This window comes from Vulpes vulpes, chromosome 10 (assembly GCF_048418805.1).
Source record: "Vulpes vulpes isolate BD-2025 chromosome 10, VulVul3, whole genome shotgun sequence".
In the NCBI taxonomy this organism is placed as follows: Eukaryota; Metazoa; Chordata; class Mammalia; order Carnivora; family Canidae; genus Vulpes; species Vulpes vulpes.
The window spans coordinates 54,980,477-55,052,565 of record NC_132789.1 but is presented as its reverse complement, the minus strand read 5'-3'; the positions used below and the strand labels follow the sequence as shown (position 1 = coordinate 55,052,565).

The following is a 72,089-nucleotide window of genomic DNA, read 5'->3' as shown; positions in this document are numbered from 1 at the left end:
GAGCACTGTGTGTTATTCTGTATGTTGGTAAATTGAACACCAATGGAAACTAAACTTACTTAAAAATTTTTTAAAAAAAGAAATGAAAAATGAATTAATGTGTGAATGAATATTAAAAGATCAAAAAATCAGCAGGAGTTATTTATTAAAGGAACATCTCCAAGGAAATATTTCCTTTAAATTAAAAGCAAATGTTGTGGTGGCATGCTGACTTCTCTCCAATAAAATTCCTCATTTCTAGGGCTCTTAAAGGAAGAATTTTGGTAATGGGAGGTCAGATTTTCTTACCACATTCGCCCATTCACAACGTGTACTTTGGAGCTAAGTGATAAATGTGCAATCTTATTCTCTGCATATGCTGGAAATATGAAGTCAATTATCCTCCCGTGATTTCATGAATCCAGCTTGTCTTTGTCTCCTTTCAGTTATTTCAGTAACCCCCAAAGGACCACATGAGCTTGTAAGAAGGGACAGATTTACCCCTAATATTTGTTTGACCCAGAGCAAGATAAAACAGAGCCCATGTAACATATGTCTAAAAGATTTAAATCACAGTAACAACATTTAAATAAACAAATTTCCATACATTGAGTCAACCCGAGGGGGAGGGGAAGGACAGGACGGAGAGGATGCTCCTGCCATGGGGGACCACAGGGGGAGGGGGAGGACAGGACGGTGGGGACGTTGCTGCCCCTGGGGATCCCAGGGGAAGGGGAAGAACACAGGACGGTGGGGAGGCTCCTGCCCCGCGGGACCCCAGGGGAGGGGGGACAATAGGACAGCAAGGACGCTCCTGCCCCCAGTGACCCCAAGCTGTGCAGGTCAGCGCCGCGCCCCAGGAGCAGCTAGGCCAGTGTGGACTGGGAGCTGTGGGTGATACTAAAGGAGTGACTCCAGGGCTGGAGAGCTGGCCACCGCCAGTGGTGTAGTCCCTTCTGGTGTCACCTTGTGCCTGGGACAGAGCGGGGCTTCCAGGGAGCAGGGCCTCAGGGGGTCAAGAGTTCCCACTGAGCCATGCACCTGACAGGGGTTCAGGCATCTCCCCAGGTACACACACCTGAGAATCAGCACAGCAGCCCCTCCCCCAGAAGACCAGCTGGAAAGACAGGGAAGAGCAAGTCCTTGACCCAACAGCGCTGAAAACCGCCAGGGGAAGTCGAGGGATTTACAGTATAAAGAATCAGAGGGTACCCCTCCTTTTTTTTTTCTTCCTTTTTCCAGTACAACACGTTTTTCTATCAGGCTGTAAATTTCCGATTTTTTCCCTCTTTTCCCGCTTAGTTACAGAATTTTACCACCTCTTCATTTTTAAGACTCTTCCTTTTTGACTTTCATATTTCTAAATTATAGGTCCTAGATATATTTTCCCCTTCCAGATTCCCTTCAACATATTCAACTTAATTTTGGGAGATATACAAGATATTTTTTTGTTTTGTTTTATTTTGTTTTGTGTGTTTTGTTTTCTCTGCCTCATATTGTTCTACAATGGCAGAAGCTAATATCTTCTAAATCATGACCCGTATGCACGCAGAACCAAGTGGAACACTGTGCTGGTGCATTCTGTGAGATTCCTCATGGACATTCTGCCCCACCCTTTTATCTCGCTTATGTTTTGGTGGTCAATGGCTGGGCCCTCTACAAGTATTTCTGGTTTGTATAAATTTGGGACGGAGCATCTTCTAACATACAGAAGTTAATATACTCAGAAACAAGAGGATCACCCTCAGAACCTCTCAGGTAGACTACATTCTCCCTCCATTACAACTTCTTCACCACCGTCTCCCAGTCCCCATTTTTTTCCTACTTCTTCTTTTTTTCTTTTTTCTTTTTCTTTCTGTTCTGGTTTTTCTCATCTTCCTTAGGATTCCTGGCCTTTTATTTCTTACTACTTTGTTTTAAAATTTGTTTTTCACTTTAGTAGTCCTTTTGTTTTATTTTCTTCTGATCTTTGTTTCCAATTTCTGGTCTCTGACTGATCAGAACCATCTAAGGTAAAATTTACTTAGGTCGCAGTTGATATTCTTGACTCAGCCTGCTCATACAGCCACTCTGCACTGAGCAAAATGACAAGAAAGAAGAACTCACTACAAAAGAATCAGAAACAGTCCTCTCTGACACAGAGTTACAGAATTGGGATAACAATTCAATGCAGAAAGCCAATTCAGAAGCACAATCATAAAGCTACTGGTGGCTCTGGAAAAAAGCATAAAGGATTTAAGAGACTTCAAACTGCAGCATTTAGACCTAATCAGACTGAAATTAAAATTCAATTAAATGAGATGCAATCCAAACTGGAGGTCCTAATGACAGTGCTAATGAGGTAGAAGAACGAGTGAGTGACATAGAAGACAAATCGATGGCAAGGAAGGAAGTGGAGGAAAAAAAGAGAAAAACCATTAACAGACCATGAGGAAAGGTTAAGGGAAATAAATGACAGCTTCAGAAGGAAAAAATCTACATTTAATTGGGGTTCCAGAGGATGCCGAGATGGACAGCGGACCAAAAGGCATATTTGAAAACATAATAGCTGAGACCTTCCCTAATTTGGGGAGGGAAACAGGGTTTCAGATCCAGGAGATAGAGAGATCTCCCCTAAAATCAATAAAACTGCTCAACACCTTGACATTTAAGAGTGAAACTTGCAAATTCCAAAGATAAAGGGAAAATCCTTAAAGCAGGGAGAGACAAGAGATCCCTAACTTATATGGGGAGAAATATGAGATAAAGAGCAGACCTCTCCACAGAAACCTGGCAGGCCAGAAAGGGCTGCAGGATATATTCAGGGTCCTAAATGAGAAGAACATGCAGCCAAGAATACTCTTTCAGCAAGGCTCTCATTAAGAATAGAAGGAGAGAGAAAGGGCTTCCAAGATAGGCAGAACCTGAAAGAATATGTGACCACCAAACCATCCCTGCAAGAAATATTAAGGGGGACCCTGTCAAAGAAAGAGGAAATCAAACAATCCACAAAAACAGGGACTGAATACGTATCATGATGACACTGAATTCATATCTTTCAATAGTAACTCTGAAAGTGAATGGCCTTCCTGATCCTATCAAAGGCGTAGGGTTTCAGACTGGATAAAAAAGCAAGACCCACCTATTTGTTGTCTACAAATGACTCATTTTAGACATAAGGACACCTACAGCATGAAAATAAAAGGTTGGAGAACCATTTAATATGCAAATGGCCTTCATAAGAAAGCAGGGTAGCCATCCTCATATCAGATAAATTAAATTTATCACAAAGACTGTAGTAATAGATGAATATGGGCAGTATATCATACTGAAAGGATCTATCCAGCAAGAGGAACTATCAATCATGAATCTTATGCCCCTAATGTGGGAGCTGCCAGGTATATCCATTAAATAATAACCAAAGTAACGACATACTTATATAATACACTAATACTGGGAGACTTCAACATGGCACTTTCTGTAAATGACAGATCTTCTAAGAACAACATCTCTGCTTTAAATGATACACTGGACCAGATGGAACTTTACATCCAAACACAACCGAATACACATTCTTCTCAAGTGCACATGGAACTTTCTCTAGAATAGATCACATACTGGGTCACAAATCAGGCCTTAACTGATACCAAAAGATTGGGATTGTCCCCTGCATATCTTCAGGCAATAATGCTTTGAAACTAGAACTCAATTGCAAGAAGAAATTTGGAAGAAACTCAAACACGTGGACGTGAAAGAGCATCCTGCTAAAAGATGAAAGGGTCTACCAGGAACTTAGAGAAGAATTAAAAAGATTCATGGAAACTAATGAGAATGAAGATACAACCGTTCAAAATCTTTGGGATATGGCAAAAGCAGTACTGAGAGGGAAATACATCGTAATACAATCATCCCCCCCAAAATTGGAGAAAGCTCAAATACACAAGCTAACCTTGCACCTAAAGGAACTGGAGAAAGAACAGCAAATAAAACCTACACCCAGCAGAAGAAGAGAGTTAATAAAGATTTGAGGAGAACTCAATGAAAGAGAGACCAGAACAACTGTGGATCAGATCAACAAAACCAGGAGTTGGTTCTTTGAAAGAATTAATAAGACAGATAAACCATTAGGCAGCCTTATTAAAAACAAAAGAGAAAAGACTCTAATTAATAAAATCATGAACGAAACCGGAGTGATCACAACCAATACCAAGGAAATACAAATGATTTTAAAAACATAATATGGGCAAATATACACCAATAAATTAGGCAATCTAAAAGAAATGGACACATTTGTGGAAAATCACAAAATACCAAAACTGTAACAAGAAGAAATAGAAAACCCGAAGAGGCCTATAACCAGGGACAAAATTGAAGCAGTCATCAAAAACCTCCTAAGACAGAAAAGTCCAGGGCCAGATGACTTCCCAGGGAAATTCTATCAAACGTCTAAAGAAGAAACAATACCTATTCTACTAAAACTCTTCTGAAAGATAGAAAGGGATGGAATACTTCCAAACTTATTCTACAATGCCAGCGTCACTTTCATTCCAAATCCAGACGAAGACCCCATTCCAAAACCAAAGACCCCACCTGAAAAGAGAACTATAGACCAATATCCCTGATAAAAAAGATGCAAAAATTTTCAACAAGGCACTAGCCAATTAGATCCAACAGTACATTTAAAAGACTCTTCACCATGACCAAGTGTCATATATCCCCGGAATGCAAGGCTGCTTCAACACTTGTAAAGCAATCAATGTGATTGATCATATCAGTAAAAGAAAAAACAAGAACCAAATAATTCTCTCAATAGATGCAGAGAAAGCATTTGACAAAATACAGCATGTATTTCTGATCAAGACTCTTCAGACTGTTGGGATAGAGGAAACATTCCTCAGCATCCTAAAAGCCATCTATTATAAGCCCACAGCAAATATCATTCTCAATGGGGAAGCACTGGGAGCCTTTCCCCTAAGATCGGACACAAGACAGGGATGTCCACGCTCACTACTGCTATTCAACATAGGACTAGAAGTCCTCAGCCTCAGCAATCAGACAACAAAATGAAATAAAAGACATTCAAATTGGCAAAGAAGAAGTAAAACTCTCCCTTTTTTCAGATGACAAAATACTGTATATAGAAAATACAAAAAACTCCATGCCAAGATTGCTATAACTCATACAGCAATTCGGCAGCATGGCAGGCTACAAAATCAATACCCAGAAATCAGTGGCATTTCCATACACCTACAATGAGACTGAAGAAAGAGAAATTAAGGAGTCAATCCCATTTACGATTGCACCCCAAAGCATCAGATACCTAGGAATAAACCTTACCAAAGAGATAAAGGATCTATACCCTAAAAACTACAGAACACTTCTGAAAGAAATTGAGGAAGACACAATGAGATGGAAAAATATTCCATGCTCATATATTGGAAGAATTAATATTGTGAAAATGTAAATGCAATGTGGATAATTTACACATTTAATGCAATCCCTATCAAAATACCATGGACTTTCTTCAGGGAGTTGGAAAAAATCATCTTAACATTTGTGTAGAATTAGAAAAGACCCTGAATAGCCTGGGGAATATTAAAAAAGAAAAGCAGAGCCGGGGCATCATCATGCCGGATTTCAGGTTGTACTACAAAGCTGTGGTCATCAAGACAGTGTGGTCCAGGCAAAAAACAGACACATAGATCAATGGAATAGAATAGAGAATCCAGAAGTGGACCCTCAACTCATGGTCAACTAATATTCGACAAAGCAGGAAAGACAATCCACTGGAAAAAGGAGAGTCTCTTCAATAAATGGTGCTGGGAACATTGACACGTGCAGAATAATGAAACTACACCATTCTCTTAAATCAGACATAAAGATACACTCAAAATGAATGAAAAATCTAAATGTGAGACATGAATCCATGAAAATCCTGGAGGAGAACACAGGCAACAGTCTTTTGAACTTGGCCACAGCATCTTCTTGCAGGATACATCTATGAAGTCAAGGGAAACAAAAGCAAAAATGAACTATAGGGACTTAATCAGGATTAAAAGCTTCTGCACAGCAAAAGAAACAGTCAACAAAACTAAAAGACAACCTACAGAATGGGAGAAGATATTTGCAAATGACACATCAGATAAAGGGGTAGTATCCAATACCTATAAAGAACTTATTAAACCCAACACCCAAGAAACAAACAATCCAATCATGAAATGGGCAAAAGTCATGAACAGAAATTACACAGAGGAAGACATAGACATGGACAACAAGCACATGAGAAAATGCCACGCATCACTGGCCATCAGGAAAATACACATCAAAACCACAATGAGATCCCACCTCACCCCAGTGAGAACGAGGATAATTAACAAGGCGGGAAACATCAAATGTTGGAGAGGATGTGGAGAAAGGGGAACCCTCTTGCACTGTTGGTGGGAATGTGACCTGGTGCAGCCACTCTGGAAAACTGTGTGGAGGTTCCTCAAAGAGTTAAAAATAGATCTGCCCTACGACCCTGCAATTGCACTGCTGGGGATTTACCCCAAAGATACAGATGCAGTGAAGCACTGGTACACCTGCACCCTGATGTTTCCAGCAGCAACGTCCACAATAGCCAAACTGTGGAAGGAGCATCGGTGTCCATCGAAAGATGATGGATAGAGAAGCTGTGGTCTCTGTATACAGTGGGATATTCCTCAGCCATTAGAAATGACAATACCCACCATTTGCTTCAACTGGATGGAATTGGAGGGTGTTATGCTGAGTGAAGCAAGTCAATCGGTGAAGGACAAACATTATATGGTGTCATCCATTTGGGGAATATAAAAGTAGTGAAAGTGATTAACGGGGAAAGGAGACAAAATGAGTGGGAAATATCAGTGAGGATGATAGAAAAAGAGAGTCTCTTAACTCTGGGAAACAAACACAGGGTGTTGGAAAGGGCAGGGCGTTGGGGTTAAGTGGGTTGCAAAATTGTAATCATCAAGACAGGATGGTACTGGCACAAAAGCAGACACATAGATCAATGGGACAGAATAGAGAACCCAGAAATGGGGCCTCAACTCTATGGTCAACTAATCTTTCAAAAAGGAGGAAAGAGTATCCAATGGAAAAAAGACAGTCTCTTCAACAAATGGTATTCAGAAAATTGGTCAGCCACGTGCAGAAGAATGAAACTGAACAATTTCCTCACACCATAAACAAAAATGGGCTCAAGATGGACGAAAGACCTAAATATGAGATAGGAATCCATCCAAATCTTAAGGTAGAACACAGGAGCAACCTTTGTGACCTCGGCCACAGCAATTTCTTGCTAGACACATCTCCAAAGGCAAGAAAAAAAAAGGCAAAAATGAACTACTGTGACTTCATCATGATATAAACCTTGCATAGCAAAGGAAACAGTGGACAAAACCCAAAAGCAACCTACATAACGGGAGAAGATATTTGCAAATGTCTTATCTGATAAAGGACTACTATCCAAAATGTGTACCTGGGTGTTGGGCATTAAGGAGGACATATGATGTGATGAGCACTGTGTGTTATACCATATATTGGAAAATTGAATTTAAATTTTAAGAACTTATCAAACTCGACACCCAAAAACACCCAAAAAATCCAGCCAAGAAATAGAAGAACAAGGTAGAAGACAAGAACAGACATTTCTCAAAGGAAGGCATACAAACGGCCAACAGACACATGAACAAATGTTCCACACCACTTGGCATCAGGGAAACAGAAATCAAAACCCCAATGAGATACCACCTCACACTGGTCACAATGGTTAAAATTCACAACTGAGGAAACAACAGATGTTGGGGAGGATGCAGAGAAAGGCAAACCCTCTCATACTGTTGGTGGGAAATCAAACTAGTGCAGCCACTGTGGAAAACAGTAAAGGGGTTCCTCAAAAACTTAAAAATACAGCTATCCTACAAGCCAGCAATAGTGCTATTATGTATTTACCCCAAAGATACAAACATAGTGATCTCAAGGGACACCTGCACCCCAGTGTTTATAGCAGCAGTGTCCACAAGAGCCAAACTATGGAAAGAGCTCAGATGTCCATTGACAGATGAGTGGATAAAGAAGATATGGTGTGTGTTCCATATATATATGGGAATAATGATCAAAAAAATGAATTCTTGCCTTTTGCAAGGAGATAGGTGGAAATAGAGGGAATTATACTAAGCAAAATAATCAATCAGAGAAAGGCAATTATCATATGATCTCACTCTTATGTGAAATTTAAGAAACAAAACAGAGGATCATAGGGGAAGGGAAGAAAAAATAAAAACAAGACAAAATCAGAGATGGGGACAAACCATAAGAGACTCCTAACCATAGGAAACAAACTGAAGGCTGCTGGAGGGGAGGGGGGAGAGGGGGGTGATGAACATTGAAGAGTACACAGGATGCAGTGATAAAGCTTACATAAGCCTTATGAATCACTGACCTCTACCTCTGAGATAAATAACACATTTTACATTAATTAATTGAATTTAATTTTTAAAAAAAGAAAATAGCCAGATATATGAGTCAAAATTAGAAGCCTAGGTAGAGTAAGATTGTTTCACAAAATATTGTGCATGATTGGTGTATGGACTGTCCTACCTAACTAAAGGGCTGGAATCTATGAAAGATGGACAATATCATTGCCCTACCCACCTTGGCTGGTTGTGTCAGACTTTTGCACCTGTTTAGAATCCAAGTAATGCAAATGATGAGGAGTATCTGTCTCTTCCCAGTTTTCTTTAGATAATTCATTTCTGACAACCACATTTTAAAAATGTAGAGCTATATTTTTCAGTCTCACAATAATATTTCAGTATCTGGCTCGGTGTTTTAGGAACCAATTGAGTTATGGTTCTAGTTAAGATGTGAAATTAGTGGGGAAAAAGTGAAGACTGGAGTGCAGATATAGCTGGGAATCTAAAAATAAATGATCTAGAATGACTTCCAAGTTAACCTTGCTTGGGTCTTTTTGAGGAAAATAATGTAAAGTTGAGATATTCTGTATTTTTCTTTTGAAACTTGACTATATCAAAAACTGTCCATCAAATACAGGGTAGAATGTATTTAAAAGAAAATACAAAACATTACGTATATGACATAAATTTTTGAGGTGGGAAAAATGTTGACTTTCTTTCAGTTTACTTTACCAACTTTTTCATGGATCAATTTTAACAACATAAATGCTTTACTTTCAAAACTGTTTGCAAAGCTATGAATTGGTCTGGGAAATGTATTTTTTAAAGATTTAATTTATTGATTGATTCATGAGAGACACACAGAGAGAGGCAGAGACACAGGCAGAGAGAGAAGACTCCCTGTGGGGAGCCAGATGGGGGACTCCATCCCAGGACCCCAGGACCACGCCCTGAACCAAAGGCAGATGCTCAACCACTGAGGCACCCAGGCCCCCAGTCTGAGAAATTTTATAAGAGATTTTTCTCTACATGCTTACTGAAGAAGTTTTGGAATACAAGTGAGGTCCGGAGCTAATGACAAAGGAAGAATTCTTGGGATGCCTTTGGTGCAAAATGGTGGTTTTATTAAAGCCTGGGGACAGAACCCAAGGGCAGGAAGAGTAGCTGCCCTGGGCTTGCAAGGAGTGGCTGACTATATAGTGGCCAGTGGGGGAAGTAAGGAAAAGGGAGATTTCAGAAGGATTTTCATATGCTAAGGAGGACCTACAAGATACTGGAGACCTAGCCATTTTCCAGTTAAAGAGCACTTTTCCCTCTAGCAGGATATTAACATTAAGACAATTGGAAACTTCCTAAAGAATGCTGTACAGATTCCACTCCGGGTGGGGGTCATTTGTGGGATATCAGCTTGTGCTTTGTCCTCAGCTAGCCCTGTTCCCTGATCACTCACTATCTCCAAATAATTATCCATTTTAAGAATTTCACTTCAGGGGAACCTGGCTGGCTCAGCTGGTAGGCCACAGGAATCTTGATCTTGGGTTGTGAGATCCAGCCTCACTCTGGGGGTAGAGATTACTTAAAAGATAAAAAAATAAAATAAAATCTTAAAAAAGAAGAAGAAAAAGAAATCCTTAGACTCCTTTACTAGCTGTTGTATGTATGTGATGAATCGTTAAATTCTACTCCTGAACCCAATATTGCACTGTATGTTAATGACCTAGAATTAAATCTAAAAAATGAATAAATAAATAAATGAATGAGTAAATTAATAAATTCCCAGATCTCCTGAATTTCTGCAGCAGACCTGGCAGCGTAGAAAGAGCAAGCTCTGGCCCTCAGGCCCCGTCCACCTCTTCCCTTGGGCCTAACCAGCTCTCACCCTGGGGAGGTGGCGCAGAGGGAGCACACGGAGCTCCCGGAGGGGGGGCGGGGCATCCTGGGGGTGACAGGTATGAGGGCCCGGTCCTGGTGGAGCAGGTGGGGGATGACTGCTCAGGCCCCGCTGGGGGCAGGTGAGGTCTTCTTCCCGTCTCCCCCCGATTAACGTGTCCGTGGGCGTAGGCAGCTGGCGGGCAAGTTCCGAGGCGGCTGCGACAAGATGGACGCCCGCCGCCATGTTGTTGGGCCTCCCGATGCCCCTCGGTCCTGCCCGCCCAGCACAATCCAAATGATTCCCAAGACACTGAAGTTTGCTAAGAAATAGGAACATTAGAGAAAGGGATGTTGCAGCCCACGGATGTAGAGAGCGGGAGCTTCCAGTCCCTGCAGGTGCCTGCTGACCCCACTGCCCTCCAGCCCCGTCACCCCCACCTCCGGCCTGGTCCTCGGGACGCTGCTGTGGCGGAGGGCCTCGTGCAGATGCCATGGACTGAGGGGGGCGCGGCCTTGCCAGGGATGCTACTCCCCACGCTTACCCTAGTAGGAGCGGGTCAAGCTCTTACGGGACCAGCTTTCGGGATTTTAAGAGTAAATCCGAGTATTAGGTGGAGTTTCAGATACTTTCGTCCTGAGTTATTTTTCAGTTGACTACTTTAAAAGGCCTCTCCATTACAACTGATTAGAAAATAAGTGAACGTATATAAAAATGCCACTGAAAGCCCATCGTTATATAATTACTTACTAAACAGAATTAACACCTGTCCATAGACATAAGAAGTTGCAGAAATCCTTCTGTCAGAAATAGATAACCTTAAATACAAACATTGTGTGCATGCTTTTAGTGATCTCCTGGCTCTGGAGCTCCTCTATAGATAAAGTAGAAAATATGCAATTAGGTCATCTAATTGGGGTAAAGACTTTCTGGAAAGAAAAATATTAGCTTAATTACAAAAAAATCCTAGTTTTCTGGCTTGATCATATTTTTTCTGAGTGTTCTTATGAAAATCACTTCAGGAATCAGTTCGGAGTACCTGGGTGGCTCAGTGGGTTGAGCAACAGACGCTTGATTTGGATTTGGGTAATGATCTTGGGTCATTGGGTTGATTCCAGTGTCGAGCTTCATGGTAGCTGGGGAGTCTGCCTGTGATGTTCTTTCTGGCTCTCCCTCTGCCCCTCTCTCTGCTTGTTCTCTCTTTCTCTCTGTCTCCCCCTCTCCCAAAAATAAATTTGTCTTTATAAAAAAGAAATCTGAATTCATTTGTAAAAGTGAAGCTGAATAATATTACCTACTTCTTAAAGTACCGTAGAGATTAGAGTACTCTGAGTACTTTAAACCATAGTTCATTTCTTTATCTTTTTTCTCTTACGGGTCAGACCTCTAAGATATTATGATCAGCTGAAGAGCCAGCTTATACACTTGATCCCGCTGTAACTCCCCTTCAAGCAACTCCAGGGCAAAGAGATATCTCTTCTAGAGACTCCTCCAGAGCAGGACACTGAGGGTTTCCATCACCCAAAACTCCCAGGCTCCCTTGCCTTCACATGTAAACTTCTGTAAGAGCACTGTTCACTTAAATGAATGGAATTCAAGCGCATTTCTAAAATTTGGCACAATATATAATAGTGTCTAGGTGAACATTCATCCAAAGGAAGCTGTTTTCAGGCTTTCTTAGAGACAGGACAAAAGGGATTCACACTCCTTCAGAGGAGACTCTGATGAACATCAGAAGGAACCTCCTGATACTAGTTGTGACACCAGAGGAGCAGGACAAAAAAGGAGATGGAATACCTTCTTTCGTTTGAAGAGAATTTAAAAGTGGAATGACATAAGTAAATGAAGACTAGTGATAGACAAAGGGTAGAAGATTTGATCTTTCAAGGTGTCCTCTTGAATGCAGTACTCAATTCCTTGGACAATAAACATTCCTGACCTCCCTGCTTAATAATGAACACACAACAGAGCCCCTATGCCTCAGTAGCAATCAACAGCACACATAATTTTTATGCTGGCTTTTATGCCAGAGTCATCAAAATGGTTTTCATGCTCATAGCCATGTGCAGGATGAGTGAAGAATCTCCCAAGAAGGTCATGCTTTCTAAATTACCTCTTCCTGTTCATCCTTTACTATGGAAGAAGGATGCCGCATACTTTTTTCTTAGCTTCTTCATGGCTGTCTTCATGTCAGCATTTCTGAGTGTGTAGATAAGAGGGTTCAACATAGGTGTGATCACTGTGTAAAAGACAGAGAATATCTTATCCACGGAGAAGCTGCAGAAAGGTCTCAGGTAGATGAATACACACGGCACAAAGATCAGGCTGACCACTGTTAGGTGAGAGGCACAGGTAGAGAGTGCCTTGCTCCGGCCCTGGTGGAAGCGAGTTCTCAGAGTGGTCAGGATGATGGCATAAGAGAACAGCAAGACAAAGAAGCAGATGAGAGAGAGCAGACCACTGTTTGAGACCATGAGCACCTCTACTACATATGTATCCATGCACGCGAGCTTGATGACCTGAGGGACGTCACAGTAGAAGTTGTCCAGTTCATTGGGGCCACAGAAGGGCAGCTGGATTACCAGCATGACCTGTGTGATAGAGTGGATGAAACCCCCACACCAACAGGCAAAAACCAACTGAAAGCACAGCTGGCGGTTCATGACTGTCAGGTAGTGCAAGGGATTACATATGGCCACATACCTATCATAGGCCATGACTGTCAACAGAAACGTCTCATTGGCTCCCAGAAAGTGCAGGAAGTAGATCTGGGCCAAACATCCTGAAAAAGAGATGATCTTTCCTTGTTGTAGAAAATCTCTTAACATCTTGGGCACAGTAACACAGCCCAGGCATAGGTCAATGAAAGACAGATGACCCAAAAAATAGTACATGGGAGATTGGAGCAGGTGAGCATCAGCTCGCACTGTTACCATTATCAACAGGTTTCCCAGAATAACAGTCATGTAAAACAATAAAAATATTAAGAAGAGAAACAGCTGTAGTTCCCAGGAGGATGATAGGCCCAGAAGAACAAATTCTGTCACCTTAGAATCATTGCTTTTTTTCATCAAGTCAAGAATATCAAGTGACCTAAAAAAAGAAAAAAAGGATCAAATTGGAAGAAAGATTCAGACAAAAAGCTCTCTCTCCCCCCCCCTCATTCTCTCTCTCTCCACATATGTGTGTGTGTGTGTATATGTTTATAGAATCATATTTCAAGATAAAAAAAAACTTAAGCAAATTCTGTGAGGTAGGAAATATACATTTCTGTATAAATAGAATGAGGAACATTTTGCATACCTTCCAACTCTTCCTTTCTATAATGCTTTTAAGTTGAATTTACAACAAACTAACGAGGAAGGAGACAGGGAACTGGGCATGAGGCGATGAGAAGATGAAAATCATTCCATTTTTTAAGAGACAAAATTAAAACCTCTAAGGGCAGGACGACTTCTCGAATGAACTATCTAGATCTAATGCCCAACTTTGTTACTCTCCAATGCAGTGACTTCAGGCAAGGTATCAAACTTGAATTTTAATCTTTGTTTATTCAATTAATATGAAGATAATGATACCTTCCAAGATTGATTTGAGAATCAAATATAAACTCTTTATGAACAAAATACACTTACATAAAAAATGACTTAAGTCCCTGAAAGTAATGAGATATTTCTTTTGTTTGTTTTAAAGATTTATTTATTTATTTGTGAGAAAGAGAGAGCAAGAGGGGTGGGTGGGCAAGGGAGAAAGAGAGTATCAAGCAGATTCCATACTGAGCACAGAGCCCAACACAGGGCTTGATCTCAGGACCCTAAGATCTTGACCTGGGCCCATATCAAGAGTTGGATCCTTAACTAACTTGAGCCACCCAGGCATGAGGCAGTATTTCTGATTCATCTGTGTACTCATGCCACAGTGCTAGTTACTATGTGATTATTTATGATGCTGAAGGGAGAACGCTTTATACTATAAATTGCTATACTGTACCACAGTTAGCAGCTATTATGAATGTACATGTTAGGAAGCAAAACATTTAGGAATGAAAGGAACCTCATGTCCTTGTCTTTATTTATTATCCCAGGTTACAGAGGTTAGGGAGTTTGTAGAGACTAGGTAAGAGAAAATAAAATCTTTATCTTTAAAGGAATCGTCAGACTCAAGAGGAGTAGGACAGTAGCTGGAATACACTAATCACCAAAAGAAAAGACCAAGGGCCATGATCCATATCACTGAGCAGGTACAAAAGAGGTTTATCATGACCCATTTCATAGAAGAGGATGATAAAGGAAATTAGAATTCTTTTCTTTTTTTGAAATTAGAATTCTTCTGCTTTTGGAATTTTCAACAACCATAGGTACATTTAAAAGAAATAAAGTTTACACTACAATATTGTTTTATCCATTTTCTCCTGCTCTACATTTACATTCATTCCCAATATTGGGTGGGAGTATCCCAGATTACAAATTTTTTAAAAAGCAGTGAAAAATTAGTAGATGTTTCTCTGTCTAGATTAGTGTATTTTTAATCTAGGACTAGCTCTTGGTAAAATATTAGGTCAGGCAAAATTTGTATTTTTCAGTCCTCAGTCCTAGTTACCTAGTCTATGTTGCACTTGGTTCTCTCAAATCAGTCAGTCAGGGAAAGTTATCGGATAGTTATTCAGATATTCCAAAAACAAAAATTCCTAATACCAAGAAATTTCAGTACATATAGTATTTCAAGATAAGCAAGTGAGAGAGAGATTTGGGGCCCAAGGAAATTTTGGATGTCTTGGTCACACCACATATGTGACCATTCTCTTCACCTGCCTGGAGTCAGGTGCCCAGGTGCATCTAATGCTACAATCTGATAAATAATGGAAGGAACCACCTCCCTCTCTAGCATCATTTGGAAAACAAAGAAAAAATACAGGAAACCAATTGCTGTCATATGTCCAGCCCTACTTGAGCTCTGATACAATGGAGATTTTCCAATCTTCTTTGGATATACCAAGGATTGTGAATTTCCATATAGAAGTTGCATTCTGATGTTCTTTCCAATGATCCAAGATGTTGGATTAGACAAGGTCAAATTCTCATTTATTAAAATTCTGCATCGAGGGGTCCCTGGGTGGCTCAGCGTTTGAGGGTCTGCCTTTGGCTCAGGGTATGATCCCAGGGTCCCAGGATCGATTCCCACATTGGGATCTTTGTATGGATCCTGTTTCTCCCTCTGCCTGTGTCTCTGCCTCTCTCTCTCTCTCTCTCTCTCTCTCTCTGTCTCTCATGAATAAATAAACAAAACCTTTAAAAAAATGTTCATCTAACTTCAAGCCTCATCTTTGGAAAACTAGGAAGAGCCTGAGAAAGACCAAGTTTTTTTGTTTGTTGTTTTTTTTGTGTTTGTTTGTTTTTTAATTAAAAAGAGGCTTCTGAAAACAAGGGGAGAGAAAACAAGTGGAAAAGTAGAATCTAAAGCATTCCTGTAATTTATGACTGAGAAACAATGTGATTATTTCCTACTGTGAAAACATAATAGGAGAAGGGTGATACCAAAATCCTTACATTTCACGAGACAAACATAGACAACCGTATATTTGAGTTGTAATAAATTCCAGTTATTCTTACATTTTTTTATTGACTCAGGGAATATTCTGCCTTCAGATAATGTGAAAACATAACGCCAACTATTACGGAAAGCTCACTCTCAGTGTTGATAAACTGCCACACTTGGCAAAAATACATCCAGCTTCTACATTTCGGAAGACTCTGATCACAGTAAGAAATGTGACCACAACAATGACAGAAAAAAGATTGCTACTTGAAGCTTAAATGCCATGTGAATTTGTTTTGAGGTATCTGATGTAATTCTAATTTTTCTTGAAACACCAAGAAATGGACACCATTCGTTGAATGTGATACCCATGAAGGTATTTCCTACTGAGAAGGGCATCATCTTTCTGCTTTAATCTTTGTTTGAAACACTGCACCTTAAATTTCTTTTTGGGAGAAGTGAAGAACTTATCAAGAAGTAACTGAAATAAATAAATGGAAGATAGTATCTAGGAGGTCCTGAGACAATACTGCCATGAATCCAGTGCTTTCTGCTATATTACGTTGATCCTATCTTATCCATACCTTGTAATTCCCTTCCTATACCACCGGCCCCAGTTCCCTGATGCTATGAGAATGTCATTGCTCTGTGAGTGTTTCCAAATGTATAAACCTGGAACAACAAAACTCAAATGATTTCTTAAATTTAAAGGTTACGACTGTCAGAGAAGTATAAAAATGGCTTCAAAGACAGAAAGACCAGCAAGGGAGGGAAGTGGAGCTTTGAATAAAGACATCTGAGAAACTTACATGACTGCATGTCAGGAGCTATGTGAGTTCGAGGAAACACTATGTTACCCTACTGTTCATCCCACAGATCCCGTCACAGTTTCAGTCCAACAGAATTAGAAGTTCTCAGATGACCATCATAGTTGCCCAAGTCTGTACCCTAACTGCTTCCTTATAAGTCAAGCCCTAGTTGAGAGCTGGCTGTACAAGGGGAAAGATCACTTGTCCCCAGGGCTCCGGATGTGTCTGAGGCTTTATGGTCCTCATACTACTGCTCAGCCTAATGAGCCTTGGGATTTCCCTAGACTGCTGTTGTCTGAATCTCAGGTCTTGCCAAAAAGCTGACCTCAGACCTGCAGGCTCTGGAATAGTCAGACCTATTGCATAACACAGTTCACCCCTTTTACTTACTTTGGATTGATTAATTTGGCACTTGATATGCTGACACTTTTCCATGTGTCAGTCTGTACCTGAGAAAAAGGATTGCCACTGCTTTCTGTCTCACCACCACCCTGAAGTAGGCAAGGCTGAACGATTACATACCAGTTACCACTGGAAGCTATAGAAGCAGAAACTCTCCCTTCAAGGTGTTACAGAGCCATCATACGACACCTGAGTCTCTTGATGATGCCTCAAGCATCTTATCTAATCGGTGTCTATGTACGGATCTTATACAGAAAACACAGCTGCTGTCATTAGTAACTGAATATTTTTATAAATTGTTGCTGTCAAAGTATAATTTTTTGAATGTTATAAACAAATTTCTCAAATAGATGAAAATGTCATAAATTGTATTTAACTCTTTAATTATTTAAATTTAATTTATAATGTTATAAATATTATTTATTATAATATAAAAATTATATTTAACTCCCTAGTAATGTTCCAGGGGTGCCTGGGTGGCTCAGTCAGTTAAGCATTTGCCTTCTCTTCAGATCATTATCCCAGGGTCCTGGGGTCAAGTCCTGGGATGGAGCCCCACATTGGGCTCTCTGCCTAGTGGAGAGTCTGCTTCTCCCTCTTCCCCTTTCCCCCTTCTCCCTCCCCCTGCTCACATGCTCTCTCTCTGTCTCTCAAATAAATAAATAAAATCTTTTAAAAACATAAAAGAATTCTTTTTTAAAATGTGGTTTCATATAGAATATAAAAAAAAACATTGAAATAAAATTTCTAAGTGATTATGTGAACTGGTTAATGTCCTAAAGGGTAGTACAACATTAACCTTTGGGATTACCTTTTCTACCATGGTTAAAAAAATAATAATAACACAATTTAGCCGTTTTTTATTACAGCTATCTTCGCATCAGTCAAAACGGTGAGAAATAAATATGTTTATATGCCACCCAATCTATGATACTTTTGTTATATCAGCCCAAAAAGAATAAGTCAGTAACTAAAGTCTATTTCCTCACCAGCCTAGAGAAAAATAAGAGTTGATACTTGCCAATATCTTCGCAATCAAGCAGCTCAACAGATCAGCAATACATATATATTTTATAAATGCCTATAGTCACACACATCCCTTTTTATATTTCTTAAAGGGTGAAAATAAAGATGACTTAACATAGTCTAAAGGTAGCCAAATGCCCTATCAAACTGTTATCTGGCAACTATTTGACAATACATAAAAAGAGGAAGCAAATTAAAATTGTGCTTCATAATCAATGTTGTTGATTGTTGTTGTTGTCCTATTTTATTAAGTGTTGTCTAGGTATCCAAAGATTTTTCATTATCGCTTTAGTGTCAGTCCAAAGTCTTAAAGTTAACAAAGAATATTGCAAATTATGTATTAGATAACATTCCAGAGAAACACAATTACTATTGATAAAAAAACATTTTTTAGAAATAAAATTCAATTTGGTTGAACACATAATTTTACATTTTTAAGAATGCTAGACATGTAAAAGTAATGCTAGCTCATCTGATCAGGGAAATGAGTAGATGAAGTATATTCAATTCAGATTAAGCAGTTCCTCTATGTGAAAACAAAGTGGCCTTACAAAAAACAAAATGCATATCTGTGTTATATCCTAATCTGTTATAAAATGATGAAGACAAACACAGCTCTTTTGAAACCAAAATAGCCAAACCAATCTGATTTGTTCAAGGAATCATTCTGAATACCTGAACTTGGATTCTTGCATACAAATGATCCTAAGCTAGCAGTGTCTGTTAGAAGTTGTTCATTTCTTTTCTCTTCAAAGGCTATCAGATTCCAATTACTAGAAATTCCATTTCTTTCTTCCCCAGAGATTCTTTCTCTTGTTTAAAATTTATAAAAGCACTTATTATGCTTTTTAACCTGCTAGAATTACAGCTCCATTAAATTGAAGAAACTTGAAAAGCTGATATATGGACTTCTTCTGGGAATAAGAAAATATTTAGTACTCATACAAGGAGGACAAAATATTTTATCATTTACAGATACACGGAGAACTTTTAGCTATAGTTAACAAATCCAGCCATAGGTGAAAAGCAAATATGGACACACTTAACATGTAAAAACTCCTAAAAAAAAAAAATATGTATTTTCATTCAACAAGTATTCTGAGTTGCAAATATATGCTAAGCATTGTGCTAATAACTGAAGTGATTATGATTCTTTTTTTTTCCTTTGGCTTCTTCACTTGAACATTTTGCTTTCCTTTTTTTAATAATAAATTTATTTTTTATTGGTGTTCAATTTGCCAGCATACAGAATAACACCCAGTGCTCATCCCGTCAAGTGGCCCCCTCAGTGTCCATCACCCATTCACCCTCACCCCTTGCCCTCCTCCCATTCCACCACCCCTAGTTCGTTTCCCAGAGTTAGGAGTCTTTCACGTTCTGTCTCCCTTTCTGATATTTCCTACCCATTTCTTCTCCCTTCCCTTCTATTCCCTTTCACTATTATTTATATTCCCCAAATGAATGAGACCATATAATGTTTGTCCTTCTCCGATTGACTTATTTAACTCAGCACAATACTCTCCAGTTCCATCCACGTTGAAGCAAATGGAGTGATTATGATTCTAAACAGGCTAGAAGAGATACTATCCCTCACAGAGTAAGCATTCTAATATGGAAGACAAGGTACAAAGTAATTGTAGATTTTGATAACTACCATAAACAAATAAAGCAATGTGATAAAGAGCAAGTAAGAGGTGCCAGCTTTAGATAACACGGTGACTGTAATACAGTGAACAAGGGAGGAGTATGAGAGGAGTTTGAACAGGTAGCCGAAAGTCAGAATCTACAGAGTCCTGTAGGTCATGGGAAGGAGTTTTGGCTTGATTCTAAAAAGGATGGAAAGAATTTGAAAGAATTTCTTTAAAGTAACTGAAATTGTTTCATAAATGTTTTTAGAATATCACTCTAGAAGGATCAGATAGGGAAAAATGGGAGACCAGGTAAATGGCTGCCTTCCAGAAAAGAACCAATAATAGTTACACTAGGATATACTGGCAATGGAAATAGGCATAAATGGATAGATTCAGTGTTTTTAAGAGATAAGACATTTTAAAACATGGATTAATGTGAAAGCAGTAAAAACAAAGAGAAATGGACAAATTAAGTTTTTTTAGAAGTAGAAATGACCGGAATTGCCTTAATTACTAGTAACGGAAAACTAAATTGTTTAGACTTACTTCCCACAGGATAAAGAAATTTGATAAAATGTATCGAAATATAAGAAGATAGAAAAGAACAACAGCAGTGGTTTTTGGTGATTCAGAAACCAGACAGATAAACACTAAAACACCAAACCTTCTTCTCCTCTGAGAGTGTTCCCAATTGTGGCGAATTTTGGGATGCATTTCAGAGGTTTTGCAGAAAGAAGATAAGACCCAGAATCTTCCCTACATGGGGAGCCTTATAGGAAATACTCTTCATCTTAAGATGGGACACAGTTACATCTTTAGGATAAATGGAAAACAGAACTACTGGGTATTGACTCCCCAAAAAAACAAAGGCACCAATCAAAAAGATAATGCACTCTAAGTTTATTGCAGCATTATTTGCAATAGCCAAGAAATGGAAGCAACCTAAGTGTCCACTGGACAAATGGATTAGGAAGATGTGGTATGTATTCATGTATATATAATGTGTGTGCGTGTAAAATGGAATATTGATCATAAAAAGGACAAGATATTGCCATTTGCAACAACATAGATGGACCTAGGAGCATTATGCTAAGAAAAATTAGTCAGACTGAGAAAGAGAAATACCATGTCATTCATTCATATGTGGAATTTCCAAGACAAAACAAGTGAATAAACAAAAAGAATCAGATCTATCAGATCTATAAAAACAAAAAGAATCAACAAACTGATGGATGAGACATAGGAGGGAAATGGGGAGATGGGCAAAATGTGTGACGGGGAGTAGGACATACAGGCTTCCAGTTGTGGAATGAATAAGTCAGGGGAATAGAACGCGCAGCATAGGAAATATCTTCAATGCTCTGTGACAGCGCTGTATGGTGACAGATGGTAGCTACTCTGGTGGTGATCACAGCCTAACATGGAGACTTGTCAAACCACTCTGCAGTACGCCTGAAAATAATGTCACATTGCGTGTCAACTACACCCAAATAAAGACAATTTTAAAAATAAAAATGAAACAGAACTAAGTGTGCTTCCGGACCCAATTTAAATGACTTGTGAGGAAGGTTGCCTTGATTATGCATATGATGGGCCAGGGAGGAGAGAAAGATCATTAAGAAGCTTGGACCCCTGAGATACCCTCACAAGGGTAGCAGCCTAGTGTGTGTGTATATAGAGATGAAACCCAGACTTTGCCTTTGCTTCACAATAGCCCCAACAACATGTCCTGGGGTGCCTGGCAGACACAAACCCAAAGGCTCCAGGAAGTAAGGTGTTTTCCTCCTAGTTCTTAGAGAATCCCCACGTATAATTTTTCAAGGGCAGTGAGCAGACAGAGACAAAATTAACTGTAGGACTTTTCTATTGGCAACGTAACGTAACAAATTCCCACAAATTGGTAGCTTAAACAAATTTATCATGTTCTGAAGGTCAGCGGTTTGAGAAGACATCTCAGGGCTAAAAATCAAGGTGTAGGCAGGGATACATTCCCTCCTGTAGGCTCTAGGCAACGATCTATGTCCTTCCTTCCTTAGGTTGTAAAGGGTTCCCACCTTTCCTGACCTGCAGCTCCCTCTTTCACCTTCCAAGGCAGCAAGGCTGAGTGAAGTCCTTCTCATACCACCCCATGTCACTTCCCGCAGACAGGGCCATACCTAGAGAACTGAGGACACCCCCTACTCGTTAATCCTAATCCCATCTGCAAAATTCATCTCGCCACATGATGCAGCTGGTTGACAGGGCTGAGTATGTTTTTCTGAGGGTTTCAGCCATGAACAGCTTTGGAGACCCTCATGTTGCCTACTTCAATATGTAATGAAACGAGGTGCTGTGCTCGAAAGCCAATGCCTCACTCAGACAGAAGAAATAGACCACTCAGGGGTCACACACAGGGCTTAGCACACCTTATCTATAGAAGAATTCCCAGAGATAGATTTTTTTAAGTAATTATGCCTAAAGAAGGATAAGACAAAATTTGCCTGTTATCACAGTTTAGAAGGGCATAATTTCCATCTTCTACACATTGTTTCTATTTATCATGAGATAAATATCCTTCACAGGTATTGTTCCTGCTGCTACAATCCTAGAATCCTGCTCCCGATCCCACAGCATTCAAGATGTAGTTCCTTGCCATCTGGTTTTCACCATAACTGCTCAGAAATCCACTTTCTGCCTAATGTTGTTTCTGGAAAGGTGATCTATTTTTCTCTTGTTCCTTCTCAGCTATTATTGGTTTTTGAAGATTTATTCATTTATTTTAGACAGAGAAAGAACATACACATACACACATACATGTGAGCGGGGGTAGAGGTGGAGGGAAACACTGAGAGAATCTCAAGCAGACCCCCTGCTGAGCCTGGAGCCTTCCATGGGGCTCCCCCCCAGGACCCAGATCATGACCTGAGCTGAAGCCAGGAGTCCAACACTTACAAACTGAGCCACACAGGAGCCCCTGAGCCCCTATTTTTGTCCTTAGTTTCCATTGTTTATAATCTGCATGGTGCAAATTTTTAATTTTATACTATTAGAATGTGTTGGACTTCCTCTTTGAGGTTACATATTTTTGTGTTTGACTAAATCTATAGGTATTATCTCTTTAAATATCACCGGACTCTTCCTTTCTTCACAATTGCCAATTAAACTATTAGACTTCCACATTTAACTGTTCTTCCATTTTTCTTTTTTAGTCTATTCACAATGCAGTAATATACAAAGTCTTCTGATGTAGTTGCTAGTTAATTTATTCTCCTGTGTACTCTCCCATCTACTATTAAACCAGTCCATTGAATTTATCATTTTCATTATTACATGTATTTATGGGTAGTTATATTTTCTCCAAAAAAAACCATTCCATATCCATTAACCAGTGTGTTGCCACATCTATGTGGTACCGGTGGATGAGGGTGTTACACCATAGAGAAGTTTAAATCAGTTGCTGTGATGGAAGATGCTCTCAGTACCTTCACCAGGAAAAGTTAGTAAGAAAACTGATGTCTAGTCTTTTAAAAAATAAGTTAAGGTTCTTACCTCTCTCTGCTTTGTTAGGGTTGGGAGGGATGGATGCTAAAAAAAAAAATGCTGACCCTAACTGTTATGGAGAAGAAATCCCTGCTGGCTCCTGACTCCAGTGGTGAAGAACAGTAGCTTCCCCCAAGTGGCAAAAAAGGGAATGTGTCAGAAAAAATGAGTCTAAATACCATAGAAAACAAATCTATATGCCGAATATTACTGTCCACTAAGGCAGAAGAAACTTCCAGTGAATTTCCAATTTGTAAAATAGAAGGGATGAGGTCTTTGCAAACTTGATCCTAATAAAAGCGTTCTCATTACAATAGAAAGTTCCCTGCCATGTTGTACACAAAATTTGGAATCTTTGTTCAAATTACAATGGGAACATATTTCCATTTGGGATAGTACAAAAGCCAATAGGTGGCAACCTGCAGTGTGCCTACCACAGATGGCATTAAGATAGAAAGAACTGATCCTAGACAAAATTATTATTAGTGAAATGCATCTTGGCTCCTGTTCACTCTACCTTTTGTACCTCAATTCCCAATCGCCGTATATGTATTGTGGTTTTGCTCCCTGAAACTGACTGTTGATGCACAGAGATCCCCACATTACATGTTAATGACCTATAAATGCTTTATATTTCAAATATTCTTTTTGCTCAAATGCAAAATAAGAATGGGCATTTTGTTACTGTCTTACTATGCCTGCCTCCAGAAATTCCCCAAAAAGTCATTCAGATGGTGAGACCTTAAACAAATATGCAGGAAACATATAAGAGGATATATTTTTGTAATGGATTATATGGGCTCCTTACACTCACCAAAAAAGAATACTTCTCTAAAAAAATACATGCACACACTAAAGTTTAGAAGAACGCTGGAAATATTTGTAAGAATCTTAGGAGAACTCATCATGCTAGAACAGTACAAAGCTAATACAATTAGGGGTGCCGGGGGGCTCAGCTGACTGAGCCTCTGCCTTTGACTCAGGTGATGATTGTAGGCCCCTGACAGGATCCTAGCTCAGTGGGGAGCCTGCTTCTCCCTCTCCCCAGGCCCCTACTCCCTGCCTATGCTCTCTCTATCTCAAATACCTTTAAATTTTTTTAAGCTAATTAAATTAGACCATTGATTGTGAAGAAAACCAAAAATATGCCAAGATGAATTTACTTCATGCATTAAGAACAAAGATGTTATAGTCTTTAAAGTGTCTATTTTTAGTTTCTCATAGCCAGAAATTTTTTTCTACATCTCTCTGGGGACTGTATATATGGCTATCTTCTTTCCCGAGAGGAACTTTGGTTTACCGAATAAAGGACAATTCATAATTAGCTTTGAGTTCAGGAGACACAGCCACATAGTCATTTCACACAACTACTTATTTTTCCTAGTTACTCCCCTGAAGGCACCAAAGCGCAAAAGGCCAAGGTAGATGTTGGCCTGAGAGACTAGCCTGCCCAAAGGACTACTGAACTGAGTTGTGACTTTTTTTTAATACACAAGGGATCGATCTCTGGAAATACATACCAAAAAAACCTGAAGAACAGAGTTCTCTCCAGCACTTCATTTCTAGTTTAAACATTTTATACAGGTGTTACTTGAATCCTTTCTTCCAAATTAAAAATTGGAAAGAAAACCTTCTAATATCTCACATGCATCTTCTCTGGGCATCTCCCCTAACAAGATTCTGGTGGTCCCTGGGCAGTTAATTGTACAAAAGGGGTTTTGTTTTTTAGTAAAAGTCCTGGAATCAACACTTTTGAGACTGAGACTGAGACTAAGAAGAAAGAACAAAGCTGACCCATTCCTCCCAGGCAGAGCTCCCAGGTATGCAGAAATTACATTGTATCCTCATCCTTTTTTTCTCTCTCTCTAGAGAAATAATACTAATTTTATGTTGTTGTTCTTGATGAAAGATCTGGAGGACAAAATCCAAATAGTTTCAATTCCTGGAAAATTTGTGGTGTTACTGTTGTAGGTATAGATGAATCTGTTTTCTAAAACATTAAATTTTTCTAGCTTTTTCACAACTCCAAGTAAGTAACTGTATGCTTTTTTGAAAATAGGGGTCCATTTTTGACTATGACCCCATAGAATATAAATTACCCAGCACCCCCCCCAAAGTAAGTAAAAATAAGGAAAAAGAGAAAGGAAAAAATTCAGAAGGCATGGAAAAAAGAAAGAGAAGAAAAGGAGGAAAAAAACGACAGATACCTCAGGTTGGGAGAAGAGCATGTCATTTGGTGGAAGGGCAACTATTCTTTGCTTATTGGGCATAGAACTCAAAGGGGCACAGGAACAATAAGTAGATAAATGTCAGATCATAAGGACCTTGTCTGTTCTGCTCCGTTGTTAGGATTTGGTCTCATGGTAATGCCTCCATTGTAGCGCAGCTTACAGCCTCAATGAACATGTCTGGATCAGGATCCTCCTCTGAGTCAGTGAGGGAATTCATTCTTCTGGGTTTTCCCTGCAGCAAGAGATTCAAGTTGTGTTTCTCAATCATCTATATTCTGACTCTTATGGGAAATGGAGCTATTATTGGTGCTATGTGATGGGACCAGCATCTCACACTCCCATGTACATCCTGCTGGGGAATTTTGCATTCCTGGAGATCTGGTTTGTCAATCCCACTGTTTGAAACACACTACAAGTATTTCTGGTTTATATAAATTTGGGACGGAGCATCTTCAAACATACAGAAGTAATATACTCAGAAACAAGAGGATCACCCTCTAGAACCCCCTCAGGTAGACTACATTCTCCCTCCATTACAACTTCTTCACCACCATCTCCCAGGCCCCCCCCCTTTTCTCCTTCTTCTTCTTCTTCTTCTTCTTCTTCTTCTTCTTCTTCTTCTTCTTTCTTCTTTTTCTTTTTTCTTTTTCTTTTCATTCTAGTTTTTTCTCATCTTCTTTAGGATTCCTGGCCTTTTATTTCTTACTACTTTGTTTTAAAATTTGTTTTTCACTTTAGTGGTCCTTTTATTTCGTTCTGATCTTTGTTTTCAATTTCTGGTCTCTGACTTCATCAGAATAATCTAAGGTAAAATTTACTTAGGTTGCAGTTGATATTCTTGACTCAGCCTGCTCATACAGCCACTCCACAGTGAGCAAAATGACTAGAAAGAAGAACTCACTACAAAAGAAAGAATCAGAAACAGTCCTCTCTGACACAGAGTTACAGAATTGGGATTACAATTCAATGCAGAAAGCCAATTCAGAAGCACAATCATAAAGCTACTGGTGGCTCTGGAAAAAAGCATAAAGGATTCAAGAAACTTCATGACTGCAGCATTTAGACCTAATCAGGCTGAAATTAAAATTCAGTTAAATGAGATTCAATCCAAACTGGAGGTCCTAACAACAGTGTTAATGAGGTTGAAGAACGAGTGTGTGACATAGAAGACAAGTTGTTGGCAAGGAAGGAAGCTGAGGAAAAAAGAGAAAAACCATTAAAAGACCACTAGGAAAGGTTAAAGGAAATAAAAGACAGCTTCAGAAGGAAATAAATCTACATTTAATTGGGGTTCCAGAGGATGCCGAGAGGGACAGAGGACCAGAAAGCAAATTGAAAACATAATAGCTGAGACCTTCCCTAATTTGGGGAGGGAAACAGGCATTCAGATCCATGAGATTGAGAAGTCCCCCCTAAAATCAATAAAAGCCATTCAACACCTCGATATTTAATAGCGAAAGTTCCAAATTCCAGAGCTAAAGAGAAAATCCTTAAAGCAGTGAGACACAAGAGATCCCTAACTTATTTGGGGGAGAAATAACAGATTAAGAGCAAACCTCTCCACAGAGACCTGGCAGTCCAGAAAGTGCTGACAGGATATATTCAGGGTCCTAAATGAGAAGAACCTGCAGCCAAGAATACTCTATCCAGCAAAGGTCTCATTCAGAATAGAAGGAGAGAGAAAGAGCTTCCTAGATAGGCAGAAACTGAAAGAATATGTGACCACCAAACCAGCTCTGCAAGAAATATTAAGGCGAGACCTTGTAAAAGAAAAAGAATGTCCAAAGAAACAATCCACAAAAACAGGGACTGAATACATAGTATGATGACACTAAATTCATATCTTTCAATAGTAACTCTGATCATAAATGGTCTTAATGACCACATCAAAAACACAGGGTTTCAGACTGGATAAGAAAAGCAAGACCCACCTATTTGCTGTCTACAAAAGACTCATTTTAGACCTAAGGACACCTACAGCCTGAAAATAAAAGGTTGGAGAACCATTTACCATTCAAATAGTACTCATAAGAAAGCAGGGGTAGCCATCCTCATATCAGATAAATTAAAGTTTATCCCAAAGACTTTAGTAAGAGATGAAGAGGGACACTATATCATATTAAAAGGATCTATCCAACAAGACTACCTAACAATCATGAATACTTATGCCCCTAGTGGGAGCTGCAAAGTATGTCAATCAATTAATAACAAAAGTAAAGACATACTTAGATGATAATACACTAATACTGGGAGACTTCAACACGGTTTTTTTTGCAAATAAAATATCTTCTAAGGACAACATCTCTAAAAAAACAAGAGCTTTAAATGATACACTGGACCAGATGGATTTCAAAGATATTTACAGAACTTTACATCCAAACGCAACTGAATACACATTCTTCTCAAGTGAAAATGGAACTTTCTCCAGAATAGAACACATACTGAGTCACAAATCGGGTCTCAACAGACCCCAAAAGTTTGGGATTGTCCCCTGCATATTTTCAGACCATAATGCCTTGAACCTTGAACTCAAACACAAGAAGAAATTTGGAAGTAACTCAAACACATGGAGGTGAAAGAGCATCCTGCTAAAAGATGAAAGGGTCAACCAGGAAATTAGGGAGGAATTAAAAAGATTCATGGAAACTAATGAAAATGAAGATACAACTGTTCAAAATCTTTGGGATACAGCAAAAGCAGTCCTGAGAGGGAAATACATTGAAATTCAAGCATCCCTCAAAAAACTGGAAAAAACTCAAATACACAAGCCTAGCTTGCACCTAAGGGAACTGGAGAAAGACAAGCAAATAAAACCTACACCCAGCAGAAGAAGAGAGTTAATAAAGATTTGAGGAGAACTCAATGAAAGAGAGACCAGCAGAACTGTAGAATGGATCAACAAAACCAGGAGTTGGTTCTTTGAAAGAATTAACAAGATAGATAAACCATAAGCCAGCCTTATTAAAAACAAAAGAGAAAGGACTCTAATTAATAAAATCACGAATGAAAAAGGAGAGATCACGACCAATACCAAGGAATTACAAACGATTTTAAAAACATAACATGGGCAGCTACACTCCAATAAATTAGGCAATCTAGAAGAAATGGACACATTTCTGGGGAACCACAAGCTACCAAAACTGGAACAGGAAGAAATAGAAAACCTGAACAGGTTGGTAACCAGGGAGGAAATTGAAGCAGTCATCAAACACCTCCCAAGACACAAAAGTCCAGGGCCAGATGGCTTCCCAGGGGAAAACTGTCAAACGTTTAAAGAAGAAGCAATACTTATTCTACTAAAGCTGTTCCAAAAGATAGAGAGGGATCGAATGCTTCCAAACTCGTTTTATGAGGCCACCATCACCTTAAATTCCAAAACAAGACAAAGACCCCACCAAAAGGGAGAATTATAGACTAATATTCCTAATGAACACAGATGCAAAAATTCTCAACAAGATACTAGCCAATAAGATCCAATAGTACCTAAGAAGATTATTCACCATGACCACGTGGGATTTATCCCCAAGACCCAAGGCTGGTTCAACACTCATAAAACAATCAATGTGATAGATCATTTGAACAAGAGAAAAAACAAGAACCATATGAATCTCTCAATAGATGCAGAGAAAGTATTTGACAAAATACAGCATCCATTCCTGATCAAAACTCTTCAGAGTGTAGGGATAAAGGGAACATTCCTCAGCATCTTAAAAGCCATCTATGAAAAGCCCACAGCAAATATCATTCTCAATGGGGAAACACTGGGAGCTGTTCCCCTTAGATCAGGAACACGACAGGGATGTCCACTCTCACCACTGCTATTCAACATAGTACTAGAAGTCTGAGCCTCAGCAATCAGACAACAAAAAGAAATAAAAGACTTTCGAATTGGCAAAGAAGTAGTCAAACTCTCCCTCTTTGCAGATGACATGATACTGTACATAGAAAACCCAAAGACGCCACCCCAAGATTGCTAGAACTCCTACAGCAGTTCGGCAGTGTGGCAGGTTACAAAATCAATGCCCAGAAGTCAGTGGCATTTCTATACACTAACAATGAGACTGAAGAAAGAGAAATTAAGGAGTCAATCCCATTTACAATTGCACACAAAAGCATGAGATACCTGGGACTAAACCTAACCAATGAGGTAAAGGATCTATACCCTAAAAACTATAGAACACTTCTGAAAGAAATTGAGGAAGACACAGTGAGATAGAAAAATATTCCATGCTCATGGATTGGAAGAATTAATATTGTGAAAATGTCATGCTACCCAGGGGAATTTACACATTTAATGCAACCCTTATCAAAATGCCATGGACTTTCTTCAGAGAGTTGGAACAAATCATCTTAAGATTTGTGTGGAATCAGAAAGGACTCTGAATAGCTAGGGGAATATTGAAAAATATAACTGGAGCCAGGGGCATCATAATGCTGGATATCAGGTTGTACTACAAAGCTGTGATCATCAAAACACTGTGTTACTGGCACACAAACAGACACATAGATCAATGGAACAGAATAGAGAACCCATAAATGAGCTCTCAACTCATGGTCAACTAATATTTGACAAAGCAGGAAAGACCATCCACTGGAAAAGGACAATCTCTTCAGTAAATGGTGCTGGGAAAATTAGACAGCCACATGCAGAAGAATGAAACTGGACCATTCTCTTATACCAGACACCAAGATAAACTCAAAATGGATGAAAGATCTAAATGTGAGATAAGAATCCATCAAAATCCTAGAGGAGAACCCAGGCAACACCCTTTTTGAACTTGGCCACAGAAACTTCTTGCAAGATACATCTATGAAGGCAAGGGAAACAAATAAAAAATGAACTTTTGGGACTTAAGATAAAAAGTTTCTGCACATCAGAAGAAATAATCAACAAAACTAAAAGACAACCTACAGAATGGGAGAAGATATTTGCAAATGAAACATCAGATAAAGGGCTAGTATCCAAGATCTATAAAGAATTTATTAAACCCAACACCCAAGAAACAAACAATCTAATCGTGAAATGGGCAAAAGACATGAAGAGAAACTTCACAGAGGAAGACAGACATGGTCAACAAGCACATGAGAAAATGCTCCGCATCACTTGCCATCACGAAAATACAAATTAAAACCACCATGAAAAAAAAACAAAAAATAAAAAATAAAACCACCATGAGAGGGGATCCCTGGGTGCCTCAGTGTTTTAGCGCCACCTAGGCATGATTGTGGAGACCCAGGATCAAGTCCCACATTGGGATCACTGCGTGGAGCCTTCTCCCACTGCCTGTGTCTCTGCCCCCCAATCTCTCTCTCTCTCTTTCTGTGTGTGTGTGTCTCATGAATAAATAAAATCTTAAAAAAAAAACACACCATGAGATACCACCTCACACCAGTGAGAATAGTGTAAATTAACAAGACGGAAACAACAAATGTTGGAGAGAATGTGGAGAAAGGGGAACCCTCTTGCACTGTTGGTGGGAATGTGAACTAGTGTAGCCACTCTGGAAAACTGTGTGGAGGTTCCTCAAGGAGTTAAAAATAAACTACCCTACCACCCAGCAATTGCACTGCTGGGGATTTACCTTAAAGATACAGAAGCAGTGAAACCCCAGAACCCCTGCACCCCAATGTTTATAGCGGCAATGTCCACAAAAGCTAAACTGTGGAAGGAGCCTCAGTGTCCATCGACAGATGATGGATAGAGAAGCTGTGGTCCATGTATACAATGGAATATTCCTCAGCCATTAGGAACAACAAATACCCACCATTTGCTTCATCGTGGATGGAACTGGAGGGTATTATGCCGGGTGAAGTAAGTCAATCTGAGTAGGAAAAACGTTATATGGTCTCATTCATTTGGGTAATATAAAAAATATTGAAAGTGATTAAAGGGGAAAGGAGAGAAAATGAGTGGGAAACATCAGAGAGGGAAACAGAACACAAGAGACTCCTAACTCTGAGAAACAAACAAGGGGTAGTGGAAGGGGAGGTGAGCAGCCAGATTGGGTGAATGGGTGATGGGCACTGAGGGGGGCACTTGATGGGATGAGCACTGGGTGTTATGCTATATGTTGGCAAATTGAACTTCAATTAAAATATATACAAAAAAAAGTCTTCACATGGCTCCAGATTTCAAATGTGGGGTACAGATCAGTCACTGGGCAGCTTCCTCTCTTTGCAATCCTGAGATTCTTTCAGTATAACAGCCTCTGCATGACAGTGAACAAGAGAATGCTGACACTAGCTCATCATTGAGTCCCTGGAAGTGATAGAAGTGTGGTCTCCACCACTTGTAATGAAATAGTGACAATTTTTAAGGAGATTTGTGTTGATTTGAAAGATTGCTGTTATTAGGCCACCATGAGAAGTAGAGGGAATCCAAAGTGACAGTGAATAATTGAAGCATTTGATTACCTGAGTGATTGCTGGCCTGGCATTTTTTTCTGTCTAGCATGTGGCCCATTTGTCACTTTCCTTACTCTTTTACACATTCTCAATTTATTCTTCAACTTTCCTCCCCAACCCCTAGGTCCCTCGTAATACAGGCATCCTCTTTCCCTAGTCCATTTCTGCCATCCTTAAGTTTTTTTAACCCCTCATCAGTTTGAATGCAGTCCCAAAGAACACTCTGGCATCCTTGCTTCTCAGTATTTTACAAGGTACTTCAGTTTGTATAGCTTATCATTTGCATTTCAGGTTTGAAATTCAGGATTTTGTGACACTGGAATAAATTACTTAACCTCTCAAAAAAAAAAAAGTCTTCAGATAAGTAAGTGTAAATATCAGATGTTATATCCAGCAAAAACTGGCATTTAATTTAGTTTAAAAGTCTACCAACTGTTTTAAATATTAAACAAAATTCTAGGAATGTTATTTCTGAGAACTTGATGAAACTCAGAATAAACTTTAGTCACTCATGAAGACTGAGAAACTAGGACAGAAAGAAAAGTACTGAATATGAAATATATTAAACTATATCAAGGCTGAACTGATGTAGTGATTTACATGATTGGGCAGTATGAAATGCCACATCTTGATAATGCAGAAATGATAGAGCTTCATTCCATTTCCATCTGGTGGCACATTAGAGACCTTTTCTGAACCTGTGACTAAAACCAAATACACATGTTTGATAAACATTTTTGAAATACTTTGGTTAGTTAGAATACTGAGAATCTAGAAATCAAATGAAATTGGAATCCCCAAGAAATAAGTGGTGAATGGAAATCAGTTTTTGTGAAGATTTTTTTTTCTGTTTTTAAGGCCACCAGATGGTAGGGACACAGATGGATAGGTGACAATGTCCAGGGCTCATACAGGGAAATCCTTTACAACAAGCTGAGATCTCAAAAGATATCATCTCAGGTTAACAGTGAAATAGATTTTTTTTTAAATCATCATCCAAAAGGCTATAAAGAGAAAAAAGAATTATGAACTATAAGTGGGATCACATATATTTTTTGAGTTTGATTTTATACTATTGAGTAGTCTGAATCACTGCTAGCTGATAATTTTATTCACAGTTTCTGATTCCAGAGAGGTAATGCCTCCTGATAGAAGGAACTACAAATACACTATGGCAGAGGCTGCCATTATTCCAGGACTTAAATTATTCTACAGATAAAAAATAAGCTTACAGTCTGACATCAGTGATCACACAAGAAAATTAAGTTCTGTGAGTGAAAGCCAGAAGAAGGGAAAGAAGAATCAAAAGCACAAAACAATTACAGAATATAAATTGCATACACTTAGCATTTTTTCAAGAAATAAAAAAGGGGTGGAAATATGAAAAAGGAGGACACTATAAAAACAAATAGGAAAATTATACGAAAGAAAGAACTAGATTCGGTTAAAAAATTCTATAGTTGTTTCTGAATACAAACTAGACATATCCAGAGAGAAAGGGAAGTTAGAATGTAGAGCTGGATAAGTAACCGGCAAAGCAGGCAGAAGAAAAATGGGATAGAAAGGATGAAAGAGATGGTAAGAGACATTGAGAACTGAATGAAAGTTCAGAGTTTCTGGAGGAGAGGATATGTGGCAAAGGCAACTTTGGAGAGGCAAAGCTGAAAAATTTCCCAAACTAACAAAAGACACCAATGTCCATACTCAAGGATCCCACCAAAATATTAGGAGGATAAATTTTTTTTAAAATACACACTGAGAAACATAATAAAATCCATAAGGACAACTGAGCAGATGTTGAAAGTGTCTGAATACAAAACCAGAGATTACTCTCAAGGGAAAGGCAGTTAACAGCAGACTGCTTTAACAGCAAAAATGTAAACCAATGAAAAATTATATTTAGTGTTCAGAGATAAAAATAAGCTTCAACTTAGTGAGAATAAAATAAAAACTCCTAGAAAAACAGAAGCGAAGTTTGATGCTAACAAATAAACAAGAGAAATTTCATAGGCTATACCTGAGACAAGAAAATGATCCCAGCTAGGAGATTTGAGATGACAGAAAAAGAAGGCAAGTATGTGGTAAATCTAAACAAACATCTACTGTATTAACTACCAAGAGTGACAAACAAATGTCTGAAGTCTAGGAAAAGATTAAGTACTAAAGTTCACAAAAATAAGATTTACATAAGTCAAGAGTTGTGTGATTGGAGTTAAATGTACCAGTCCATATTTCTCTGGAATATGGTGAGGATAGTGATTTACTTTTAATTTTGAGTTTTAACAGGCTATGCCACAAAAATAACAGAAAAATTTCATAGGTGTTATACATCAGAAGTTTATTTCTCATATAAAGCCTATTGCAGGTTTGGGTGACGTTCCAGAACACTGAAAAAAACAAAGAGGTTAAAATGAAAAATGGCACATAAATTGAAAAGACTATTAAGTTAAATGAGTTAAGGTTCTTGTATTATTCTAGAGCTGTGCTATCCAATACACTGGCTACACATGACTTAAAACTTTAACTAATAAAATTTAAGATTCATTTCCTCAGTTTGTAGTCACATTTCAAGTGCTCAATAGTCATGTTGTAGCTGGTGGCCACCACACTGGACAGCACATTTCCAGGGTTTATAACCATTTAATAAAACTATTTCTGGAATTTTTAGATAATAACTATTAGGTTCATGTTATGAGCAAAGATAAAATAAGTATATACCCTCTTTTCCTCTTCTTCAACTCAAATTTTAGTGATTAAAAGTTTTATAATTCTTTATTTTTAATTAGCAATAATCGCGCCTCGGATAAACCTCATTGGCTACGATACTGCCACTGCACAAAGCTATATAATTCTTTATTTTTAAAGATATTATTTATTTATTCATGAGAGACACAGAGAGAGAGGCAGAGACACAGAGAAGCAGGCTCCCTGTGGGGTGCCCGAAGTGGGACTCGATCCTGGGTCTCTGGGATCATCGTCTGAGCTGAAGGCAGATAGTCAATCACTGCACCACCCAAACATCTCAAAAGTTTTATAATTCTTTACTTTTCTATTACTTATACTTCAATTATTTAATTACAGTTTTAATAAGAGACTTTGGCTTCTAGAAATGACATTGGAAGCAATTACTATAAGCTTTCTCCCATTTTTTTACTTCCTTAAATAAAATCTTGTTATGGAGGGTTTTTTTCCCCTTATTTATGGAGTCATATCACCAATTAAAGACAGATGCTAAGGACAGAAGTTATAATAATGTATTTTTGCATCCATGTTCATCAGGGATATTGGTCTGTAATTCTCCTTTTTAGTGGGGTCTTTGGCTTTGGGATCAAGGTAATGCTGGCCTCAGAACAAGTTTGGAAGTTTTTCTTTCATTTCTATTTTTGGAACAGTTTCAGAATAGGTATTAATTCTTCTTTAAATGTTTGGCAGAATTTACCTGGGAAGCCATCCAGCCCTGGAATCTTGTTTGTTTGGAGACTTTTGATTACTGATTCAATTTCTTTGCTAATTCTGGATATGTTCAGGTTTCTTATTTCTTCCTGTTTCATTTTTGGTAGTTTATATGTTTCTAGGAATTTATCCATTTCTTCCAGACTGCCTAATTTGTTGGCATATAAATCCTCATAATAATTCCCTTGTAACTGTATTTTTTGGTATAGGTTGTAATTTCTCCTCTTTCATTCATGATTTTATTTATTTGGGTCCACTATCTTTCTAAAGGTTTATCAATATTATTAATTAATCTTTCAAAGAACCAGCTTCTAGTTTCACTGATTTGTTCTATTGTTTTTTTTTTATTTCTGTATAATTGATTTTTGCTCTAAACTTTATTATAAAAAGTGTGTTCATAGCAAAGGAAATAGTTCACAAAACTAAAAGGCAACTGACAGAGTGGGAGAAAATATTCTCAAATATCTTGTCAGATAAAGGGCTTGCATTCAAAATCTATAAAGAACTTATCAAACTCAACTCCCAAAAAACAAACAAAAAAAATCAGTCAAGAATTAGGCAGAAGACATGAACAGACATTTCTTCAAAGAAGACAAGCAATTAGCCAATGACACATGAGAGAATGCTCAACTTCACTTGGCATCAGGGAAATACAAATCAAACCACAATGAAATATCAGCTCACATCAGTCACAGTGGCTAAAATTCACAACTCAGGAAACAACAGACGTTGGTGAGGATGCAGAGAAAGGGGAGCCCTCTTACCCTGTGGATGGGACTGCAAACTGGTACAACTACCCTGGAAAACGGTATGGAGGTTCCTCAGGAAGTTGAAAATACAACTACACTGTGATCCAGCAATTCAACTACTCGGTATTTATCTAAAGGATAGAAAAATGCTGACTTAAAGGGGCACATGCACCCCGATGTTTATCAGTGCTATCAACAATAGCCAAACTATGGAAATTGCCTAGGTGTCCATCAACAGATGGATGGATAGAGGTGTGGTATATATTTATATTTATAAACATATATATGAATATTACTCAACCATCAAAGAGAATGAAATTTTGTCATTTGCAACAATGTGGTTGGAACTGGAGGGTATTATGCTAAGTGAAATAAGTCAGTAAGAGAAAGACAAATACCATATGATCTCACCCATATGTGGAATTTAAAAAACAAAACAGATAACACAGGGGAACATAAAGAAAGGAAAGGAAAAATAAGATAATAACAGAGGGAGACATTCATAAGAGACTCTTAACTCTAGGAAACAAACTGAGGGTTGCTGGAAGGGAGGTGAGTGGGGGGATGGGGTAATTAGGGGATGGTCATTAAGGAGGGCACTTGAGTAATGAGCACTGGGTGTTACATGCAACTGATGAATCATAAATGCTACTGCTGAAACTAATAATACACTATATGTTAATTAAATTGAATATAGAGATTGCATTAAAAGTGTAAATTGCCCTGGGTAACATTGACATTTTCACAATATTAATTCTGCCAATCCATGAACATGGAATATTTTTCCATCTCTTTGTGTCTTCCTCAATTTCTTTCAGAAGTGTTCTATAGTTTTTAGGGTATAGATCCTTTACCTCTTTGGTTAGGTTTATTCCTAGGTATCTTATGCTTTTGGGTGCAATTGTAAATGGGATTGACTCCTTAATTTCTCTTTCTTCAGTCTCATTGTTAGTGTATAGAAATGACACTGACTTCTGAGCATTGATTTTGTATCCTGCCACACTGCCAAATTGCTGTGAGTTCTAGCAATCTTGGGGAGGAGTCTTTTGGGTTTTCTAAGTAGGGTATCATGTTATCAGCGAAGAGGGAGAGTTTGACTTCTTCTTTGCCAATTCGAATGCCTTTAATGTCTTTTTGTTGTCTGATTGCTGAGGCGAGGACTTCCAGTACTATGTTGAATAGCAGTGGTGAGAGTGGACATCCCTGTCGTGTTCCTGATCTTAGGGGAAAGGCTCCCAGTGCTTCTCCATTGAGAATGATATTTGCTGTGGGCTTTTCGTAGATGGCTTTTAAGATGCTGAGGAATGTTCCCTCTATCCCTACACTCTGGAGAGTTTTGATCAGGAATGGATGCTGTATTTTGTCAAATGCTTTCTCTGCATCTAATGAGAGGATCATATGGTTCTTGGTTTTTCTCTTGCTGATATGATGAATGACATTGATTGTTTTACGAGTGTTGAACCAGCCTTGTGTCCCTGGAATAAATCTTACTTGACCTATCAATTGCGCTGTTGGGGATTTACCCCAAAGATACAGATGCAATGAAACGCCGGGACACCCGCACCCCGATGTTTATAGCAGCAATGTCCACAATAGCCAATTACGTAAGAAATTGTGGATGGAGCCTTGGTGTCCATCAAAAGATGAATGGATAAAGAAGATGTGGTTTATGTATACAATGGAATATTACTCAGCCATTAGAAATGACAAATACCCACCATTTGCTTCAATGTGGATGGACCTGGAGGGTATTATGCTGAGTGAAATTAGTCAATCGGAGAAGGACAAACATTATATGTTCTCATTCATTTGGGGAATATAAATAATAGTGAAAGGGAATAGAAGGGAAGGAAGAAGAAATAGGTAGAAAATATCAGAAAGGGAGACAGAACATAAAAATTCCTAATTCTGGGAAACGAACTAGGGGTGGTGGAAGGGGAGGAGGGTGGGGGGTGGGGGTGAATGGGTGACGAGCACTGAGGGGGGCACTTGATGGGATGAGCCCTGGGTATTATTCTGTATGTTGGCAAATTGAACACCAATAAAAATAATTTTATTATTATAAAAGAAAAATAAATAAATTGAATATAGATTAAAAATTTTTCAAAAAATTATAATAATATAAACCCAGACACACCTATCACTCCTTTAAAAAATAAGGGTATGATCATTACCTTTGGAGTATGTTATATTGCCCAGTAATTCCATTCTTTTTCCTCTCCACTCCAAAGGATACTACTGTCCTGTCTTATCCTTTTGCTGAAGATTCCTTAATTTTCATTGGGTGGATGAAATTTGTTCTCTAAAACATTACACAGGAAAAATTCATGAATCTGATTTTCTGGATTAGTACATGTTTAAAATGGTTTTGAGACTTGAGAGATAGCTTAGCTTAATATAAAATCTTTGTAGAGCACTTTTGTGAAGTTTTTGAAAATATTGCTCCACCTAAAAACTAATAAACTTTTGATGTTGTTATTGAAACAAGTCTGATGTTAACCTGCAGAGGAAAATTCCTTCACAGGTAACTGATTTTTTTAAGAAATAAAGTCAATTATTTTCATGCTTGTTTGCAAATACATATAATTTCTTGATGGGTGCAACAGAGATTAATATTACCTTTTTGTTGTGTGGTGTGAGGAGAAATAGACCCATGGAGGACTGAGATGGGGAGATTTCTCACTGTACAAATTATTTTAAAACTTTTATTTTTGAAACATATGCATATACTATTTATTTTTAAAAAGACAAAAATCAAATATGTTTAAAGCAGAAGGTCTGATTTCTAAACCTTATCTTTTCCAGTTATCTTCATATTTGTAAGTTATACAACCATCCACACGCTTATGCCAGTCACAATTCCAGGACTTATTTTTGCTTCATCACTTCTCATATCCACTCCATCAACAAGTCCCCTTGACTATTTCTCCTAAACATATCTTCAGTATACAACTGTCCCTCCACGTCTTGTTCCACCTCCTAGCCTAACCTACCATCATCTCTTGTCTATGGTACTTCAAATGCTCCTAACTGGTCTCTTTGCTTCCACTCTTGGTTTCTATAACCCATTCTTTACTCTAACCAAAATAATCTTTTAAAAATGTAAATCAGATATTGGGGCTCTTCTGTTTATAACATTTCAAATAGAATGATGACCAGTTGCCTTCTGATCTATATCTGGCTCTTCCTCTCTCTCTTGCCTAATACTTTTTTTTTCCTATTTGGTCACTACTCTCTCGTCACAGTGGCCTTTCTGCTTCTTTCTCCTCCTTTCTGTTTCTTGGTACACCGTTCTCTTCCTGCTTCATAGCCTTCTATCAGCTCTTGCTTCAAATCTTCATAGAGTGGGATAATTCTAGGTATCCAGATATCTGTTGAAATGCCACGTGCTCAGAAAGGCTCTCCTGGCCAGCTCACATAGCACAGCAGCCTCATCCCCATCCCTTTCCAGTATGTCACTCTTAAGAGTGACATAGCACTCACTCATATCATCAGATATTTCCTTTCTGGTGTGTTTGTTTATTTTCTTATCCATGTATTTGAATGTAAAGTTCCCCGGAACAGGAATCTCTTTTCTCTTTCTTTTCTTTTTTTTTTTTTTTTTGCTATGTTCAGGGCTACACTGCTGACACTCTAAGGCCAACTGGTTCATGATTGTAGTTTCTAAGATTGTGTAATTTTTTATGGGTTATGGGTTGATTATGAATGTTAAGCATTAGAATGTTAAGCAAGCATTAGAAGGCAAGGTCCCTCGCTATATCTATATATGGTCATGAAAAAACCTTACATTTTACAGTCTGTGGTGGCAAAGGCTATAACATAACTCTAAGATGGGGAGTTTTCTGCCCATATTTCATTGTTTCTTTTTTTGACAGGAAATCAATTATTTAATGGATTTATTGTTAGACACATTATCATTTTTGTTATTTTAAAATATATCTTTATAAAATTATACAGTTGACCCTCAAGTAACACTGGTTTAAACTGCATAGGTCCATTTAAATATGGATATTAATTTTTTCACTTTAAATTCAAGTTAGTTAACATATATTGCATTATTTGTTTCAGGAGTAGAGTTTAGTGATTCATCACTTACATAGAACATCCAGTCTCATCACAAGTACCCTCTAAAACCCATCATCCATTTAGCTGATCCCCTACTCCCCTCCCCTCCAGTAACTCTGTTTGTTCTCTAAGTCTCTTATGGTTTGCTTCCCTCTTTGTTTTTATCTTATTTTACTTTCCCTTCTCTTCCCCTATGTTCATCCATTTCTTTATTTAAATATTTATTTATTTATTTATTTAAGAGAAAGAGACAGAACAAGAAGGGAGAGGGGTAGAGGGAGAGGGAGATAAGCAAATCCCTACTGAGCAGGAAACTGCCAGGATGGGGTGGGGACATTGATACAAGGACCCTGGTATCATTACCTGAGCTGAATTCAAGAGTTGGATGCTTAACCAACTGAGCCACCCAGGTATCTCCATCTGTTTCCTATCTTAAGTTCCACATATGAGTGAAATCATATGGTATTTGTCTTTCTCTGACTTATTTCACTTAGCATAATACCCTCTAGTTCCACCCATGTCCTTGCAAATGGAAAAACTTCATTCTCTTTGATGGCTAACATCCCATTGTAATATATATACCACATCTTATGTATCCATTCATCAGTTGATGGATATCTGGGCTCTTTCCATAGTTTGGCTATTGTTGATAGTGCTGATAAACATTGGGGTGCGTGTGCCCCTTTGAATCAGCATTTTTGTATCCTTTAGATAAATACCAAGTAGTTGAATTGCTGGATCACAGTGTAGCTGTATTTTCAACTTCCTGAGGAACCTCCATACCATTTTCCAGAGTGGCTGTACCAGTTTGCAGTCCCACCAACAGTGTAAGAGGGTTCCCCTTTCTCTGCATCCTCACCAATGTCTGTTGTTTCCTGAGTTGTGAATTTTAGCCACTGTGACTGATGTGAGCTGATATTTCATTGTGGTTTGATTTGTATTTCCCTGATGCCAAGTGAAGTTGAGCATTCTCTCATGTGTCATTGGCTAATTGCTTGGTTTCTTTGGAGAAGTGTTTGTTCATGTCTTCTGCCTATTTCTTGACTGGATTTTTTTGTTTTTTGGGAATTGAGTTTGATAAGTTCTCTATAGATTTTGGATATGAGCCCTTTATCTGATAAGACATTTGTAAATATCATCTCTGATTCTGTTGGCTTTTGGTTTTGACTGTTTCCTTTGTTGTGCAAAAGCTTTTTATCTTTAATGAAATTCCAATAGTTCATTTTTGCTTTTGTTTCTCTTGCCTTTGAAGACATATCTAGCAAGAAGTTGCTGCTTGTGTTCTTTAGGATTTTGATGGATTCCTGTTTCACCTATGGTTCTTATCCTTTCTCTTGTTAATGTGAAATATTATGCTGAATTCTTTGTGAATATTAAAGCATCCTTGCATACTGGGAATAAACCTCACTTGATTGTGGTGTATGATTTTTAATAATATATTATTAGATTCAGTTTTCTAATATTTTGTTGAGGATTTTTGCATCTATATTCATGAGAGATATTGGCCTATAGTTCTCTTTTTAGTGGTATCTTTATCTGATTTTGGTGTCTGGCCTCATAGAATGAATTTGGAAGTTTACTTCCTCTTCTATTGTTTGGAATAGTTAGAGAAAAATAGATATTAACTCTTGTTTAAATTTTTGGTAGAATTTGTCTGTGAAGCTGTCAGGTCCTGGACCTTTTTTGGGAGGTGGAGGGGTAGTTTTTTGATTACCAATTCAATTTCATTGCTCATAATGTTCAAATTTTCCATTTCTTCCTGCTTTAGTTTTGGTATATTATATGTTTTTAAGAATTTATCCATTTCTTCTAAGTTGTCCAATTTGTTGGAATATGGGTTTTTGTAATATTCTGTGACAATCCTTTGTATTTCTGGATCTTGGTTGTTATTTCTCCTCTTCATTAGTGATTTTATTTATTTGAGTCCTTTCTGTCTCTCCTCTTTTTGATGAGTCTGGCTAGAGGTTTATCAATTTTGTTGATCTTTTCAGAGAACAAAATCCTGGTTTCATTGATGTGTTCTATTGTTTTTCAGTCTTTGATCATTTATTTCTGCTCTAATCTTTATTATTTCTTCTCTTTTGATCAGTTTGGGTTTTGCTTGTTGTTCTTTTCCTAGGTCCTTTAGGTGTCAGGTTAGGTTGTTTATTTTAGATTTTTCTTACTTCTTGAGGTTGGCCTGTATTGCTATAAACTTCCATCTTAAAACCACTTTTGCTGCCTCTCAATGATTTTGGATCATTATGTTTTAATTTTCATTTGTTTCTATATAATTTTTTATTTCTTCTTTGATTTCATGGCTGACCCATTTTTTGTTAGCATGTTATTTAACCTCCATGTATTTGTGGTCTTTCCAAACTTTTGCTTGTGGTTGATTTCCAGTTCTACAGTGTTTTGGTCAGAAGATACATGGTATGACTGATTTTTTAAAAAAAATTTTTGAAGCTTGCTTTGTGGCCTAATATGTGATCTGTTTTGGAGAATGTTCTGTGTGCACTTAAAAAGAATGAGTATTCTGCTGTTTTAGGATAGAATGTTCTGAATATATATATTAAATCCATCTGGTCCAGTGTGCCATTCAAAACTACTGTTTACCTTGTTGATTTTCTGTTTGGATAATCTGTCCATTGGTGTAACTGAGATGTTAAAGTTCCCTACTATGATTATATGAGAATGAAATGTCTTTGATTATGTACTGTATTCTTTAACAAAACATTTTATGTCTAGTATTTTAATTTTTAAAATAGTTTGAAATTCTTTCTCTTTAAAACAAAATCAGATCTACTAAAATTTAAATTATGTTGCCTTCTACATGATTCTTAATTATTTTCCTTCTGTTTAATATTTAGTTGAAAAAGAAATAGTTCTTCGTTATTGTTTTAGCAGGGCATAGGAGGCAATTATGTCTAAAATGAAAACAACAAATACCAAGGGTATAACAGGATCTAGTTGGAGAACATCTTCTCTTTACATGGAAGGACTATGTAAAGGAGACTTTACGAGTATCATTTATTTTGTCTTTGCCTATCTTCTTGTTACCAGAAATAATGATGAATCTAATGTATTTACCACCTACATGACCACAATATTTTTTCCTACAATATTTTTTCCTATGTATTGCAATGATTTACTCTCAATTACACTATTTTTCTCTTTTTGAATTGCAGTAGAAAATATAATTTCCTGTGACTTTCTATCACTGAGACCTAAAAAATATGTTGGCCATTGCATTATCTCTGTCACTGATGGAATGTTGATTTTAAGTCCCAGAAGTGATACAGTATCTGTTTAACTGATTTGTATTTGAATGTTTGTACATAACAGATCTCAAGTATAATCTCTGATTATATCTTGTTGGCATTCTAATAATTCCCATTGAAAGCATTCTATGCCTTTGTTAGCTTTCAAATTCCCAAAGTACACTCTCCATTGCATCATAAATTGGCTGTGTATTTCAAAGTGTAAGAGGCTCCTCTGTGAGAAGAGATATTTAAGAACAGAGGTAGGAATAATCAGTAATTGTTCCATTATGTGGTAATGTCTGCTGTGTGAGAGTAGTATTGGATTGCTAGAGAAGTAAATGTTTTTGTCTTCATATTTGTGGAGAATAGAAAGAAGGAATAAATGGAAACATATTACAATTCTTCAGATGGGGCATTTGCTGTTGTGGTCTGCAATGGTCAAAATTATAGTAGAAAGAGACTAATATATGAGGTGTTAATTTAGTGATACAGCAACACATTTTATCTGTTCTCAAAAATATAGCTCTAGTTCTTCCTGATGTTTAAAATTACTTTTTAGGGGATATGCAAAGCCTTTTTAAAAAAAAAAAAAACCAATAGTCTTGGGGATGTTAATACTTGATGGTAAATTTATATACCACATATTAATTGAGAGAAGTGAGGGATGTTAGATGGTAATGAATCCCATCTGTTAAAGGGCTAATAGAAGAACAGAAGTTTATGATAGGAAATAAAACACAGAATATAGTGGAAGAGCCTGCAGCTCTAACTTTAGAGCTACTTAAAGTTTTATTCTATCTATTAAAGATAGCATCAATGTTGAAAGACTATGAAATAAGCACTGTATAATAGTGTGAAAGATGCACACTACTTAGGAGTTAATATAGAAAGATCCCTGATTCATTTTTCTAACAGCAGGTTTTATGAACAGAAAGAAAGACAACTATTGAAGCAGAACAGGGAGGGAAGGATGGAGGGAGGAAGGAAGGGAGAACTGATTTGGATGATGCCATTATAAATTTCTGTGCTTCAATTTTGCTTAGGAAACTGCATGTGTGTGTGTGTGTGTGTGTGTGTGTGTGTGTGCGCGTGCACACATGCATATATGTGCCTTTGTGATGTAAAGTACCTCTTTTATAACTTCCTATTTAGACTATACATGGAAACCTCTGCTACCAATTATTCTATCTAGGTTTAGACATACAAAAAGCAGCTATTTTGATGTTTTGAATAGATGTGCCATTTGTAAAAATTTCCTTTGGTTTCTCAATTTGGAACTTTATTGCTTTTCTCTTCCTTCTTTCCCTCTTTAATTCCATCTCATCTTACATTTAGTTAGTGGACTCTTTTTGCTCTCCTCTCTACACTCCATATTCCACAACACTATTTAAAAACAAGCGTACAGGGGCACCTGGGTTGGTCAGTGGTTGACCATCTGCCTTTGGCTCACGTCATGATCCCAGAGTCCTGGGATTGAGTCCTCCATCAGGCTCCCCGAAAGGAGTCTGCTTCTTCCTCTGCCTTTGCCTCTGCTTCTTTGTGTCTCTAATGAATGAATAAATAAATAAAATTAAAAAAATAATAACAACTGTACTATGCAACTGAAAGCATGTGAAATATGCTTTGGGGTTTTTAAAATGGGGGTTTTTTGGTTGTTCTTTTGTTCTTTTTAAAGATTTGATAGAGCAAGCGACCATGAGCTGGAGGGGCAGAGGGAGAGAAGGAGAGAGAATCTCAAGAAGACTGTTATTCACAGAGTCTGATGTGGGGCTGGATCTCAAAACTCCAAGATCACTTCCTGAGCAGAAACCAAGAGTCAAACACTTAACTGACTGTGCCACCCAGGAACCCCTGTGAAATATTATTTTAAATCACTAGCATTTTTCTCTAATTCAAATGTTTTCAAGCTTTTAAATTTTTTCATTTCAGTAATGAACCATTTTGAATATGCACAAGCAACATCTATATTTTATTTGTATATTTTATGTTCAATTATACCATGACTCTACATAAAGTATAAAATTTTCAAAAATAGAACTTCAAGGAATGGGATATAAAAACATGAATATATAAAAAAAAACATGAATATAAATTCCATTATTATTTTCATACCAATAAATTATCATATGTGTTGGGCAACCACATTCCCAGTTTAGAGGCCATTGTACAGATAAATCTCAGATCTCTTTTCTCCAGAGTAACCAGGAATTTTTTTTTTAGATCATGTGAATGAGTTGATATTATATACAGGAAAAGGAAATATTTCAAGTAAATAGTTTTTTTTTAACTTCTTACTTCAGCATGACTAAGTTATAATTTGCATAAATTAAATGTACCAACTTTTGTATAGTTTAGTAAGTTTTGGTGATAGAACGAACACTTGTAACCATTACAGTCAAGATATGCAAAATTTCTGTTACCTTAAAAAACTCTGTCATTCCTCTGTGCTGGAAGTCTCCAGCTCTACTCCCATTCAAATAAAAACCTGAAGAACTTGATAACAGAGGTTAAGTTTCTTCTCAATCACTGACCTTTTCTTATGCCTCATGCAAATCATAAACAAGTCCAGGGCAGGGACATTCCAGAGTCCCATGTGAGAGAACAGTGAAATAGAAGCACAGGAAGAAGCAGAAGAGGGTGGCTGCAAACCAGGGTGTTGGTAGATATGAAATGTAGAAGAAGAATGATTAGAAAAGATTTCTTAGGTGATGGGGAAGTGATGGTGTAACATATGTGACATATGCTGCTTTTAGTTTTAGAACTATGAGCTACATGCAAGAAATGAAATTAAATTATCTACCTCTGATATTCTTTAGGCAGAGGAGATGGAGGCAGAAAATAGCACAGTGGTGAAAGAATTCATCCTTCTTGGTCTAACCCAGTCTCGAAATATTCAGCTCCTGGTCTTTGTGCTAGTTTTAATCTTCTATTTCATCATCCTCCCTGGAAATTTCCTCATCATCCTCACCATCAGAACAGATCCTGGCCTCACAGCCCCCCTCTACTTCTTTCTGGGCAACTTGGCTTTCCTGGATGCATCCTACTCCTTCATTGTGGCTCCCAGGATGCTGGTGGACTTCCTTTCTGAGAAGAAGGTAATCTCCTACAGGGGTTGCATCACTCAGCTCTTTTTCTTGCACTTCCTTGGAGGAGGGGAAGGATTACTCCTTGTTGTGATGGCCTTTGACCGCTACATCGCCATCTGTCGGCCTTTACACTATTCAACTGTCATGAACCCTAGAGCCTGCTATGCCTTGCTATTGGCTCTGTGGCTTGGAGGCTTTGTCCACTCCATTATCCAGGTGGCCCTCATCCTCCGCTTGCCCTTCTGTGGCCCAAACCGACTGGATAACTTCTTCTGTGATGTGCCGCAGGTCATCAAGCTGGCCTGCACAGACACCTTTGTGGTGGAGCTTCTGATGGTCTTCAATAGTGGTCTGCTCACTCTCCTGTGCTTCTTGGGGCTCTTGTCTTCCTATGCAGTCATCCTCTGCCATGTACATGGGTCTGCTTGTGAAGGGAAGAGCAAAGCACTGTCCACGTGTACCACTCATGTCATGATCATACTTCTCATGTTTGGGCCTGCCATCTTCATCTACACTCGCCCCTTCAGGGCTTTACCAGCTGACAAGGTAGTTTCCTTCTTTCACACAGTGATCTTTCCTTTGTTGAATCCTGTGATTTATACCCTTCGCAACCAGGAAGTGAAAACTTCCATGAGGAGGTTATTGAGTCGGCATGTGGTCTGCTGAAAGATTTAATAATAGGAAGTCAAGAGAGAGAATTCTTACTGTAAATAATACATTCACTTAACAAATACTGTTCTTCACTGAGTACTTCTCATTTGTCAGGTACTGTTGTAGGCAATGAGGTAGAGTTATGCATAATTAGGGCATAAACTTGATATGTTTAAAGATTATAAAATAAACATCCATTTCTCAGCTGGAGTATGATGAATAATTGTGAGAGATTTAGGGGATAAATTTATATTATGGTAAGATTCAAATCACTAAGGTGTGTTAGGCTTAGATAAAGAGCTTTATTCTAATTGCTATAAGAATGTTTGTTAATATTTTAAGCAAGAGAGTCTCACTCATTCACAACTGTTTCTTCTATGGTTTAGAGCAATGTCAGGATTCTGGCCAGAGATCAATAAACTGCAAAACACTATTAAGAGCCAAATGTAATTCTGTAGACTTGTTTTGATGCCTCTAATATTATTCTCTCTCCCTAATGCACATATATTTATTTATTCCTCACCCCCAAATTTGTCAAATGGGTAAGAAAAGAAGATAATTGGCTTTATAGGAAAATGTTGTGAAATTACTTCATTTGATTTTTTTGCAGAGCTTCATGATTATTACTAATGGGTGTTTACAAATCTTCCTTGTATGTTAAACCTTGCCTTCAGTTGATTTCACTCATGATGATAATCAGTTATTTGGTAGTATAGATTCTATTAGAGATTACATAAATTAGTTATTTTAAATATAATGGGGTTTAATGTTAGAAATTAGGTACTTGCAAAATCTTTTAAGGTATAGAAGATTATTTTCTATGCTAGGCTTTCAGACATGATTGCCAGAAAAACAGTATAAAAATAACCTGCCAAGTGATCTATTGCTGCAATAATCAGGGGAGTGGGGAAACAAGAAGTCATTTTGCCAGTTTCTGACTGAAGGCCGATATCAACAAGCCATGGTCTGGGAATGGGAAGATGATATAGAATACCTTTAGTGTTACTGCTGCTCTCTCCAATTATTTTTTTCTAAATTCAAGTTTTACAGGAGTACATTTGATACTTAGAATTTGGAACCCTATATGCAAAGATCCTAGAAGAACCTGTCAGCTTTATTGGAAAACGGAATAAAATAAAGCCAAAAATAGTGATAAAATGTAGGTACAGTTTTACAATCTACAAAGATCAGTGAAGTATCATGTAAAAATAGGAAATAAAAAGAAAAATAGCTACATTTGACATGCTAAAAATATATTTGTAGGCAAAAGATAAAGTATGATGAAAATCTGTCTGCCACATTATGGATGTGCAGATTTTCGCCACAATTATAGAGGCTTGCATGGAAATTGAACTGAATACCTCCCTACTCCAGATGGTACAAGGGAGCATCCATGCATTAAAAAACCCCAGCTATTAACTAAAAATTAATATAAATGATAAAATATTAATTTACTTAATACACAAGGATCTTGAATAAATTAATATGAAACAGTTACATACCCAAGGGAAAATAGAAATGAGCAATTGAAACTATAGTTAATGTTTGTCCTTCTCCGATTGACTTACTTCACTCAGCATAATACCCTCCAGTTCCATCCACGTTGAAGCAAATGGTGGGTATTTGTCATTTCTAATGGCTGAGTAATATTCCATTGTTATATGTTCTCATTCATTTGGGGAATATAAATAATAGTGAAAGGGAATAGAAGGGAATGGAGAAGAAATGTGTGGGAAATATCAGAAAGGGAGACAGAACAGAAAGACTCCTAACTCTGGGAAATGAACTAGGGGTGGTGGAAGGGGAGGAGAGCGGGGGGTGGGGGTGAATGGGTGATGGGCACTGAGGGGGGCACTTGACGGGATGAGCACTGGGTGTTATTCTGTATGTTGGCAAATTGAACACCAATAAAAAAATTATTATAAAAAATAATAAAGAAACTATAGTTAATTAACAAAGGGGAAAATGAAAAAATTTATAAACATAAGCATATTCTCAAAATCAAATCATGAGACTACAGAGTACTGATGGTGGTTAGCTTGTAGAAGAATGTTGCTCATGTATAATAAACAACAGAAAAGTGCAAAACAAAAATTATACTTTTCTATGAGACTTCTAAAGAGCAAAGAAGCAAAAGAAATCTTATTACTGAGCTCCAGAGAGGAATAAAATTTTCTTTTTTTTTATATCTGTAGCAGGTTACTGGTCTGGATATGGGCACATGGAGGAGTGATCCTACCATAGATTGAGATATTTGGTAGAGACAAGAATGAAGCTCTAAACTGTGGACAGACTGGAATCTAAAAAAGCCCCAAACACAAAAATAAATTGCTCACTTTTATAAATTTCTCTCCCAACCTCAACTGACATCTGTATCAGTAATGTGCTCAGAAAAGTGACAGACAGTGGAGGAAGAAATGAAAATCAGGGGGATTTGTACATTCTCTGCGATTATTGCAGTGTTTGGGTATTAATGTCTATGGAGTTGAATCATCAGGGTAACAAAAATATCTGAATTGACTTGACAATTCATCTTGAATCGACTGGAACAGACCCAGAAATCCAAGCCAGTTTTCTCAGAAAGCTTTTCTGACTGATCTCAGCATTACCTCTTTGGAAAAGGAAGGTAGTTCAAGAAATGAAGAACGGTTGATGGGATAGTTGAAGAAAAAGGCTATGGGGGGGATTGGCTCCCACCTCTGTCACTCTTGGAACATCCTGTCATCTGAGAATGAACAAAGACCAATTTTTTTGGGGGGGGGGGGGGTTGAGGGTCATATATGTATTTAATTGTGTTTTTTTAATGCTAATCTTGTGAAAACAATTGACAGATGAATGGGAAAACTACTAGATGCATATTACTGCATATGGGACTATGCTTTCTCAAAGTCCCATAAACTGCTCCCTATAATTTTGATAGTGGAACTGCTTTCTCTAATTTGATAGTGGGACCACATAAAGTAAAATCTGTCATTTGTGTGGATTCATTTCAGATTTCTGGGGAGATTGATACATCTTTGTGTCTCTCAGAAAGGCTAGCAGGTGGAGAAAAGTAATTTGGTACTTAACTATAGGTCTCTTTATCTAGTGTTTTGACTATCAGTGCTGGAAAGAAATCTATGGGATGTTAATACCATACACTCAGCTTTCTAGATTATCTCCTTCCCTTATGCTGTGATTTACTTTAATGTATAAGGTATGGTCTCAAGGTAGTACAGGTAGCCTGAGTGTCTAGAGACCTTTAGATATAAAAGAATCTAGCCAGTGAGCATAATTCTCAGTACTAAACTGCCACAAGGAAGAAGCTTACTAACCCTATATATCAGGGTCCAAAAAATTCAAAGATGTGCCTAAATAAGTTATAAAGATTTAGGCCAGTCAAAAGCTAACAGCAGTTTCAGGTAGGGGTGCATGCCTAATGGTAATCAGTATAGATTCCATTTACTGCATTCTTTTGATCACTGAAATAAAAGCTTATAAAAAAAATTTAAAAAAAAGAGTCAGACGCTTAACTGACTGAGCCACCCAGGCACTCCTGGAAAGAAAATCTTAAAAGCAGTAGAGGGAAAAAGACAGATCCAAGGAGTGACAAGAATGGTGGTTGACTGTTTATCAGAAACAATGGATACCATGTCAGTGAAATGCAATTTTTAAAGTTCTTCTTAAAGAAAAACAAACTGTCAAGCTAGAATTCCATATCTAGTGAAAATAAACTTCAAGAAGAAAGATACAACAGGCACCTTAATATTCATAAAAGATGAGAGACAATTTGTTGCCAGCAGACCTATACAAAAAGTCACGCTAAAGAAAATTCTTCATATCAAGAGAAAATATGTCAGATGGAAACCTGAATTAATAAGGAAGAATGAGAAGATCTGGAAATGGTAAAGAAGTATGTAAATATGACAAAAGTCTATTTTTTATTTTGTTTTTTTATTTTTTATTTATTTTTTTAATAATAAATTTATTTTTTATTGGTGTTCAATTTGCCAACATACAGAATAACACCCAGTGCTCATCCCGACAAGTGCCCCCCTCAGTGCCCGTCACCCATCACCCCCACCCCACTGCCCTCTTCCCCTTCCACCACCCCTACTTTGTTTCCCAGAGTTAGGAGTCTTTCATGTTCTGTCTCCCTTTCTGATATTTCCTACCCATTTCTTCTCCCTTCTATTCCCTTTCACTATTATTTATATTCCCCAAATGAATGAGAACATATAATGTTTGTCCTTCTCCAATTGATAATGGAATATTACTCAGCCATTAGAAATGACAAATAACCACCATTTGCTTCAACGTGGATGGAACTGGAGGGTATTATGCTGAGTGAAATAAGTCAAAAAGTCTATTTTTTAAGTTGTATTATTTACTTTATCATTAGCCACCTAAGAAATAATAAAATACTATCGGGGTTTATAATGTATTTTGAAGTAAAATATACTACAACAATAGCAGAGAGGACTTAAAGGGGACTAAAATAATTATTTATTTATTTATTTTTGTAAAATACTCTTCATGAAGTATCCTTGAATAACAATTTGTAGTGACCAGTATGCTATAGATGAGTATTATAATCACTAGAGCATCCAGTCATACAAAAATAATACAAGGACACTTAATTAGATAGTCTTTACAGGAGAGAAAGTGGAATGTTAAAAAATATTCAATCCAAAAGAAGGAAGGAAAGAAATGCAAAGGAATGAAGAATGGGACAAATACAATTAACTCAAATATCAACAATAATACTAAATGTAAATGGGGGCACCTGGGTGGCTCAGTTGTTTAAGCATCTGCCTTCAGCTCGGGTAATGATCCTGATCCCAGGTTCCTGGGATCCAGCCCCACATCAGGCTTCTGCTCAGCATAGAGCCTGCCTCTCCCTCTCCTTCTGCTACTCCCCTTACTTGTGCTCTCTTTCTATTAAATAAATAAAATCTTTAAAAAATATTAAATATAAATGGACCATGTATGTGATTTAAGAAAGATTTTCAGACTGTATAAAAGAGCAAGATTCAAGTATATATTATTTATATCAGTTCTTAAATACAAAGATATGTTTCAAGCATAAGCATAGAGGATGATATGCCATATGTTATATTTAATTTTATATGTCAACTGGCCATGGGGTCTCCAGATTAAACATTATTTCTGGTGTGTCTGTGAGAGTGTTAATATGGAACTAGTATTCAAATTGGTGTACTTAGTCGATTGCCCTTCCATCCTGGGTAGGTGTCATTCAACCCATTGATGGGCCTGAATGGGGGGGGGGGGGATTGCTTGCTTGCTTTCTTCACTGATTGAGCTGGTATATTTCACTTTGTCTCTTCTAGACATTGGACTGGAATTTATCAGCTCCCCTGGTTCTCAGGCCTTTAAACTTGGACTGAATGACAGAACTGTCTTTCCTGGGTTTTTATTTCACAGATGGCAGATTGTAGGACTTCTCCACTTCCATAATCACACAAACCAATTCATTATAATAAACAACCTCTCTCTGTCCCCCTTTCTCTCTCTTAATTATGTATCTTTTCTACCATGCAAACAGTAACCATTTTTTGGTATAGTTGTATTAATAACAAAGTAAATTCCAAGGACCACTAGGTCTTTATAAAATAATTTTATAGTGATAAAAGTGTCAATTCATCAAGACATAACAATAAATGTGAATCCGCTAGTAACAACAATTTATGCATGAACACAGACATATCTAAATAAAGAAATGGAGAATCCAAAATCATAGATTGAGAGTTTAATAACTTTTTTTGAAAATTGGTAGAATATGTGATTTAAAAAAATCAGTAAGGGTATAGAAGAGTCAAACGACAAGAAACAAACTTAACCTAGTTGCTATTTATAGAGTATTGTACCCAAAAATGAAGAACACACATTCTTTTTGGGTGCAATGAAGCATTCGTCAAGATAGACCAGTATATTTTCTGACCACGATGGAGTTGAATTTGAAATAATTAAGAAAAAAAAACTGCATATACTTGCAAATTAAGACTTTTTTTTAAAGCCAGAAACTTAAATAACTGAATGTGTACAAGAAGAAATTAGAGGATATTAGAAAATATCTTCCCTTTCATACTGTTTTTTTAGAGTCTGTGTAAAATTAGTATCATTTCTTCAATAAATGTTTGGTAGATTTCACTGCAGGATCCATCTAGGTCTGAAGTTTTTTTCATGGGAAATTTTTAAGTACAAATTGAATTTATTTAATAGATACACAGCTATTCAGTGTACTTCTTCTAGAGTTAGCTTTTGTAGGTAATGTCTTTAGAATTTTGTGTGCTCAATTAAGTTATCAGGTTCACTGGCATAAGTTGCTCATAATGTTTCCTTAATATTCTTTTAATTTTTGTATTATCTATAGTTATTGCCCCTCTTTAATTCCTGATATTGATATTTTTGTATTTTTTTCTTGATTAGTCTGGCTAAAGTTTTATAAATTTTCTTATTCTTTACAAAGAATTAGCTTTTTGTTCTTATTTATTTTTCTCTATTGCTTTTCTGTTTCTTAATATTTCTTCTTGGATTTATGTTATTCCATTCCTTCTTTCTTTGGATTTAATTTACCATTCTTTTTCTAAAGTGGAAGATTAGGTTATTGATTTAAACCCTTTGTTATACTCTTTAAATACATTCAATTGATGCTACACATTTCCCTCTAAACACTGCTTTATCTACATCTTGCATATGTTTTTAAATTGTGTTCTCATTTTCATTCAATTAAAAATATTTCTAATCTCTACTTTGATCTTCTTATTCATGGGTTATTTAGAGTGGTTTTTTTCCTGTAATATTTGGAAATTAGCTTAATATACTTCCAGTTTAATTTCATTGTGGTCTAAGAACATATTTGATATGACTTCAATTTTAAAAATGTGTTGAAATTTGTTTTATATCATAGAATAAAATCTATCAGATTAAGACTTGCCATGTTGAATGTCATAATAAATTCTGAATTTTAAATGTAAGAGTATGCTTTTGAAAAATGAATTTATTCTGATGATATATGTACATGATATGTAAACCATATACTGAGAAGTTGTAAATTTTATCAAGTCAGAAAGATAGATCCCTTAAATTTAGTGTAGCAACAGTAGTCTCATGGTATTTCCTGAATTTCCTTTTGCAGAATTGTAAACTTAATCAAGTACAACTACTCTTAACAATTACCTTATTTTTCCAATCTTGCCTGTTACTATTTCTGCACATGCATAGTTTGGATTCTTTGATACCTTTGCACTTCCTGTGGTCTCCTCTTACCATTTTCTAGTGAATATTTCAAACAAGACTCAGCCATAACGTTTCTTCCATCTTGAAATATTTCTAACACTCCACACTATGTTCGCTTCTGTTTTTTCTTATAATACTCTAAATATAGTTCTTTTTTAAGCATCTCACAATTATTTAAATTTTATTTGTATTCACAATTTTCTGCCTTTCTTGAAGTTAGTGTTTGTCTTATTAATTTCTGTATTTGGTCTCTTGGCACAATGACTTTCTCTGGTAGATTTCAGTATGGTTGGTAAGAAGAGAATGAGTAATTGAATACTTTTTTATTATTGTAAAAAGCAAAATGGGAAATTTTGAAGTAGACATTATAGAGTTTTACATAATCTGGTGTTAATAAAATTTTTTTAAATGGTTGTGGTATAAAGGAGTTGTTGAGATACATATACACAATAGGAAAAAAGTCAGAGAATGTATATAAAATTTTGGAATATATTTTCTACATTTTTCAGCATGTATAAACTTTAAAAAATATTCTGGAATCTATCTTATACATGAGCATAAGTATTATAGGTTTACATATTTTATATATATAATATTTTAAATACCTATGAAAGAAGTATTGACTTTTATGCTGTTATTAAAATTTATTTGAATATTCCTTTATTTTGGGATATTTATCACATTTGTTTATTAATAGGGAGAAAATAATGTACAATCCATTTACTTATGTATGTATAATGCTTTTGGGAAGATACACAAAGAATCATAGCTGTTTCTTTTCAGGAATTGTGTGTGGAATATATGGGTATGTGACAAAGGTAGGAAGGAATTTTCTCTGTATATAAATTTTTTACTCTCTGGGCACCCTGGCCTGTTTTCTGTTCCTCAGAACACCAGATCTTTCTTTTTGATGACTTCTCTCTAGCTTGTTTTCTTTGAGACCTTGATATCTCATTTTATGAAACTGCCTCAAAAGACCATCCCTGACCAATACTGCTATCTAAAATAGCAGTATTTTTCTCAAGATTTCTCCAACAGAGTGTTATATTTTCATTAGTATCTCATGTTCTCTTTCCTTCTTGCTTATTGTCTGTGTCCCTGTATTAGAATGTAAAATCTCAAAGAACAAGGGATGTTGTTTGTCTTGTCTGTACTGCATTGCATTGCAGGGACGCTTAAAATACTACCTGGCTCATGGTAGACAGTAAGTGATTGTTGAATTGTGTACAGAATCTAAGGGAGTGTCAAGAAAACTCAGTAATAGAGATAAATTATTCATTATCTTAATATTTAAAAAAACAAAAACAAAAATACCCCAGGCCCCTGGGTGATACAGTCAGTTGAGTGTCTGACCCTTGGTTTCAGCTCAGGTTGTGATCTCAGGGTCATAAGATGGATCCCCATGTATGGTGCTCAGTGCAGAGTCTACTTGAGATTCTCTGTCCTTCTCCCTCACCCCTCCTGGTCATGCTTTCTCTCAAATAAATCATTGTTAAACAAAACAAAACAAAACAAAAAATAAAAATACCCCATCTATAGGTGGGGAAACAGTCTGAGAAAAGTGGTGTTATTTTTCAAAGCCATGGAATGTTATAGATTGAAGCCAGTACTATATCCTTAGCTTTTTACTATCTGGTAATATTTTCCCTGTAATGAGTTATTTTTATGTGTATGCTTTTGGATCAGTAAATTAGCTATACAAATCTTAAGTCAACCTGAGGTTACAACTTTTGAAAATCATTTTAATCATTTGTTTGTTTTTTTCCTCAAATTGTAAGTCTGTCTAACATGATAAATATTTCTCAGCTGGGTTAAAAAGCCTCTACTCTGAGCTAGTTTAAATCTTCTGATTAATTTTATCTTACATATTGGGGTAAATATTAAAAAGTGAGAAAGTCTCAGATTATGCTCCTAATTACAGAAAAATATCCTATTTTTAAGGGTCTTTTGTGGCAGGACACTAACCTAGTTCAAGACAGGGCTAATACTCCACATATGTTTATATATATATATATTATATATATATATATAATTGACTTTCCATTTGTGTCTCCTTTATGTTTTCTTGTTCTATATTTTGATCATTCTAGCTTTCTTTTGTGTGTGTGTGTGTGTATTTTTTTATTAGAGTTCTATTTGCCAACATAGAGTATAGCACCCAGTGCTTCTCCTGTCCAGTATTCCCCTCACTGCCTGTCACCCAGTCACCCCCATCCCCCTGCCCACCTCCTCTTCCACTACCCTTTATTTGCCTCCCTGAGTTAGGAGTCTCTCTTGTTCTGTCATCCTGTCTGATTTTTCCCACTCATTTTCTCCTTTCCCCTATAATCCCTTTCATTATTTTTTATATTCTCTGTATGAGTGAAACCATATAATGTTTCTCCTTCTCTGATTGACTTACTTCACTCACCATAATACCCTCCAGTTCCATCCACATCGAAGCAAATGGTGAGTATTCATCCTTTCTAATGGCTGAGTAGTATTCCCTTGTATATATAGACCACATCTGGGGATCCCGGGGTGGCTCAGCAGTTTGGCCCCTGCCTTTGGCCCAGGGCATGATCCTGGAGACCAGAGATCGAGTCCCACATCAGGCTCCTGCATGGAGCCTTCTTCTCCCTCTGCCTCTCTCTCTCTCTCTCTCTCTCATAAATGAATAAACAAAAAAAATCTTTATAGACCACATCTTTTTATCCATTCATCTTTCAGTGGACACTAGGGCTCCTTCCACAGTTTGGCTATTGTGGACATTGCTGCTATAAACATTGGGGGGCAAGTGTCTCAGCTTTTCACTGCCTCTGTATCTTGGGGTAAATCCCCAGCAGTGCAATTGCAGGGTCGTAGGGCAGATCTATTTTTAACTCTTTGAGGAACCTCCACACAGTTTTCCAGAGTGGCTGCACCAGTTCACATTCCCACCAACAGTGCAAGAGGGTTCCCCTTTCTCCACATCCTTTCCAACATTTGATGTTTCCTGCCTTGTTAATTTTCCCCATTCTCACTGGCATGACCATTGGGTATCTAATTGTGGTTTTGATTTGTATTTCCTTGATGGCAAGGGATGCAGAGCATTTTCTCATGTGCTTGTTGGCAATGTCTATGTCTTCCTCTGAAATTTCTCTTCATGTCTTTTGCCCATTTCATGATTGGATTATTTGTTTCTTGGGTGTTGAGTTTAATAAGTTCTTTATAGATTTTGGACACTAGCCCTTTATCTGATACGTCATTTGCAAATACCTTCTCCCATTCTGTAGGTTGTCTTTTAGTCCTGTTGACTGTTTCTTTTGCTGTGCAGCTTTTTATCTTAAGTCCCAATAGTTCATTTTTGCTTTTGTTTCCCTTGCTTTCATAGATGTATCTTGCAAGAAGTTGCTGTGGCCAAGTTCAAAAAGGGAGTTGCTTGTGTACTCCTCTAGGGTCTTGATGGATTCTTCTCTCACATTTAGATCTTTCATCCATTTTGAGTTTATCTCTGTGTCTGGTTTAAGAGAATGGTCTAGTTCCATTCTTCTGCACGTGGCTGTTCAATTTTCCCTGAACAGGCCAATAACAGGCCAATAAATTGAAGCAGCCATCAAAAACCTCCCAAGACACAAAAGTCCAGGACCAGATGGCTTCCCAGGGGAATTCTATCAAATGTTTAAAGAAGAAATCATACCTATTCTACTAAAGCTGTTCTGAAGGATAGAAAGGGAGGAAATACTTCCAAATTCGTTTTGTGAGGCCAGCATCACCTTTATTCCAAAACCAAAGACCCTACCAGAAGGGTGAATTAGAGACCAATATCCCTGATGAACGCAGATGCAAAAATTCTAAACAAGATACTAGCCAAAAGGATCCAACAGTACATTAAGAAGATTATTCACCATGACCAAGTGGAATTTATCCCTGGGATGCAAGGCTGGTTCAACACTTGTAAAACAACCAACGTGAAAAATCACATCAACAAGAGAAAAAACAAAAACCATATGACCTTCTCAATAGATGCAGAACAAGCATTTGACAAAATACAGCATCCATTTAATCAAAACTCTTAAGAGTGTAGGGATAGAGAGAATATTCTTCAGCATCTTAAAAGCGATCTACAAAGAGCCCACAGCAAATATCATTCTCAATGGAGGAATACTGAGAGTCTTTCCCCTAAGATCAGGAACATGACAGGGATGTCCACTCTCACCACTGCTATTCAACACAGTCCTAGAAGTCCGAGCCTCAGCAATAAGACAGAAAAAAGAAATAAAAGGCATTCAAATTGGAAAAGAAGAAGTCAAACTCTCCCTCTTTACAGATGACAAGATACTGTACATAGAAAACCCAAAAGACTCCACCCCAAGGTTGCTAGAACTCATACAGCATTTTGGCAGTGTGGCAGGATACAAAAATCAATGCCCAGAAATCAGTGGCATTTCTATACACTGACAATGAGACTGAAGAAAGAGAAATTAAGGAGTCAATCACATTTACAATTGCACACAAAAGCATAAGATACCTAGGAATAAACATAACCAAAGAGGTAAAGGATCTATACCCTAAAAACTACAAAACACTTCTGAAAGAAATTGAGGAAGTCACAATGAGATGGAAAAATATTCCACACTCACGGAATGGAAGAATTAATATTGTGAAAATGTCTGTGTTACCCAGGGCAATTTACACATTTAATGCAATCCCTATCAAAATACCATGGACTTTCTTCAGAGAGTTGGAACAAATCATCTTAAGATTTGTGTGGAATCAGAAAAGACCCTGAATAGCCAGCGGAATATTAAAAAAGAAACCAGAGCTGGGGTCATCACAATGCCGGATTTCAGGTTGTACTACAAAGATGTGATCATCAAGACAGTGTGGTCCTGGCACAAAAACAGACACATAGATCAATGGAACAGAATAGAGAATCCAGAAGTGGACCCTCATTCTATGGTCAACTAATATTCAACAAAGCAGGAAAGACTATCCACTGGGAAAAGGACAGTCATTTTATTTTATTTTATTATTATTTTTTAATAATTTTTATTGGTGTTCAATTTACCAACATACAGAATAACACCCAGTGCTCCTCCCATCAAGTGTCCCCCTCAGTGCCCGTCACCCATTCACCCCCACCCCCCGCCCTCCTCCCCTTCCACCATGGACAGTCATTTTAATAAATGGTGCTGGGAACATTGGACAGCCACATGCAGAAGAATCTAACTTTTCTTTACCTCTTTTTTTCCTCTTTCCTTTTTCTACTTTTTCTACTGTATTTTTAAGCTGAAAATACATTAGGACAAATACATATTTTATTATGAATTATAGTTCACAAAAATAGGAGTACATTATTTCAACTGTGAAGTGACTCCTAAATTCAGATTTCCCTTTAAAACAAAAGAATAAAAACAGATGTAAAAAACAGAACCAACTTGCATTTAATTGCTCTAAACCATAATTAATTTTAATAATATGTAATGAAAGAGAAGGACAAACATTATATGGTCTCATTCATTTGGGGAATATAAAAAATAGTGAAAGGGAATAAAGGGGAAAGGAAAGAAAATGAGTGGGAAAAATCAGAGAGGGAAACAGAACATGAAAGACTCCTAACTCTGGGAAACGAACAAGGGGTGGTGGAAAGGGAGGTGTGCAGGGGGTTTAGGTGACTGTGTGATGGGCACTGAGGAGGGCACTTGATGGGATGAGCACTGGGTGTTATGCTATATGTTGGCAAATTGAACTCCAATAAAAAGAAATTTTAAAAAATAATCTGTAACATGAAAGACTCCTAACTCTGGGAAACGAACTAGGAGTGGTGGAAGGGGAGGTGGGCAGGGGGTGACTGGGTGACAGGCACTGAGGGGGCACTTGATGGGATGAGCACTGGGTGTTATTCTATATGTTGGCAAATTGAACACCAATAAAAAATAAATTTATAAAAAAATAATAATCTGTAATGAAAGCAATAAAAAGTTACTCATTTTTGTTTTTGCTGAGCAGAGTAAAAGTGAATAAACAACAAATACTGAGATCATGATATATCTTTTCACATCCTATTTGAGAAGTCATTTTCCCTTAAGGAAACGGTTCTTCTCTCTAAGAAGGATTATGCCTTCAAAGTCTTCATGAGCATTATTTATATTTTCTCTGCATATTGTTTACATACTCATTTATTGACTTGGCCATATGATTTGCTCTCAGGGCCAGATCATGGTGATATGGACAATGAGTAAAGCACCTGCCTTGAGTGTAAAATCTAAGGGAGTGACCAAAAAAACCCCAACTTAGTAATAAAGATAAACAATATTTTAATTAATATTTTTTAAAAAATCAAATCTTTTTTAAAAATCCACAATGAGGAAAGTAAATGCCAAACTTCAAATAAAGATATGATCAGTGAGTGTTATGCTGAGCCATACTGGGATTTCACACAAAAGGAAATATCTGTAATTTTGATATCTTTATTTAAAAATTTCATTATTCTGTTCACAATTTTCACATTAACTGTGATTTTTAAAATATCGCATTAAAATGGTACTTATTTTGATTATTAAAGTTTTTGGTGCCCTGGTAAATTTTGTGCCTAAGGCAAATACCTCACTTTTCTCACCTTGTCATCCTGTTCCTGCTTGCTTTCTTGACATCTATATATCTATATATATATATATCTCTATGGAAATATATATATGTATAAATATTTCATCGTTTATTTACATTTGAGTGGTTATTATAAGTATAAATGAGTTTTCTTAATCTTCTATTTACTTTTGACCTAATAAATATGCTTCCAGATAGGGTTCTATTATCTCATTTACCAATAGGACTTTGATTTTAGAATTCAGAATTAACCCAGTGTGGCACTATATGACATATTTTAAAATATTTATCCCTTCCAAAGCTCTGGTATTTCCATATGCCTAATTTAGCTCACATTCTAACAGCTCCCTCTGGAAATATTCAGTAGGGTTGTGGCAGTCCCAGTCTCCAAAGCACTTTCTCCATTGTATTGTAAAGTGTTAAAGGAGATCTCAAAACCTAAGGTTCCTTTGTGAGGAAGGATGGCTACTTGTGAGAATTACATAAAACCCCTGGAGACTCAAATTTCCAAGGATGAGAGTAATATTCATATTTACAAGAAACAAGGAGAGGACAACAGAGAAGATATCACAGCTATTCTACTGTTTCATCTGCTGCATTGGAATACAATGGAATAGAGGTCAGAGTTTCAGTAGAGGCAAAGACCTAAATTCAGCAGGGTGGCATTTTCTACCCTCCACCCTAATACAATGGAATACAATGGAATAGAGGTCAGAGTTTCAGCAGAGGCAAAGACCTAAATTCAGCAGGGTGGCATTTTCTACCCTCCACCCTAATAGATCTCTAATGCTCTTGATGTTTGGAATTACTTTAATGGTGGACAAAACTTTCATTCTCTTATCATAATTAAGTAGAATTATCAAGAGCCTTCACAGAATTGACATCTGGTATTAAAATCAAGGAACATAAGAATGAATGATATGTTTTATTATTCTTATAAAATATGGATGAAAGGGAGAAAGATACAGAAAGTTAGGCTAAAGCCTCCAGAGAAAAAAAAGCTTAACAGATTTTATGATTTTGCAGATTAGCCCAGATCTCTTAATATCCATACTCAGTAAATTTTAGAGTTTCTTCTCTTGCCTATGGCTCTATTATTCAACAACACAAAGCTTTGATAGAGAAAGTTGTAAAACTTAGAAAAGCTTGATTTCAAATGATTGACTGCATTGGCAGTTTTACATGAAAGCTTTACTGCACCGCCACAATTTCTTCTATTAATCACTCCAATTTTTGTTGCCACCATCACTCAGGGTTTACCCTAGAGCCATTGACAAAGGATCTCATGGCAATATATCTATTTAGTAGAGCTACCTCTTAACATCTACATATTTGCAGAGTTCACTTTGGTTTAAACATACTTAAATAAATTATTATTATTACCTTCATCCTTATATATCATGATCCTTGTATCCCTGTCAGACAGAGTCAACACGTTATTCTATGTGAAAGATGAAAAGACAACCTTCTGAAAGCAAAGCTAGGTGACTTTCCCAGGATCATACATTTAGTGAATTGCTGAGCCAACACTTACTCATTCTACAAAAGCATTAGAATCACATAAAAGGTTTCCAAAGTAAGGATAGTTCTATCTTATCACATTGCTTAAAAAGTTAGGAAATTTAGAAGTAATTTAAACCATCTCATTTTACTGATGAAAGAATTTCCTGGCTTAATACCTATATATTTGTTTAGTGCTTTATATGTTTATCAATAGCATCAGTACCAATTAAATCCTTGATTATGTTCTTTAGCTTGATCCACATTTTTAATATGTAAAACTTACTACTGATTTATCCTTAAATAACTTATAAACTTCAATCAATATGCTGACAGAAATTACACTCAGATTTTTGGAAACTTTGTTGAACATTTTCATTTCTTTAGAATGATATTAAAGAGATTTACCTTTATTTTATAAAGAGAAAGCATCTTTTTTATCAGATTCACTTATATGTGGAAAAAATATATATGAGGGAATGGGGAGTAATTAATGAGTGGTTCAGATTTGGTAAACTATAAGAAGGATACTACTCAAGAGAAAATGGTTAGTACTGAAGACTGACTTATAAATTTATTTTGTGTACCAACTGTTAAGAACGGAATATGGTGGGAAGTGTACTTATCACTCATTTTTGTTTGAAAGGAACCAAAATAGGGTTTTTGTTTTGTTTTTAAAATATAATGGCAAGACAGACATGGGCTATAGTGGAGTGGCAATGAACAAGAGGACAAACAGAGAGTGAAAAAATTTCAGATAGAAAAGAATATGAATAAATGATAGGAAGAAGAGAAAATGTTAAAGAAAAGTGAGATTTAAGGTAAGCAAAGTAAATAGGGAAAGAAAATTAGGGGAAAATGAGTTCAGTAAATTAAAAGGGGAAAAGAAACCATAAACTTATAAAAATAAATTAGGAAAATGAAGACTTGGTGATGAATAAAAGGGAAGATAAAGAGGACAGAACATAAGGAAGAAAAGGAGTGAATGTTTCAAAGAGATAGGGAAGTAAGGCCCTTGGGTCTCTAAACACCTGGCTCCAGAGGCTGGTCTGACCAGTTTACACTCCAGATATGCACAGTTTGCTGGTAGTGTTTGTGTCTCCACCCTAAAAATGAAGGCAGCCCTCTCCTTTGCCTTCCCTACTTCTCTACTGTATCCTCATTGCCACAGAGAGAAGAATCTATGAATTAGCTGAAAGGCAAGGAAGATTGGAAATACAGTGGTGAGGATTTAGATGTTCATTTCAGCCTCTTTTTGACAACACTTTTCCCACGAATTGGCTGAAATCGGATATTTTTATTCTGAAAAAGGCCATATAATCTGTAAATTTTTTTCCCAGAAATTTGTTTTATTTTACCTAGAAAAATGATCATCTCATACACAATTATCTGGATTTACGTGAGCTACCATTTCAGAATCACAGGTAGAGAGGATACATAGATGAGAAGGGGATAGTGTCAGGTAGTATGTTATAACATCTGTTTAGGTAATAGTTAAAAAAACAGAGATGAAAGACTGGAAATAGGTGGAGTGGACGCTAATAAGCCTTAATCATAAAGACCTTCAGAAAGCCTCCGTCTCAGAGATGTCATTAAACATTAACACCATGAAATAATACACTCAGATTGAGCTTGTAGGATTCAAGAAAACTAAAGTAAGTAAAAGGGGGCTTTGACTTACATTCCTGAATATATTTTTATAGGCAGTTGATGGAATGAGTGTTGAGACAAATGGCTTCCTAAATGCTAACAAGAAGTGAGTAGAGAAGCTAATTTAAAGAGCTACAAAAAAAGTTTTCTTTTCATGTGTCTGTAGGCCATTTGTATGTCTTCTTTGAAGAAACATATGTTCATGTCTTCCACCCATTTCTTGACTGGATTTTTTGTTTCTTGGTTGTTAAGTTTTTAAATTCTTCACATATTTTGGAAACTAGCCCTTTATCTGATAAGACGTTTGCAAATATCTTCTATTCTGTAGGTTCCTTTTAGTTTTGTTGATCCTAGTTGTATAAAAGCTTTTTATCTTGATGAAGTCCTGATAATCCATTTTTGCTTTTGTTTCCCTTGCCTTTGGAGGTGTGTCTGGCAAGAAGTTGTTACAGCAGAGGCCAAAGACATTGTTGCCTGGGTTCTCCTCTAGGATTTGGGTGGATTCCTATCTCACATTTAGGTCTTTCATCCATTTTTATTTTATTTTTGTGTATGTATGGTTAAGAAGTTGTCCAGTTTCATTCTTCTACATAAAGAATGGCTGTCAAAATTTCCCAACACCATTTGTTGAAGAGACTGTCTTTTTTCCATTGGATATTCTTTTCAGCTTGTCGAAGATCAATTGAGGGTCCATTTCTGGGTTTTCTATTCTGTTCCATTGATCTGTATGTCTATTTTTGTGTCAGTACCATATTGTCTTGATGACTGCAGCTTTGTGATACAGTTTGAAGTCCGGAATTGTGATGCCTCCAGTTTTGGTTTTCTTTTTCAACATTACTTTGGCTATTCAGGGTCTTTTCTGGTTACATACAAATTAAGATTGTTTGTTTCAGCTCTGTGAAAAATGTTGAATGTGTAGACTGAATGTGTAGATTGTTTTGAGTAGCATAGTTAAAATTTTCTGTAGGTCTCACTTTCCCTGTGTGTGTGTCTAGTATTTGTATATGTGTATACTGTGTATATATACTGATTAATATGTGAAATCATGACTTTCATAAATTCCACCTGTGGCTTGGAGTGAAACATGGAAACTTGTATATTATCTATTCAGCTCCAGAGATACTTAAAACAGATATTTTTAATGTTTCCTAAAATATGTATCCTAACAATGAACTATATAGACTTACTGTTTTGTTTTGTTTTGTTTTTACTTTTCTATTTCTCTCCTTTATTTCCATCACCCTTTTCTCTTCCAGTCTTTCATTCTAATTACTTACTTATTAGCATTTTTCTGTCAAATATTTTCCCTTTTTTGGTACCCTATATTCCACAGAGCTTACTTAAAAGCAACTGTGCTATTTAGTTAAATAGTATAGAGGAGCATATATATTGGTATATTCTGGTATATATTGCATTATATTTTCTGTAGATTAGCAATATTCAAACTCTAAGAATATTTCATACCTATGACAAAACATTTTTAACATGTACCTTAAGTATATGCAATTTATTTATAAGTACCATTATATCAATATATATATCAAAAAATAGTATTTTGAAAAGAATAAAATTAAAACACAATATGTACAAATATGCACAATTATATACTTGTTTTATATATATAGTGTATATATATATATATCTATATATATACTATATTCTGTTCACTCCTCAATGAATCATCATGTGTCCCTTCTTTAATGAGCATACCCCACTTTAATAGCCTGTGCCTTAAGTCTGTATTTTTCCCACAATAACTTAAAAAGGTTCATCTTCTAATTTTAGGCTCTATAAATGAGTGATTTTTAGACTATCAATATTATTTTTATTTAAGTACACAAAAAAGAATATCCACTGATTAAGGCTGAGTTAGTAATTTCTTTATTTAAATGAAATAGAACACACTTGCATTCTTCCACTACTGGTCAATCAGAACCAAAGAGAAAACTAGGGCAGCCCGGGCAGCTCAACGGTTTAGCCTAACCCCTAACCCTTCAGCCCAGAGCGTGACCCTGGAGACCCCAGATCGAGTCCCATGTTGGGCTTCCTGCATGGAGCCTGCTTCTCCCTCTGCCCGTGTCTCTGCCTCTCTGTGTGTGTGTATGTGTGTGTCTCTCATAAATAAATAAATAAATAAATAAATAAATAAATAAATAATCATAAAAAAAGAGTAAACTCATTCTAAACTTAGGTAACCACAGTAACCTTAGTTTTCTTATCTTTGAGAGGAATTTGTTAGACTGTAATAGGATCTTTATTGTTACTCCTATCTATTCTATGCTATGATTTTATGCATTGACATAACTTATTTTTAAAAATGGTATATTGGAAAATTTTGTATTGCAGTGTATTGTTTGTTGAAAGGCTAAAGGCTCTCCTCCCTTGACTGTTACAACGGACATCAGCGAATTAAGGATACCGAAAGTATAGAAGAAGTAACTGAGATTTAGATAGTGTTAATTAAGCTGCATGAACAAGGTATGGAGGGCTACATAAGTGGTATTTAACCAGGAATATAACTAGGTGAATGTAACTAAGTTACATGGAAAGTAGAGCTATCATTGGAATCCTGATTATCAGTTTGGAGTCAGGGTAATAGAAGGACACCAGACTAGAGGTGGTTCATAGAAGAATTAATAAGAGAATACAGAGGGCAAGGCAGAGAGTTAGTAGGCAAGAAGGAGGAACTCCACAGGAATGGAAAAAAAGGAAATACTTAGGAAAAAATTGGACTTGAATGAAAAAAGGTATAATTACAAGAAAATAGCTAAGTCTCAAGCACAGTATAACCATAAAAATGCAAAGATCTTAATAGAGTTATGTTGTATCTCAAATAGGAAGCTTCTTATATGACTTAGGAAGGCAGGAATCCCAAGGTGCAGGATTCCAAATTCTTAAAGTAGAGAGCAATTCTATAGAAGTGCATGGTTGAATGGGAATAAGAGTTGTGGTATGAAAGCAGTATTTTTGTTGGGTTGCCTGCTTTAAATTTGGATCTTAACAGAAGGTTTGGAGTTTACCTAAGATGTTGGAGAGGGTTGAGAGACGATTTTTAGCTGATGTGACAGATAGGTCAATTTTTTTTTTTTTTTTTTTTTTTTTTGGAAAAGGATGGGACAGGAGAGGCAGAGGGATAATCTTAAGCTCATGTCTAGCATGGAGCGTGACTCAGGGCTCAATCTCACCACCATGAGATCATGACCTGAGCCGATATCAAGAGTCTGACACTTAACTGACTGAGCCTCCAGATATGTCAAATATTTTTAGTTGGAGAAGAGTGAGGATCTAGCTGGAAGAAATAGTAATAACAATGAAATCTGCTTCTTGATGTACTGCAGGCGGAGGAGATGGAAAATAACAACAGTACGGTGGTGAAAGAATTCATCCTTCTTGGTCTAACCCAGTCTCGAAATATTCAGCTCCTGGTCTTTGTGCTAGTTTTAATCTTCTATTTCATCATCCTCCCTGGAAATTTCCTCATCATCCTCACCATCAGAACAGATCCTGGCCTCACAGCCCCCCTCTACTTCTTTCTGGGCAACTTGGCTTTCCTGGATGCATCCTACTCCTTCATTGTGGCTCCCAGGATGCTGGTGGACTTCCTTTCTGAGAAGAAGGTAATCTCCTACAGGGGTTGCATCACTCAGCTCTTTTTCTTGCACTTCCTTGGAGGAGGGGAAGGATTACTCCTTGTTGTGATGGCCTTTGACCGCTACATCGCCATCTGTCGGCCTTTACACTATTCAACTGTCATGAACCCTAGAGCCTGCTATGCCTTGCTATTGGCTCTGTGGCTTGGAGGCTTTGTCCACTCCATTATCCAGGTGGCCCTCATCCTCCGCTTGCCCTTCTGTGGCCCAAACCGACTGGATAACTTCTTCTGTGATGTGCCTCAGGTCATCAAGCTGGCCTGCACAGACACCTTTGTGGTGGAGCTTCTGATGGTCTTCAATAGTGGTCTGATGACCCTCTTGTGCTTCCTGGGCCTTCTGGCCTCATATGCAGTGATCCTCTGCCGTGTACATGGGTCCTCCTCTGAGGGGAAGAACAAGGCAGTATCCACATGCACCACCCATATCATTGTTATATTTCTTATGTTTGGGCCCGGCATCTTCATCTACACTCGCCCCTTCAGAGCCTTCCCAGCTGACAAAGTGGTTTCTCTTTTTCACACAGTGATCTTTCCTTTGTTGAATCCTGTGATTTATACCCTTCGTAACCAGGAAGTAAAAGCTTCTATGAAGAGGCTATTTAATCAGCATATAGCCTAATTATGGGAAAAAAAGAATAAAAATTCAAGACCAGAGAATTTTCTTTGAAATTAATGTATTCATTTCTAAACACTGCATTTATTGAGCATTTCATGGGGGTTATTTTAGACACTGGGAGAGAGAGCTATTAATGAGCCACCGAGGTGCCCCAACACTTCCATTCTGTTTTTTTTTAATAAATTAATTTTTTATTGGTGTTCAACTTACCAACATACAGAAGAACACCCAGTGCTCATCCCGTCAAGTGCCCCCTTCAGTGACCATCACCCATTCACCCCTACCCCCCGCCCTCCTCCCCTTCCACCACCCCTAGTTCGTTTCCCAGAGTTAGGAGTCTTTATCTTCTGTCTCCCTTTCTGATATTTCCCACATATTTCTTCTCCCTTCCCTTATATTCCCTTTCACTATTATTTATATTCCCCAAATGAATGAGAACATATAATGTTTGTTCTTCTCCAATTGACTTACCTCACTCAGCATAATACCCTCCAGTTCCATCCACATTGAAGCAAATGGTGGGTATTTGTCATTTCTAATTGCTGAGTAATATTCCATTGTATACATAAACCACATCTTCTTTATCCATTCATCTTTCGATGGACACCGAGGCTCCTTCCACAGTTTGGCTATTGTGGACATTGCTGATAGAAACATCAGGGTGCAGGTGTCCCGGCATCTCATTGCATCTGTATCTTTGGGGTAAATCCCCAACAGTGCAATTGCTGGGTCGTAGGGCAGGTCTATTTTTAACTCTTTGAGGAACCTCCACACAGTTTTCCAGAGTGGCTGCACCAGTTCACATTCCCACCAACAGTGTAAGAGGGTTCCCTTTTCTCTGCATCCTCTCCAACATTTGTGGTTTCCTGCCTGGTTAATTTTCCCCATTCTCACTGGTATGAGGTGGTATCTCATCGTGGTTTTGATTTGTATTTCCCTCATGGCAAGTGATGCAGAGCATTTTCTCATGTGCATGTTGGCCATGTCCATGTCTTCCTCTGTGAGATTTCTCTTCATGTCTTTTGCCCATTTCATGATTGGATTGTTTGTTTCTTTGGTGTTGAGTTTAATAAGTTCTTTACAGATCTTGGAAACTAGCCCTTTATCTGATACGTCATTTGCAAATATCTTCTCCCATTCTGTAGGTTGTCTTTTAGTTTTGTTGACTGTATCCTTTGCTGTGCAAAAGCTTCTTATCTTGATGAAGTCCCAATAGTTCATTTTTGCTTTTGTTTCTTTTGCCTTCGTGGATGTATCTTGCAAGAAGTTACTGTGGCCGAGTTCCGAAAGGGAGTTGCCTGTGTTCTCCTCTAGGATTTTTTTTTTTTTTTTTTTTTTTCCTCTAGGATTTTGATGGAATCTTGTCTCACATTTAGATCTTTCATCCATTTTGAGTTTATCTTTGTGTATGGTGAAAGAGAGTGGTCTAGTTTCATTCTTCTGCGTGTGGATGTCCAATTTTCCCAGCACCATTTATTGAAGAGACTGTCTTTCTTCCAGTGGATAGTCTTTCCTCCTTTATAGAATATTAGTTGACCATAAAGTTCAGGGTCCACTTCTGGGTTCTCTATTCTCTTCCATTGATCTATGTGTCTGTTTTTGTGCCAGTAAACTAGGTACCTCTTCAGGCTGTAGCCTGCATTAGGAAGGGATGGGTGAGCTCCTCAAGATGCTGAGGTGTCCCCCCTCTGCCTCATTGATCTGACTATGACCACACATGGGGTCATGGTCTCATCTGCTTACAAGCAGCCGCTACTGGACCCCTCTAGGACCTGAGTGTGGACTTTCCTGTCTGAGTGATGACAGGGCCTTACGTAGAGACTGCCTTATGGATAGGAGCCAGAGTTCAAGTCATGTCAGGCCAGGAAATGCCACTGCAGGAACCCCCAGGGCCGGGAGGTCAGAGCTTCCTCATTTTTGGAACCTAAACCTCAGCTATCCCAGGAGGCAGCCAATAGCCAGATGAGCCTGCATATTTGAAATTTCTTATGGTTAATGAAGTTACACATTCCATCCCTCATCATACCAACCACATTTCTGGTGCCCAGGAGAGCATGTTAAAAACACATATCATGTCCATCATCACGGATGCCTCTCCTGGGCAGCTGCTTGGAGTCTGGCACAGTGGCTGCACATGGACCCCATCTACTGGGTGTCCATTACCCATTGCAGGTGAATCCCAGGTGGATCGGTGTCCAAGTAAGAGCTATCATGATCTTGGGGAAATGGGAAAATGCCTGGTGAAGGGGATCCTTTCTCTCAAGGAAGGTTTGCAACTGTGGTCAATGTCTTGTTGAAGGACTCTAACTCCCAAGACCCCAGAGAAGGTCTGAGGAAGAGCAGGTGTTGACAGCGGTTTCCAAAGTGGTCTCAGCTGGAGTAGCAGGAACATGGGCCCCACTCTCTTCACCTCATCCTCATGCTTGTGTCTCTAAAGATTGGGCAGTGGAGAATATCAAGGATGACACTACTGATGATGAAGAATCCTCAGGTAGGAAACTTCAATGAGGATGGAATCAACTCAAGAGAGTTCCTGGGAGCAGTTGTATTATACCTGCTATTTGTAGACTAATGGTCGGCGTGATGAAATAAAAAAAGATCAAGTACAGGAATACAATTTTTGGTTCTTTTCTCCTTTTATTTAAATAATTTATATTCATTAATTTATTCATTTGTTTATTTGACAGAGAGAGAGAAAAGGAGTATAAGAGGGGCAGAAGGAGAGGGATATTCAGACCCCAAACTGAACAAGGAGCTTGACATGATCTTGGGATCATGATCCAAGCTGCAGTCATACACTTAAATACACTTAACCTACTGAGCCAAGAAGGTGGTCCTCTTTGGTCTATTCTATCATAAATAGTCGGGTATTTGGATAAAATAGTAAGAAGCATTCTGCCTTGGGATTGGATTGCACAGTTGGTCATATTCATATCTTATTTGGTGTTTATCCTCCTGTTCCCTTCACTGTCCCCTATCCTTTCCCAAGGCAGCCCCATCCCCGTTCCTATGCTGCTACACAAGGAAGATTATTTTGGTGACTGTGAAGACTCAGATCCTTAACTCAACATCCATATGTAATTTACTTCCTCTCATGCTTTTTATCCTATTTTGATTTCAATAGATATTTATTATATTTTGAGAGAAGTAGGGACTCTATGTGTGTGGGGAGGAGCAGAAGGAGAGAGAGAGAATCCCATGTAGACTGCCTGCAAAGACTGATATGGGACTCAAACCACGACTCTGAGATCAAGACCTGAGCCAAAATCTTGAATCGGATGGGTAACCTACTGAGTCACCAGGCACCACTATCCTCTCTCTTAATGATATGCTCCTTTTTAGGATCCTAATCTTGCAATATTTGCTCTTCTCTATGCACTTGAAGTCTTTGGTCTTAAAATGTATAATCTATCTCGTCACACCTGCTCAACAACTTCCTAGAATTCTCCTGGTTGGTGGTCCCCAGGATTTGAAAATTGAAAGTATAGATGCATCATAGCCAGATAGTTCATTCAGAGAGATTTCTCACCCACAGCCAATCCAGGAATCGACCCATTATCTTGATGTCAGTCCAGGGAGAAGGACTCTTCTATATAAGACAGAGGGTAGGACGTTTGGCGATTTTATGTGGCACCTGCTGCACGTTATATACCAGAACCTTTGGACCAACTGGCTCAGGCTTTTACCCATAACCCTTATAACCCTCTAGCAACAGACTCATGATTATACACCATAACCAGTGTCCCACTTGTCATATGTATAACTGAGAGCTTTCCTATCTCTTGCCCCATTTCCTCC

The 72,089-nt window shown here is 37.4% G+C and overlaps 3 protein-coding genes and 1 pseudogene across 3 annotated transcripts; 2 read left to right on the top strand and 2 right to left on the bottom strand.

The window, feature by feature from the left end:
- Window positions 1–12,386: 12,386 nt before the first annotated feature.
- On the bottom strand, window positions 12,387–13,352 carry LOC112915008 (olfactory receptor 4Q3-like). Its single transcript, XM_025992307.1, has one exon. It carries the CDS (start codon window positions 13,332–13,334, stop codon window positions 12,387–12,389), a length of 948 nt encoding a protein of 315 aa, XP_025848092.1. The 5' UTR covers window positions 13,335–13,352.
- A 21,197-nt stretch (window positions 13,353–34,549) lies between these two features.
- Window positions 34,550–34,664, bottom strand: LOC112915074 (U4 spliceosomal RNA; annotated as a pseudogene).
- An 11,491-nt stretch (window positions 34,665–46,155) lies between these two features.
- LOC112915007 (olfactory receptor 4N4C) lies at window positions 46,156–47,082 on the top strand. Its single transcript, XM_025992306.2, has one exon. The coding sequence runs from the start codon at window positions 46,156–46,158 to the stop codon at window positions 47,080–47,082; it is 927 nt and encodes a 308-aa protein (XP_025848091.1).
- Window positions 47,083–67,370: 20,288 nt separating this feature from the next.
- Window positions 67,371–68,294, top strand: LOC112915005 (olfactory receptor 4N2). Its single transcript, XM_025992304.1, has one exon. The coding sequence runs from the start codon at window positions 67,371–67,373 to the stop codon at window positions 68,292–68,294; it is 924 nt and encodes a 307-aa protein (XP_025848089.1).
- Window positions 68,295–72,089: the final 3,795 nt, after the last annotated feature.

Bases quoted from the DNA above. Each gene is read 5' to 3' on its own strand.
- LOC112915008 (XM_025992307.1), bottom strand. From the start codon at position 13,334: ATGAAAAAAAGCAATGATTCTAAGGTGACAGAATTTGTTCTTCTGGGC.
- LOC112915007 (XM_025992306.2), top strand. From the start codon at position 46,156: ATGGAGGCAGAAAATAGCACAGTGGTGAAAGAATTCATCCTTCTTGGT.
- LOC112915005 (XM_025992304.1), top strand. From the start codon at position 67,371: ATGGAAAATAACAACAGTACGGTGGTGAAAGAATTCATCCTTCTTGGT.